The sequence below is a fragment of the Fringilla coelebs genome, assembly GCF_963513975.1.
Source record: "Fringilla coelebs genome assembly, chromosome: 8".
NCBI lineage: Eukaryota > Metazoa > Chordata > Aves > Passeriformes > Fringillidae > Fringilla > Fringilla coelebs.
In genome coordinates, this window is record NC_140066.1 from 36,045,895 (window position 1) to 36,115,515 (window position 69,621).

General features: G+C 51.0%; 2 protein-coding genes across 4 annotated transcripts; one reads left to right on the top strand and one right to left on the bottom strand.

Annotated features, from left to right (window-relative positions):
• Positions 1-7,847: 7,847 nt before the first annotated feature.
• LOC311156346 (uncharacterized protein C10orf143) lies at positions 7,848-13,902 on the bottom strand. 3 transcript variants are annotated; one of them, XR_014616336.1, is made up of 5 exons: positions 13,795-13,902; positions 12,817-12,957; positions 12,302-12,367; positions 11,277-11,605; positions 7,848-10,777 (listed from the first exon to the last, which is right to left on the bottom strand). XR_014616336.1 is itself a non-coding variant. In XM_084210200.1 (4 exons), exons 1-4 carry the CDS (start codon positions 13,861-13,863, stop codon positions 11,576-11,578), a joined length of 306 nt encoding a protein of 101 aa, XP_084066326.1. In that variant the 5' UTR covers positions 13,864-13,902; the 3' UTR covers positions 7,848-11,575. The 3 variants fall into 3 exon arrangements, 1 of the variants encoding a protein (XP_084066326.1); XR_014616337.1 differs by having other exon boundaries at positions 7,848-10,849; positions 11,149-11,605; XM_084210200.1 differs by having other exon boundaries at positions 7,848-11,605.
• Positions 13,903-17,494: 3,592 nt separating this feature from the next.
• Positions 17,495-33,676, top strand: GLRX3 (glutaredoxin 3). Its single transcript, XM_084210546.1, has 11 exons — positions 17,495-17,630; positions 21,381-21,489; positions 23,760-23,834; positions 25,612-25,819; positions 26,703-26,875; positions 26,973-27,034; positions 28,310-28,367; positions 29,009-29,061; positions 29,814-29,853; positions 31,676-31,768; positions 33,432-33,676. Exons 1-11 carry the CDS (start codon positions 17,563-17,565, stop codon positions 33,480-33,482), a joined length of 990 nt encoding a protein of 329 aa, XP_084066672.1. The 5' UTR covers positions 17,495-17,562; the 3' UTR covers positions 33,483-33,676.
• Positions 33,677-69,621: the final 35,945 nt, after the last annotated feature.

Here is a 69,621-nt window from a genome sequence, read left to right on the forward strand (position 1 = left end):
TGGTGGCAGCGATGAGTTACTGCCTGTGGAGCAGCGGCTGGGAACCAGCCTGGAACCAGCCAGGAACCAGCCTGGGAAACAGCCTGGAACCAGCCCAGGAATCATCCTTGGAACCAGCCAGGAATCAGCCTGGGAACCAGCCAGGAACCAGCCTGGAATCAGCCCAGAACCAGCCCAGGAACTGGCCTGGGAACCAGCCTGGAACCAGCCCAGGAACCAGCCCAGGAACCAGCCAGGAACCAGCCCAGCAACCAGCCTGGGACCAGCCTGGGACCAGCCTGGAACCAGCCCGGGAACCAGCCCACAAATCATCCAGGAACCAGCTCAGGAACCAGCCCAGGAACCAGCCCAGGAATCATCCAGGAACCAGCCCAGAACCAGCCCGGAACCAGCCTGGGAGCGCAGCCCATCCCCAGATCCCTCCAGCCCTGCGGTCCCGGGGGGCTCAGGGCAGAGTGACCCTCTGGACGCTGCTCCAGGACATTGCAGGTGTCCCCTCACCCAGCTGGGTGGTCACTCAGCCGCGTTCCTTAAACAATGCCATTTCCTTACTGGGGTCACCCCCCTGCCCAGCTGGAGTGGGGATCTGGGGGCAGCTCTGCCCAGCCCCAGGCACGGCCCTGGGTGCTGCCTGCAGACCTTCAAAAGAGCAGAATCTGGCCCTCAAGGCTCTTTTGATGAGTTTTTTGTATGCAAATGGGGTTTAATTTGCGAACTTTGAGCAGTTTGCAGATGAGTTTATCAGTGTTGTGTTACTGAGTTCGTACTCCCGGGGTCAGCCCCGGGCATTGGGAAAGCACAGGGAACATTATTTATATTGTTAAACAAAGTCGAGGAATTCAGGCTTCTGCTATTGGCCAGAAAAACAGACAATCAAAACAAAGGCACATTTGTAATCATACTCAGCAGTCTTTTTAGGAGAAGTAATTAGTGAAATAATCGACAGGCATGGATGGGATTATTGATGGCAGCAATAGCCTGGAATATCCATCCTCCCTTGACAGAGCAGCTGGGGTGGGATGAGCAGCTCTGGGGCTGTGGAATGCCGAGCTCACACCTGGATTTTGTGTCTCTGCAGGGAGCAGTACCAGCCCTGCTGCTGCCTGGGCCAGGTGGGGATTCTGAACCCAGCCCTCTCCTACCCCGTGCACTGATTTTGCTCTGGCTGCTCTGTAGAAACGAAATGTAAGTTATTAATGAATTCCTTTTAATATGAGCATTTATATGTGTGGAGCTGGGTGGAGCTCAAACTGGGGTGGAAAACATGCAGGCTGCATTACCCCAGGGATGGGACACTGAGGGGGCACGAGTGGGGGGTGCACAGGCTTCCCTGGGCCCAGGCTGGCACCCGGGACAGGGCTGGGACAGCCTGGGACAGTGGGGTGTCCCTGCCATGGCAGGGGTGGCACTGGCTCTGAGGTCCCTTTCCAGTCAAACCGCTCCGGGGCTCTGCCACATCCGTGGCGATGCTCAGCTGCTCCGCAGAGCTCAGCCAGCCCCAGGTGCCAACACGACGAGGTGCAAAGCTGCTCTAGAGAGAAAGCAGAGCTGCAGAGGCACCGGGTCCAGCTGCAGCTCCCCGAGCCCCGCTGGGTCCTCGCTCAGGGCCAGGCTCTGCGCTGGGAGCCGAGGGAGGGAGCAGGACTGGGGGAGGTGGGAGCAAACCCCTTCCACGCTTCTGGAACAGGAGCAGCGGGAATAAAATGCCACTTTCCTGGCACTAATGAACGGGTGGCAGCGCAGGAATAGCTCTGTGCCCATAGGAAGTCTGGGTTTTCAGCTACTGTTGAAGTTCCTTTTCTTCCAAAAGGGCTGGTGAGGCTCAGTCCTGTCATCCACTTCCTCTTACAACCGCTACCGACTTCAAAGGAAATCCTGCTGGCAAAATAGCTACAGAATCGTGTCAGGAGTTTATTTGCTCCCAAGATTAGATAATTAATGAACATAGAATATTAAAATTACATTTACATAAAGCTAAGGGTAATCTTAAAGCGTTCTATTATTTTGTAAATGACCCGAAGTTTGTAACGCATTTATAATGATGAATCGGGGGATGAGGCCTTTCAAATGAGGAAGTACAATTTATAATCTCACTTTCCTTCATTATTTATTCATCCTGCTGTTGAATCATCTGCTCTTCAGAACCTGAAAAGCCACGGAGCTCCCTTTACCTGCCACTGTTACTGCAGAAGGAAACCAAGTTTTGTGTTTGAGTCAGTCCCAAGCACAGGGTGAGGGCAGCTCCACACAGATCCTTTCTTGGGCCCAGTGAGTCTGAAATTCCTACAATTCCAGCCTGGTTTGGGCTGGAAGGGACCTCAAGGCTCATCTTTTTCCACCCTGCCATGGCAGGGACACCTTCCCCTGCCCCAGCTGCTCCAGCCCCAGTGTCCAGCCTGGCCTTGGGCACTGCCAGGGATCCAGGGGCAGCCCCAGCTGCTCTGCCCCAGCTGCCCACCCTGCCAGGGAACAATTCCTGCCCAAAATCCAACCAACCCTGCCCTCCTTCAGCTGAAGGCCACAAATTCCACAGAACTTCTGCTGTCTGGCTTTCCCTTCAGGTTCAGACTTTGCTACACCTGAATTACTGAGGATGTAGTGATGGTAAAACCAGACATTTTGTATTTTCAGCACAAACCCATGGGAACAGTGATTCCTTTGCACTCTGGTACTGTGTTTGTGGCAGGGCCCTGTGTGAGCTCACAGCTCTGCTCCTTTCAGAGCAGCCTCTCACCCAGCAGAGCCTCATCTCACCCCACTGCCCATTCCTGGGGGCAGCAATTTCCCAGTGCTGAACGTTCAGCACAAAACTGGGCTGCCCCTGGACCCCTGGCAGGATCCAGGCTGGACACTGGGGCTGGAGCACCTGGGACAGGGGAAGGTGTCCCTGCCATGGCAGGGTGGCACTGGGTGGGATTTGGGGTCCTTTCTCACCCAAACCATTCCAGGATTTTATCCCAAGTGTGATGTGCTCTCAGTGGGCACCAAGGGCTCAGGGGGATCCCCCCAAGGAAATCAGGGCCTGAACCCAAAGGCTGCTCCAGGAGCATTCCCTCGTCCCAAGCAGAGCAATAAGAGCCCAAATTCCTGCTGTGGGAGCTGGCACTGAGCCCACCCCACTGCTCTCAGCACAGAGAGCAGCACTGGGCTCAAGAAATGACAGAAAATCTTCCCTCCCCTTCCCTACAGGAGCTGTCCCAGTCTGGGGCAGGGATTTGCTGCACACAGGGACTGAGAAAGCCGAGTCTGGACAGGGCAGGGTTTTGTGACTCAGCTTTTATCAGAACTGGAGCGACTTCAACGGGATGCTCAGCACAAGTGATGGAGCCCTGGCCACAAACCAGGCAGAAACCCCAGAATGTCATTTGCTGGGTCCCCTAACCCACCCAGTCCCCAGTGACACAGCCTTCCTTCACCAAATAACTCCCACCAGCTCTCTCCCTTTCCTTACCAACTCTGTTAAAAACCACTCAGAATTCCTCCCCTTCTCAGCCTTGCCCAGAAATGCACATTTTAAACCTTGCCAGGCTCTTTCCTTGCTGAGCTACTGAGCCTGAAGCATCTGGCACTGGCTGGGAGGGGATGATTCAGAGAACTTAACTTTTATTTAAAGGTTTTTATGTTCAGGACTCCAACACAGCAGCGCCCTGCTGGTGCAGGGAGTGCTGAGGGACTGGAGGTGGATTCCTGCCCCTCTCCTGGTGCCTGTGAGGATGAGGGGGGTGAGGATGAAGGCTGGTGCTCAGGAAGGTGCTCATGAGGGAGGGAGGGGTTGGGAGGCTCGGGGAGGGTTTTAGCTGTGTGATTCCAGCTGTGCTCTGCCTGCTGGGATATCCACATTCCACTGGACTCTTGTTATTCCCCGGGCATGGACAAGCCTGGCTTAGGGCACCACTGACTAAGGGAGAGGGGTGTTGACACTTCTTTATTAATTAAGGCCTGATTAATAAATTAGGATTCAAGTTATGGCTGCTCCTGGATCCCTGGGAGTGTCCAAGGCCAGGCTGGAGCACCTGGCACAGGGGAAGGTGTCCCTTGTCCCTGCCATGGCAGGGGTGGCACTGGGGGGGCTCTGGGGCCCCTGCAACCCAAACCAGTTTGGGGTTCCACGTAATTAAGAGGTAAATATTAATGGTGTGAGGGGAAGGGCTGCCCAAGGAGCTGGATGGAGCTGGGGCAAGGCTGGGCTTGGAGCAAGAGCAAAGGGGAAGAGCTGGGGGTGAAGCTGGCAGAATTTCCAGAGCCATCAGTGGCCAGCACGAGGGGACAGCACAGAGGTGCCAGGTGGGCTCTGCACCTGGGGACACCTCGGGCTGATGCCACAGGCCTGGAATCCTCCACAGATGAGGGAAACCCTGGTGCTGCTGTAGGTCTGTGCTCCGTCCGAGCCTTCCAGAAACTTCACAGGCCTCTCACTGTGCAATTACAGGAGGATTTTAGTCAGATTATTCATTAAAAACTCCTCTCTCCAAAGAAACTCGAAGATCAGAGACATTTCCTTTCAAGTATTACATTGGAATTTGAACGCTCCTGCTGCTTATTACAAAATGTTTCTGCGAGGCACCGTGGAACTCTTCCACTCGGTACTTTTATTGTCAGAACCGTTTTGTTTTCTCTGTAAATCCCAGCATCTCGCTCCCATACCCTTCTTCTTTACAGAAATGTTGTTAGGGAAGTTTTAGTCACAGCTGGAGCAGGATGCACAGTCACAAGCCACTGCTGTGGGTACATGAGCAGGACCGTGAGAATCACAACCAAACACAAAATAAATGACATGTTTGTCCTTCAGCTGGGTGAAAATGGGAATGCAAAGTCTAGAGTCTTATTTTTCCTGATCCCCACGATTCTCTAATCTTATCAAATATACATTCCCATATTCCAAGGCAGCCTGATAAAGCAGCTTGCTAGAAATAAGTTGCATTAGATTGTGTAGAGCACATTTTCCTGGGAAATCCAATTTCACAATCATGTTCTGGTGGCATTTAGCCATTGCTTAGTACAGCAAGGGTTCCTTGGGTATTTGAAACGCTGAGTCCTGTGGCAGCAGGACCAGGGCAGGGACTGTCCCCCTGTGCCACCACAGGGACCTCGAGGGCTCAGCCCAGGTCTGTCCTCATGGCAGGAGAGCCCTGGAGGGTGACCAGGGCAGGGAATGGGGCTGGGAAAGGGCTGGAGAATCCCTGAGGAGCTGGGCAGGGGCTGGAGAATCCCTGAGGAGCTGGGAAGGGGCTGGAGAATCCCTGAGGAGCTGGGCAGGGGCTGGAGAATCCCTGAGGAGCTGGGCAGGGGCTGCAGAATCCCTGAGGAGCTGGGCAGGGGCTGGAGAATCCCTGAGGAGCTGGGCAGGGGCTGGAGAATCCCTGAGGAGCTGGGCAGGGGCTGGAGAATCCCTGAGGAGCTGGGCAGGGGCTCAGCCTGGAGCAGAGGAGGCTCAGGGGCCCTTGTGGCTCTGCACAGCTCCTGGCAGGAGGGGACAGCCGGGGGGTCGGGCTGTGCTCCAGGGAACAGGGACAGGAGCAGAGGGAACGGCCCCAGGCTGGGCCAGGGCAGCTCAGGGTGGGCACAGCAGGAATTTCCCCATGGAAAGGGGGCTCAGGCCCTGGCACTGCCCAGGGAGGGCTGCAGTGCCCATCCCTGCAGGTGTCCCCTGGAGGTGCCACTCAGGGCTGGGGACAGGGTGGGGATGGGCACAGGGCAGACTTGGGGTCTGGGAGCTCCTGTCCCACCTCAGGGATGCTGCCCACTCCTTTCCCAGCCCCTGCCCTTCCCTGGCTTTGCTCCCCCTGTGCAGGCAGGGAGGATCAGTGCCCCTGGAGCCCAGGTTCCAGCAGATCCCAGGTTCCAGGGCTGCAGAGGGAGCGGGGCTGTCCCTGTTTGTCTGGGAGTGGAGGTGCCTCCAGGTTCATAAATCTGTATGCAGTACTAGGGGTTCTCTACCAGCAATTCATTTTAATTATGTGAGACATAAAAAGACCACCTACAGATGAGACAATACAGCTGTAAGATTCTCAAGGTTACTGTGGGGAATACTTCATAACTGAAGTATGTTTTCCCCGAGGAATTTGACTACCATTTGATTTAATTTTTAATTTTTACATTTTAATCAAAAATAGATCAAATGGTGGTGTTCTCCCCTGGGAACCATACTTCAGATATGAAGCAGTCCATGTTCCTTTTAAATATGTAAAGCTGCCATTTATGTATAACTCATGAATGACACCCTGTGTTGCAAGCAAATATCACGCGGTGATTTCGGGATCGTGGCAGTAACAACTCCATAATCACACCAAAACATCCAAACATCCCCAGCACCGGGCCAGCAGCACCCAGGGAGGCCCTGGCAGCTCATCCTGCCCGTCCTCAGGGGAGGGGAGAGCCCCAGGGACGGAGGGGCAGGGGAGGAGCAGAGTTTGGGACATCGGAGCAGGCACGGCTGCTCCAGGCTGGGGACAGGGATGGAGGGACAGGGAATGGCTCCCAGTGCCAGAGGGCAGGGATGGATGGGATATTGGGAATTGGGAATTGTTCCCTGGCAGGGTGGGCAGCCCTGGCACAGGGTGCCCAGAGCAGCTGGGGCTGCCCCTGGATCCCTGGCAGTGCCCAAGGCCAGGCTGGACACTGGGGCTGGAGCAGCTGGGACAGGGGAAGGTGTCCCTGCCATGGCAGGGGGGCACTGGGACAGGGGAAGGTGTCCCTGCCATGGCAGGGGGGCACTGGGACAGGGGAAGGTGTCCCTGCCATGGCAGGGTGGCACTGGGACAGGGGAAGGTGTCCCTGCCATGGCAGGGGTGGCACTGGTGGGGTTTGGGGTCCCTCCAGCCCAAGCCCATCTGGGATTCTGTGATAAGAAACAGCCCCAAGCTGCGCCAGGGGAGGTTCAGGACGGATCTTGGGAAAATTCCTTCCTGGCAGGGCTGGAGTGCCCATCCCTGGAGGGTTTGACAGCCCTGTGGAGGTGGCACTTGGGGACATGGGCAGTGCTGGGAAGGGTTGGACTCCGCGGTCTGAGAGCCTTTTCCAGCCTGAACAGTCCTGTGACTCTGCTGCATCTTCCTGGGATGTTTTACCTGTCTGTGTATTTAACCAGTGTGGCCACTTTGCTTCCCTGAGCAGCGCTGGGAAGGCTCAGGAGGGAGAGCAGCGGCTGAGCCCGGCTGGCCCCAGGCTGGGGCAGCTGCTGGAGCCCTGGCCAGGGCACCTGGCACCCCTGGGAAAGGAGGTGACAACTCCTGGCCGTGCAGGAACTCCCAGGAATTCCCTTTCCAGAGTGCCAGCCCTGCCCAGAGCACCAGGCCCAGGATGGACACGCTGGGGAGGGAGGATGTGAAGGTGTGAGTGTTAATTGAGAATTGTCTGCAGCCACCAAGGCAAAGGCAGAGGCATTTCTGTGAGACTGAACTTGCCCACACAGGGCACCACACCCTGCTCCCAGCTGAGGGCTGAGGTTTTAAACAACTAATTTAGACATAAACACCACGGATTTGAAATCTGGTCAATTATAATACCTAAAATAAACAAAAATAAATTTAAATATATTAACTGTATTCATTTCAACACAGAAGTCTTGGCTTGTCAGATCCAGGTTGCCTTTAAACCCCACTTATCCCAATATTTTGATTTTCCATCTTTTGGCAGTCAAGATGCCAAGTGGACCTGTAATTACCATCAAACCAATAAAGTCAGCACCTAAACCTACTACAAAGATTTTACATTACATAAACAATATATTTATTCTCCTAATTCTTATTATTCTCATAACAATATATTTCTTGTCCTCATCTGAGGTTTTATTTACTTTTATTCCTCAGAAATCACTCATGGAGTAACACAACCAGACAATTCCAAGCTGCAGCCAAAGTGGTGTTTAATGCTTCTGCTTTTGTAAGGAACAATTTACAAAAGACAAAGTTAAAAATAAGAATTAGATCCTTTAAACCCGAATTAAAACCAGGCCAGGGGCCTTTCTCTCTCTATATACAGGTAAATAAAGCATCACTGGTTATTCTGTGTACAAACCACAGCAGTAGGAAATAGAAAGTTTATATTTTTTTTTCATCAAGAAAACAAAACTTCAGAGTTCTACAAGGCATACAAAAATAACTCTGTGGTTCCACTGCAGATTTGACACAAACCTGCTTTAGAGGAATATTCACTGCCCCAGCCTGTGCCAGCTTTATGATCCTGGAAAATCCCAAAATAAATTACAAACACATCTATTTAAAAAAATATCACTATTAAAAGCCTTCAGTGGAGCAGACAATTAAAACTCCAATTTCCTCCCAGCCTGACTGATTTAAAAAAGCACTGCTGGAAAACCGGAGCAAGGAATCACATCCAAGAGGAAAAGTTCACTTTGGAATGGATCCAGCAGCTTCTGCTTTCCAATCTGGGAAAAAATCTCAGGGATTATGGGGGGTCTGAGGGGAGTTAAAGGTGGTTCTGTTCAGAGAAGGGCTCAGGAGTCAGGGCAGCCGCTGCCCTGCCCTGGGCACAGCTGGGTGTGAGCTGCAGAGAGCAGCCCCAGGTGGGGATGTTCCCCAAAAAAGGAGGTGAAATGTTCATTTCTGCAGCCCAGGGTGGGCACAGAGCAGCGGGCAGTGCCAGGCTGGGAGCCCCTGGGGCAGGGGAGCAGCCCCAGGTGGGGATGTTCCCCAAAAAAAGGAGCTGCAATGTTCATTTCTGCAGCCCAGGGTGGGCACAGAGGGCACAGAGCAGCGGGGCAGTGCCAGGCTGGGAGCCCCTGGGGCAGGGGGGTGTCTCAGGTGGGGATGTTCCCCAAAAAGGAGCTGCAATGTTCATTTCTGCAGCCCAGGGTGGGCACAGAGGGCACAGAGCAGCGGGGCAGTGCCAGGCTGGGAGCCCCTGGGGCAGGGGAGCAGCCCCAGGTGAGGATGTTCCCCAAAAAGGAGGTGAAATGTTCATTTCTGCAGCCCAGGGTGGGCACAGAGCAGTGGGCAGTGCCAGGCTGGGAGCCCCTGGGGCAGGGCAGGTGTCCCAGGTGGAGCTGGGTGGGCTCTGAGGTCCTGTCCAGCCCAGAGCAGGCTGGAATCCTGCAGGGGATGGGACTGGCACAGCTGAAATGAGGGCAGACTCCTTCCCCTGCCTGAGCCCTTTGTGGGGCTCAGCCCAGCACAGATGGCAGCAGAGGGGAATATATTCTATTTACTGATGGAAACATCAGACCTGACTGCTCTGCTCTGCCCTCTGTGCTCCTGCAGAGAGCCCAGCACTGAGAGCCCTCAGGGAAACACCTGGAAGTGCCCTGGCCCTGCCAGCCCAGCCTGCTGGGGCACTGGGACAGGCAAGGACATCCCTGCTGAGCCAAAAGCATCATCAGGGGTGCTGCTTGAGGAACACCCTGAAGGAACTGCAGAGGAGCCCCTGCTCCTGCCCAGGGACATGGGAAACCCTCCCTGCATCAGGGGGCAGCACCCCAACACCTCAGCAACACACCAGGAAATAAATCTAAAACCAGACCTGCACCCAACTGGCATTCAGGTTTTGGTTAAAAAATAAAAGTTCCCAAAAATCCCATTAAAATTCTGCAGCAGCCAGAACCGGGACCAGCCCTGGGATTCACCAAAACATTTCAACAAGTGCTGGAAAAGCAGGAGAATTTAAAAGGATGTGCCACAAACCCCACCAGGAGCAGAAGGGAAACCAGCTGGCTCTTGGTTTTACCCCAGGTCCAACTCAAAGCAAACAGAGGAAATGCTGGCACAGGTACCTGAGAGCTCTTGCACACGATAAAATGGGAGTTATTTAAGGAAAAAGCCCTTTTTGCTTTGATAACCTGTGTTTCCCTGTGGTTTCAACCTGACCCCATACTGATGTATTCAGGCAGGAAACTCTTCCATCACACACTCTGAGGCCAGTTTTGGTATTCCCCTCTTGGCACACCCAACATTTTGACTTCATTTGACCAATATTTGACCAGCCCTAATCATTACTTGTCACAGCTGAGGTTTTGAGTGGTTCTGCAGGCACTGAACCCTGTCAGCCCTTTACACTCAATCAGATATTTCTCAGCACAGACACTGCTGGCTGTCCACCCTGTTTTTAAATACTGCTTTGATTACCAGCATTATGAAAAGACAGGGGATGGGGATGTAAAAATGAATCCCCCACTAATTCTGACCCCCAGATCTTGGTATCAAGTATGGAAATACTAACTTGAAAGTACTGACTCTTAATTTAACTAAAGTTTTTATTGGCTTGGGGGAAACTTAACTTTTTTTAACCAAAATCTGAACACCAGTTAAGTGCAGGTCTGCTTTTAGACTTATTTCCCCATGTATTACTTAATTAAACTCAGTATTTATGTGATCCTCGTTTATTTAATGAGAATATCTCAACTCAGTGCTGACTCCAACTCCACACACAACATGGGAAGGACTCAAGGACTGCAAAAAACCTTTGCCTGAGGATCTGGCAGCCTGATAACCCCCAAAATTAACCTTTCAGAGGTTAATTAACCTGTCCTTAGATTTGTGCCAATAAAATCCTGCAGGGTGACCAGGTCAAGCCTTTTAAAACAGATTTTCTTGGGATTTAAAGGTAAGCTTCAATGGGATTTTTCCTGGACTTCACAGCTGCAAAGCCACTTAAAAATGAGAATTTGTGTCCTCCCATTGCTGCCTGGGAGGATTTCCCAAAGCAGCATTTCCAAGGGGGTCAGGGCTGCTGGGAAAACCTTTGGAATCAACACAGGTGAGGCCTGGGCCCAAAGCCAGCCCAACTTAACCAGTCTAGAACATGAACTCTGCCTTTCCCTGTCCTTTTTAGACAAATTCTGAGCTACCCAAACATGAAATCTGCCTTTCCCTGTCCTTTTTAGACAAATTCTGAGCTACCCAAACATGAAACCAGCCCTTCCTCTATGAACAAATTCTGAGATAAATATGAAATTTGCCTTTTTTTTGTCCTTTTAAAATGAATTCTGAGGTACCTAAGCATAAAATCTGCCTTTTCTAGTCCTTTTTGGACAAATTCTGAGCTAAACATGAAATCTGCCTTTTCTTGTCCTTTATGAACAAATTCTGAGCTAAATATGAAATTTGCCTTTCCTTATCATTTTTAGACAAATTCTGAAGTACCCAAACATGAAATCTGCCTTTCTTTTTCCTTTATGAACAAATTCTGAGCTACCAAAACATGAAATCTGCCTTTCCTTGTCCTTTTCAGACAAATTCTGAGCTAAACATGAAATCTGCCTTTTTTTGTCCTTTTAAAATGAATTCTGAGGTACCTAAACATAAAATCTGCCTTTTCTTGACCTTTATGGACAAATTCTGAGCTAAATATGAAATCTGCCTTTCCTTTTCCTTTTTAGACAAACTCTGAGCTACCTAAACATGAAATCAGCTTTTCCTTTTAAAGCAAATTCTGAGCTAAACATGAAACCAGCCTTTCTTTTTCCTCTATGGACAAAGTGTGAGCTCCCTGAGGAGCAGAAGCATTTGGGGCAGGTGTGAAGTTGCAGGGGACGGTGCCCAGGGTGGGGATGCTGAGGCAGGGCAGGGCCAGCTGCACCCTGGGGATCCCAGCAGGAAATCAGAGCTGCTCCTCTCCTTTTCTAGGAGCTCAGGATGTGACTGAAGTGGCCCTGGAATGAGAAAAGCTCAGGTCACTACAAAGGGGCTTGGCAAAAAGGCTTTCCCTCACTCTTCATTCTCAAATTTCATTTGAAATCGCTGAGTACCACACAAATATTCCCTTTTTAAAATTTTTTTTCCCTCCAGGGATGAGTGGAAATAAATTAAGACAATCAATGTCTGCTCAGTCACAGCTCCTGATGGAAACGTTGATGGAAAGTTTGCCTTTAATTCCAAAAATCAGAGATTTTGCTATCAACATCCAGCATTTCCTCACACCTCTCCTCATTTTGGCTCTGGAAGGAGCAATATTTTCAATATTTTATCTATTCCTCAGAAAGGAAATCTCCAATTACAAAAAAAATAAAGGAGATGGAATGAGATTCCTGAATATTTTATTACAATCCAGCAAATCAAGGACAAGTAAAACTGGGCAGAGGAAGTGTTATGTCATTGTTTCTTTCAGTTATTTCCCAAATTCTGCTTTTTAGAGAGAATTTGAAAAATGTGCTGAGAATCTCCAGATTTTCCAACTGCTGCTGGAAATATTCATTTGTGCTCTGCTGAAATACCAAACCCATCTCCTTTATTTTTAATTTCCACACTTTATTCCTGAGCAATGCAACTGTGGAGGTTATTAACTTCATGTTTGAATGGGGAACAGGCCCCAGTCCTTTTTGTCCCAGAAAGCAGATTCCCACACTCACAGATTCTCCAGCAACACATCTTGGGCAGGGCTGGGAAATGCCTTTGCTCCCATGATTCTCCAAAACCTGAGGAACAAAACCAGACACAAGTTCATCAAAAAAAAAAAAAAAAGAAGGAAAGAGAAAGGAAAAGAGAAGGAAAGAGAAAGGAAAGGGGAGGAAAGGGGAGGAAAGGGGAGGAAAGGGGAGGAAAGGGGAGGAAAGGGGAGGAAAGGGGAGGAAAGGGGAGGAAAGGGGAGGAAAGGGGAGGAAAGGGGAGGAAAGGGGAGGAAAGGGGAGGAAAGGAAAGGAAAGGAAAGGAAAGGAAAGGAAAGGAAAGGAAAGGAAAGGAAAGGAAAGGAAAGGAAAGGAAAGGAAAGGAAAGGAAAGGAAAGGAAAGGAAAGGAAAGGAAAGGAAAGGAAAGGAAAGGAAAGGAAAGGAAAGGAATAAAAAAAGAGGGCAATTATTTGCAGCTTTGTGACAAAATGTATTTAGAAGTGATTTTGCAGCAAGCCCACGGACAGTGGGCACTTACCCCGGAATTCTGCTTGGTCTGTGCGGCCCAGGGAGCAGAGTCAGGGAGGAGTTTCTGCCTGGAATGCAGGTCCATGGCACAGTCCATGAGCTGGGCACCAGCCTGCCCTGGAAGGGCGTCCAGCAGCCTGCAGAGCCGCTTCTGCAACAGCCAGAGGCACAGTGACACCTGGGAGCCAGCACGGGGCAGCCCCGGGGATGCTCCTGCCTGGGGATCCCACTCCCAGCGGGAAGGGCACCAGGGGAGCCACGGGCACCAGGGCAGGAGCCCACTGCTTTCACTGATGGGATGCAGAGCTCAGACATGAACCCAAACTGCTGCCAAAGCCAGCTCCACTGGACAGCCAGCCTGAAGGAGGTGTAGGAAAAGTTCTGCTCGGTTGTTGGGGTATTTTTGGTACAATTTTAAAGATTTCCTCCAAGTTTAATATGTTCTTGTAGTGCAATTTCTGCTTTTAGAGCCCGTTTTTAAAGGCAGGCTGTCTCCTGTTTGGGTTCCACCCAGCCTGTCCCACAGAGCCCAGCTCCCCCTGGATCAGCCCCACTGGATCCCTGAGGAATGAAAAAGGAGGAGGAGGAAAAAGAAAAAGAAAAAAGGAAAAAGAAGAATAGGGAAAGAGTAATTAAAAAGGAATAAAGGAAAAGGAAGAAATGGAAAAACGAGGAATTCAAAGGAAAAAAGGAAAAGAAAAAAGGAAAAAAGACATTAAAAAAAAGAAAAAAGAAAAAAGAGGGAAATAAAACGAGAAAGAGAAAACGATGGAAAAACAGGGGGAAAAAAGCAAAACCCCGAATCCTGCTGATCTCGATCCCCGGTCCGGCCCTGCCCGCTCCCGAGCCGGCACCACCCGCGACAGTCGCGACACGGCCCGGGCGGCGACGGGACCGGGCCCGGGCCCTGCCCGAGCCTCTGCCCCATTCCCGGTCCCGGTCCCGGTCCCGTCCCCATTCCCGATTCCCGTCCCCATTCCCGACTCACGCATTCCGGTTCCCCGGCTGCCCCCGGCCCGAGAGCACCGCGCCGGCCCCGCAGCGGCACCGCGGCCATGGCGGCACCGGCACCGCCCCGGGATCCGCCCCCGGCACCGCCCCGGGATCCACCCCCGGATCCGCCCCCGGCACCGCCCCGGGATCCACCCCCGGGATCCACCCCCCGGCACCGGCACCGCCCCGGGATCCACCCCCGGGATCCACCCCTGGGACGGCCCCGGGATCCACCCCCGGAACCGCCCCGGCACCGGCCCCCGGCACGGGCACCGCCCCGGGATCCACCCCCGGGATCCACCCCCGAGTCCTGTCCTCCATCCTCAGCTCCTTCAGGCACTGGAAGGTCACACTTGGCTCACCCTGGATCCCTCTCCGGCTGAACGATCCCGGCTGTCCCGCCCCTCTCACAGGGAGAAGCTCCCTCCATCCCTCTCTAATAAAACGCTGCTGGCGTTCCAGCTGCACCCAGCAGCTCTGCAGGAGAGAACACAGACGGGTCCCTGGCATCCATTCCTTCTGGAGCTCACTCTTCACTCGGGATCCAGCTGTACTTCCAGGAGATGCTCTGGTACATTCCCTGGGCCCGAGGGTGTCTCACAAAAAATAATCCACACATTCTTCTGGTTTTCCTTTTTTCATTTAGCTGTTCCTTCTTCTTCACCTCCTTCTTCACCTTCTTCTCCATGGGTTTGGGTGGTTTTGGGTGGTTTTGTGTAATTGGATGAAAAAATCCACATTGCAGGTCACAGGTAGTTGGTTATTAAGTTAAAAGTAAAAATAATTTAATGTAATTTCATAATTGGACAGTTGATCCTTAAGAGGCCTTGTAGAGAGAGACACACGTCTCCATTTTCAGTTTGTGAAGTGCTGCAGAGCTCAGGGTTTGTGAAACTGTGACAAGGATAAGAACTAATAAACACCTGAGTCCCAACAAGAAATACCCCCTCACAATTTAATCTTGACCTTGGCAGAAAAGAAACAAGGAATCTGCTAGAAAGGCAGCACAGGATTCTTTGGGAACCCTGCTGGAAACTGCAGCGGGATTTGGGAGCAGCTGGGCGCACCCACCCAGCCTCTTCCCTCGGGGTTTTTCACCCCAATTTGGGCTCCACACCCATCTCCTCGGGGCTGCAGGTGAGCAGGGCAGCGCCTGGCACTGCCAGGTTAATTTGGTTAATTTGGTTAATTTGTCGCCCTGCCTGCTCCAGCCCGAGTCCTTGAGGCTTCCCTGGGACGCTCCTGCCATGCTCCATATGGGATCCCAGAAATACAGCCGGGCGGGAGGCAGATTTAGCTCTCCCCTGTCTCCATCTGGAGCAGCAGCCCTCGCCTCTCCCTTCGCTGGGAGCCTGGAAAAGGTCTCGGGAAGCTCTCTCAAGGCTCAGGGTTTGATTTACGGGGCAGAGCTGGAGCTGACGTGGGCCACAGAGGGAAGAGATTTATTTTATTTCCAGGGGTTCCATCTGTCCTGCTCAGAGCAGAACCGAGGCACGGAGCTCCAGCCCATAATGCCTGCACCCAGACCCTGGGGATTCCCTCTGCTGAATTCCTCCACAGCCCAAACCCACCTCTGCTTGTGGGCAACTCCCCAGGAGCGGGACTGGAACCGGGAAAAAGAGCCCCAAAGCCAGAGCGAATGCGGCAGCAGGAACTCCCTGGAATTTCCCATGGAAGCCTGCCTGTGACACAGAGGGAATATCCACAGCAAAACTCTGCCCTGGGTGGGGCAAAAGGGTTTCCTGCTGGAAAACGGGTTTGTTTGTGGAATTCCCTGGTTTGGCACAGTGTGGTGCCCGCTCCTCCCAGCCAAGGGATTTCCCTCCTGTTCCGCCTGGGATTTTATTTGATATCAGCTGGAATCTAAAATAAAATTGGGCAATCCTGTTGATAGTACAAGAATTCAGGATTTGAACAAAATTATTTTCTTCAAAACAAATATTTTATCGGGGGAAAACCCCCACAATTTCTCCTTGTTTTGTGAGAGAGGAACAATAATTTTTAGAAGCTACAAAAATGAGCAAAACGGGATAAAATCCCAAATATGCTTTTCCTAAAGGCTGAAATTTCTGAGTATTGCACTGGGGTTCTGTCATGTTAAAATGTCAGAGAAAATAACAAAATTAGACTTTCTTTTCTCCACTCCCAATTGATATCAACTAGGATGTATTTATGGAAAATGTGTAGTTTTATATCTTTTTCTTTGTTTTCTTCAAAAGCATTTTAGTCTATAGAAAAAGACAATAAATGGAGATATTAATAGTTTATTTTGCATTAATTTGCTTTTTGAGAATTCAGATAAAATATTGTTGATTTATGTGTCAAAACTGTACACAAAATTTATCCGGTGAAATTTCAGGCTGTTTCGTGCCCATCTTTTTAACAGCACAGAGATCAGAGTGCTTTGGATTAATTTTTGTCTCTTTCTGCATCAGGAGGATTACTGGACAGACCAAAACAAACATTCACTGTTATTACCCACACTGCACTTCCCATCACTGGGGTAATCCTGGTTCCATGGGCAGCAGCTCCGGGGCTGAGAGCCTCATTTCACCTTGGCAACCCCCCAGGTTCTTTTCCACGGAATATCCTGGCAAAGCCCCAGGAAAATGGGAATTTGTCACCCTGAGCAGCAGCCTGGTACTGCAGAGGGTCGGCTCTGGGTGCTGATGGACAGCAGGGACCAGGGGGTCCCCTGGGCCTGTACAGGCACCACTGACGGTGGGGACACACCAGGGCTGGCACCTGGGCAGGTGACACCAGGCTGAGGGTGCAGTGACACCCCTGAAGGACGGGATGGCATCCAGGGGGACCTGGACATGCTCCAGAAGTGCCCTGGAGCCAGGCTGGGACACCTGGGGGGCTCACCTGGGCAGGAGCAGCTCCAGGGAGAGCTCAGAGCCCTGCCAGGGCCTGGAGGGGCTCCAGGAGAGCTGGAGAGGGACTGGGGACAAGGATGGAGGGACAGCACACAGGGAATGGCTCCCAGTGCCAGAGGGCAGGGCTGGATGGGATGTTGGGAATTGTTCCCTGGCAGGGTGGGGATGAGCTGGGTAGGAATTCCCAGAGCAGCTGGGGCTACAGCCCTTCAGAACCCTTCACAATTACCCATGTCCCACAGCCCTTCTGAACCCTTCAGAATTCCCGACTGTCCCACAGCCCTTCTGAACCCTTCACAATTCCCAACTGCCCCACAACCCTCACGAACCCCTCACAATTCCCGACTGCCCCACAGCCCTTCCCAACCCCTCACAATTCCCGACCGTCCCACAGCCCTTCCCAACCCCTCACAATTCCCGACTGTCCCACAGCCCTTCCCAACCCCTCACAATTCCCGACTGTCCCACAGCCATTCCCAACCCTTCACAATTCCCGACTGTCCCACAGCCCTTCCGAACCCCTCACAATTACCGACTGTCCCACAGCCCTCACGAACCCCTCACAATTCCCGACTGTCCCACAGCCCTCACGAACCCCTCACAATTCCCGACTGTCCCACAGCCCTCACGAACCCCTCACAATTCCCGACTGTCCCACGGCCCATTGGAGCCCGGTTTTAACAACCGGGCCGGCACGGCCGGCACGGCGACACGTGACACGGCGACACGTGACACAGGGAGGACACGTGACGCAGGCGGGACACGTGACGCGGGCGGACGCACGTGAGGCAGGAGGAAGCGCGTGAGCAGGGCGGACGCACGTGACCGCCGGGTGGCTCCACGTGACCGCCGGCCGCACCACGTGTCCGTGCCTGGGCCCGGCCATGGCGGGCGCGGTGGCGGCCGCGGGCTCCGTGGAGCAGTTCCAGAAGCTGCTGCAGCGCCCGGATCGGTGAGGGGCCGCCGGGGGAGGGAGGGGCCGGTCCCGTCCCGGTGTCCCTTACCGGGGCCCCCGTCCCGCCGTGCCGTCCCTCAGTCTCCTCCATGGGGGCCATCTCCGCCTCTCGTCCCTCGGTGCCATCCGTTGGGGCCATACCGGTGTCACCTCCGTGGGGGCCAGCCTGGGTTCCCCATCCCGGTGTTCCCTCTCTGGGTCCTGTCCCTCGGTGCCGTCCCGGTATCCCCTCTTTGGGTCCCATCCCGCTGTCCCGTCCCTCGGTGCCATCCCGGTGTCCCCTCCCGGGTCCCCGCAGGGCACAGCTCGGGAGGGGCCGGTGCTGCCGCAGCGCTCCGTGAATCCTACGAGGGGAAGATCAGAACCCCAAAATGGAGCCAATCCGAGCCCCAAACTGCACAAAGGCTGGGCTCTGGCTCGGGCTCAGGCCGGGCTTAGGCTCGGCTTTGCTGGGCCTCTGGCAGCCCCGCGTTCCCCTGGCTCAGCTGCCGGAGCTGCCACCCTACAGCAGCTCCTGCCGCAGGGAATTTGGGGCTAAATTGGGCGAATCGGCTGGAAAACCCCATAAACTAGAGCTGCCCTGGGAACTGGGATTGTCCTGCAGCTGTGGGAGTGTCCCCAAAACCACCGGGACACTGCAGTAGGAGCAGTAGTGGGAGCAGATGTGACATTGCGGTGGGAGCAGCAGTGGGAGCAGCAGTGGAAGCAGATGTGACATTGCAGTGGCATTGTAGTGGGAGCAGCAGTGACACTGCAGTGGGAGCAGCAGTGAGAACAGCAGTGGCACTGCAGTGGGAACAACAGTGACACTGCAGTGACATTGCAGTGGGACCAGCAGTGGCACAGCAGTGGGACCAGCAGTGGCACAGCAGTGGGACCAGCAGTGGCACTGCAGTGGGACCAGCAGTGGCACTGCAGTGGGACCAGCAGTGGCACTGCAGTGGGACCAGCAGTGACACTACAGTGGGACCAGCAGTGGGAGCAGCAGTTGCACAGCAGTGGGAGCAGCAATGAGAGCAGCAGTGACATTGCAGTGGGAGCAGCAGTGGCCCTGCAGTGGGAGCAGCAGGGGCACAGCAGTGACATTGCAGTGGGAGCAGCAGTGGGAGCAGCAGTGACACTGCAGTGGCACAGCAGTGGGAGCAGCAATGAGAGCAGCAGTGACACTGCAGTGGCACAGCAGTGGCACAGCAGTGGGAGCAGCGCTGATACACCAATGGGAACAACATTTGTGTGTTCACTGATGCAGAAGTGGCTCTGAATTCTTCATCTCCCACCCAGGTCTCATTAATCTGCTTTTGTGCTCTGTGATTAGTGACAGGGCTCTGCTGTTCCTACAGCCCCAGCCTGGTCTGGGACCTGCAAGCCCATGCAGGGACACCTTGTTGTGTCCCAGGGTGCTCCCAGCCCTGTCCTGAGCAGTCCCAGGGGTTTAATTCCAGTGTGCCATGCACGTGTTTAACTGTGGGAGGGAAGAGCTGCAGTAAGCACCTCTGTAATTACAGATTTACAGGGATTAAAGGTGTGGGGGAATAGCAGCATCAGTTCTGAGGGACAGCCAAAGGAAATGCTGTTAAATGGTGGTTCTGGGAAAAAGGAACAGAATTTCTTCCAGACTTGCTGCAGGACTTCCACTTTCCCTCCTGGAATTGTCCTTCACCTGGAGTGTTTTGTGGGGACATTGCAGAAGAAACTCATGTGCCCAAAGGAAAATGGCTTCAGGAATAAACACCATATTTTAAGGTTATTTAAAAAAACTCACCACTAATTTTCTCATTGCCTTTGTCACAGAAGATTGTTCACTTTTCTCTCTAAAGGAATTCATTATTTTATCCATGTTCTTGGACCCGAGATGAGCTGATAACTCTGATAACTCTTCCTCTGCTTCCTTTGAAAACAGCAATTATAATTACATGTTAATTTCAGAGGATTTCTTGTTTCAGAAAATTAACATTTCTTGCATCAAGTTATCAGAAAGTTTGTGTTGTAGAATGAGTGTAAATCTTGATGTTTGAGGAGAAAATTGGGGATTTGTCATAACCTTTTTGTCCCTGCCCTGTTTAATAATGGAGGGTTTTTTTTGCCTTGACTGAACACAAGGAACACTTTGTTTAGAGTTATTTAAGTGCTTCATTTTGCTAAGTCTTTATTTTTTCTTAATGTTTTCAAGTACTCCGTTTTTTTTAAGGTGAAATTGAAGTGTCGGAGAGCAGTCCAGTTGCAAAATCTGAATTGTTCTGTGAATGAGTTTTAAAAAAATCAAAAAACCAAAACAAAACCCACAGTGCAAATGAATTTAAAAGATGTTATTCCTGAAGATAAAAATGAATATATTGCAGCTGGATGTTGATAAGGAGGGAGCAGGCTCTGGTGGGATGAGGATGAAATAATCCTGTGGTGATTTGTCCTGAGGTCCATCCCTGTGGCCAGGCGTGTCCTACTGTGGGCACAGACTTAAACTGAGGACTTGGAGGGAAAAGCAAAGTTGTTCTGTTGTTTTTCTCTCAGAATTTTCTAGAGTTTCACTGGAAAATCAAGTTTGTGGAAGCATCCAGGGTGTGTGATCAGGTCACAGGAACTGCTCCACCAGGGACCTTGTGCTGCCCATGCAGCTGCTACAAGTTACAGTGAATTTCCATTATTTAGGGATAAAAGACATGAAGTGGCTGCTGTGGATGGGTGTCTTGATTTCTCTATTTTTCTAAGTAAATTAATCCTAGTACATTGTATCTTTAATTCCTTATTCCCTGTCTCTGCTGGGTTTGACCTCTGCAAAGATGGAGAACAGAACTGAGAATTCCAAATTCTTGTCACTGCTGTTGTCCTGGGTGTTTGAGCCCATGGGAGCTGGTACCCAGTGGGATGGGATTTCTGCTCACACCTTTAAATGCTGCGTAGAACCAATCCCAAACACCCCAGCAAACCTGCAATGAGAAGCTGGAGCTAAGGAAAGCAGAAAAATAACATTGCAGTGTGACAGGTTTTGTACTGCTTGGCCTCAGCGCTGCTGCCTGGGCTCGGAGGGTTCCCTGGGAAAGGAAAACTCCTGGGTGGGCTTTGAAGGGTTTTTTAATCTCAGGTGGTGCCTCAGGTTTGGCTTTTCTGTGTTTCACATCCTGGGCTGCTTTAGTGTGTGGGGCTGGGCTCACATCAGGGATGCTGAGCTCTCTGCACAGAGCAGGGAGACAAAACAATTCCTGCTCCAGCTGGGCACCAAGGACAAATGAGCCAAATCTCAGGCCAGGAGCACAAACCCCGTGGGCTGCAGAGGGAAAAATAAGCAGGGTGGGACTGCAGGGGCTGAAGCTGGGATGGGACAATGAACTGCAAGGTGCAAATGGAGCAGAGCTGATCCCAGGGAGAGACCCCGTGCCCGGCCAGGCATTTTGGGGCCATTTTGGGTCATCTTGGGTGCAGCCCTGGCTGGGCTCTGGTGCTGCCCCAGGTGGGTGCATGGAGGAGATCCTTTGGATAAATCCCTGCTTTATTCTGGGACTCTGCCCAGCCCCTGCTCTGGCTCAGCTCTCTCAAGGCATCACAGGCAGGTGGTGGTGGGGATTTACGGGTTTTTATGGAGTCCTTGTCCCTCGAGTGTCCAAGGAATTCCTGGAGGTGGCACTCTGGGCTCTGGGGACAAGGTGGGTGTCAGGCCCATGGATGGTGATGCTGGAGGCCTCTCCCAGGCTCAGGGGTTCCATGATCCAGATGTTTTTGGCAGCTGTCTCCAGGAATGCTGTTTCTCCCCAGGTCCCTGGTGGTGGTGCACTTCTGGGCGCCATGGGCTCCGCAGTGCGCGCAGATGAACGAGGTGATGGCAGCGCTGGCACGGGAGCACAGCCAGGTCACCTTCGTGCAGGTGAGGCCAGGGCAGCCCTGGGGGAGGGACATGTGCCAAAACAGGGGCAGGTTCCTCTTGGATGCTGTCAGGGATGGCTTAGACAGGGAATCCTGGAATGCCGTGGGTGGGAAGGGACCTCAAAGCCATCCAGTGTTATCCCAGAGGTGCTGCTGCCGTCAGGGATGGCTCAGACTGAGAATCCTGGAATGATTTGGGTGGGGAGGGACCTCAAAGCCATCCAGTGTTAGCCCAGAGGTGCTGCTGCCATCAGAGATGGCTCAAACAGGGAATCTTGGAATGATTTGGGTGGGAAGGGACCTCAAAGCCATCCAGTGTTATCCCAGAGGTGCTGCTGCCATCAGGGATGGCTCAAACAGGGAATCCTGGAATGATTTAGGTGGGAAGGGACATCAAAGCCATCCAGTGCCACCTCTGCCATGGACAGGGACATCTTCCACTGTCCCAGAGTGTTCAGCCCTGGGGATGTTCCTGGTCAAGGGATCTCAGGATTCCCAGAGGGTTCCTGTGGCACTAAAATGACCCTTCAGGAAGGTGAGTTCAGCCCCTGCAAGGTTGTCACTCTGCTTTGTGACACCCTCTGCACATCCCACTGGGATCCAGGGGAAGGAGAAGGAATTCCCTTCATCCACGTGCTGTTGTTTTTAAACCAAATTTCTCTGGTTAATGAGACACTTGTGGCATGATGAGGGCAGGGAGCAGTGGAGCAGCCAGCTGTGTGTGAGGATTTTAATGTGATTTTTACAGCCTTTAGGATGTGTGTATGGGTTTTTTTAATGATTCCTCTCAGCTGGTATTTGTAAAACAGGTCAGAATTATTTTAGTGGTATTTTATGACTTAGAGCTTCAAAAGACTGATTTTCAACATAATGCAAATTAAAGATGCTTACATTTATCTAGAGTTTAGTAGCTTTTACTCAGCCCAGAAAAGTCTGAAATCTCTCAGTTGCCTTTTTATTATTCCTGTATTATTTATTTATGACCTTTATTATTCAGCTCTAATTTATATTTTGATAACGAGGTTCCAAAGTCATCCAGGGCTGTGAAACCATGATAGTGGCACAACCTTTCCCCAAGGTCCCTCCTCCCAGCAATTTTAATATTACTGGTGTTCTTGCTTAGAGAAAATAAGCTGATGAAAATTCTTGGGTGAATTTTACTGGTACATTTTGGAGGGAGGAGCTCCTCCAGAGGAATATATTCGATTTTGGCAGTTCTTGGTGGGATTTTTGTGTTCCAGGATATCCAGCCTGCCTTTGAACTGGCAAGCACCTGTTACCTCCTTGGATGTTTGGTTGAAATGAGTGTGTTCATTTCCCAAAGCACTCACAAACAACATTTTTTCTCATGTGCCAATGAGATCAAGTTCCTGAAATATGAAATGAAATCTGTTCTGTGTTATGTGGAACATAAATATCCAAGCAGGAAATTTTGCTGGGAAAGAAAATGAGTATTGGTGGTGGAAGTCATCATATGCCCCTGGAAAAAGAATCAATAATTGGAATTACCTATTCTCTTTCAATTATGTATAAGCTTTCAGTTTAATTTCAGTGGGATGTAAGCTTTCATTTTCTGACTGTAGTTTCCCAGTTGATTCTGTTGGAGTGGTGATTTGCAGGAGGAGGCTGGAGCTCACTTCTGGATGTTCCTGCTTTGCCTCTCTAATTAGTGGGTTCATTAAGAGCCTGTGTAGCTGGAGCTGCTCAAAATCTGAGGCAGTGAAGATAAATTCTCATAGTAAATCCCTCTGTGAGGGAAGTGGGAGCAGTAATCCCAGGCTGGGCACTCAGCAGCCTTGCAGGAGTTAAAAACAAAATCACCATCAGCTGAAGGAGCAGCTCCTGTTCCCTCCTAATTTGCAGGGGGCTGCAGATGTCAGGGGTGATGCAGAGCCCCCGAGGGGCACAAGGGCACCTCTGTGATGGTGACATCACTGGGGACAGTGATTTATGGCTTCCAATATAGCAGGAGCTGCACAGCACTCAGAATTTACTAGGTCAGGAGTGCACCAGAAATTTTATTCGCAGCCTCCGGGCGTCTTTTGAAATGTGCAACAAAATAAAAACCTCTGAACCTGTTTTGACACTGTGTAGGTTCAGCGGTGCCGTGCAGCCCAGAGAGCCTCATTTAAATGCAAATGTCTCCCAGACTTCAGCAGCAGATCCTGCTTAAATGTATAAAATGCCAGGGAGAACATTCCAGGATTGACACTTGCAGTGAAACTTTAAAGAAGATTATGAAAATAATCTTTTTTTTTTTTTGGTTTTTAGCTGGAAGCTGAGGCTGTGCCTGAAGTGTCTGAAAAATATGGAATTAGTTCTGTTCCAACGTTCTTGTTCTTTAAGGTAAGAGGAAATGGATTTAAGAGGAAATGAATTTAAGAAAAGTGGATTTAAGAGCAAATAGAATCCATGTGGACTCTTAATACTTATACTTTTGTAATACTCCACCAGAACCTTAGGAGCTTTCTCAGTGAGGAAACACCTCTGTAACTGATTGAAGTCTATCCAGTGGAACCTAAAAATGGAAATAGACATGGTTTTTGCACTTTATATGGAATAGTTCAGGGCTTCCTTAAGTGCTTTGGGATTCATACATAGTTTTTATTTCACTTGTTGTACTTGGGTCAAGAAATGTACAGCAATATTTCTTTGTGTTGTAGCTGGGGAAAAGACCCAAGTAAGTATGGTAATAACAGAAATAACAAATCTGTTTGGGTGCTATTTGCCTGTGATGATAAAATGGATAATATTTTCTTAAATAAGTATTTCTAGAGGCAGACTTGGTGCTATTACTGATGCCTTGCAGTGGCTGCCCAGAACAGAGGCTAGACAAGGTTGAGAGGATAAAGTGGGTGTTTATTAAAGGTTTCAGTAGGTGCACCTTGGGCACACAGAGGCTGCACCAGGATGGACCATGGCCACGGGTTTTCAGGCAGATATGAGTTTGGTATATTTACATATCAGGGTTAATCCTCCAGTTCAGCTCCAGGTGATGAAGTTATTTATTATTTACCCCCAGTTTGCTCCTTCCCAGTTTGCTTTTGTTTGTACTTTTCAGGGCTTGAGGCTGTAAGGTGTCCTTGAGTTTCAGGCCTGGAGGAATTGTTTAGTTTGACCAAAATGTGAGGACTGTAGCTAACACTGTGTATGGAGTTCAGAGTTAGGCACTCATGCAGCACAGGATCTGAAAAACAGAAAGGCTGAAATCCCTCAGGCATCATTACTGCCAGAAAGGCACAAGCCTGGCAGTGCAGCCCCTCTCTGGCAAGCCAGGCTTGGCTGGCTGTGTGTGCTGTGCTTCAGCCCAGCCTGGACTGAAGGCTGTGGTTTAACCCACCCACCTGCTCTGAAGGCCGTGTGTGCTGTGTTTAACCTCCCTGCTCTGAAGGCTGTGTGTGCTGTGTTTAACCTCCCTGCTCTGAAGGCTGTGTGTGCTGTGTTTATGCCTGTTCTGAAGGCTGTGTGTGCTGTGTTTATGCCTGTTCTGAAGGCTGTGTGTGCTGTGTTTAACCTCCCTGCTCTGAAGGCTGTGTGTGCTGTGTTTATGCCACCCTGCCCTGTATGCTGTGTTTATGCCCCTTGTTTTGAAGGCTATGTGTTCTGTGTTTCTCCCCCTGCCCTGTGTGTTCTGTTTCCCCCTGCCCTGAGTGCTGTGTGTTCTGTTTCCCCCCTGCCCTGGGTGCTGTATTTACCCCCTGCCCCATGTTCTGTTTCTCCCCTGCCATGGGTGCTCTGTGTGCTGTATTTACCCCCTGCCCCATGTTCCATTCCCCCTGCCCGGGTGCCCTGGGTGCTGTATTTACCCCCCTGCTCCGTGTGCTGTATTTACCCCCCTGCTCTGTGTGCTGTATTTACCCCCCTGCTCTGTGTGCTGTATTTACCCCCCTGTTCCGTTCCCCCCTGCCTGGGTGCTGTGTGTACTGTATTTACCCCCTGCCCATGTTCCGTTCCCCCTGCCCTGTGTGCCATATTTACCCCCTGCCCGTGTTCCATTCCCCCTGCCCTGTGTGCCATATTTACCCCCTGCCCACGTTCCATTCCCCCTGCCCCCCTGCCCTGTGTGCTGCATTTACCCCCTGCCCATGTTCCATCCCCCCTGTCCCTGTCCCTGTCCCCGCAGAACTCGCAGAAGGTGGACCGGCTGGACGGCGCGCACGCCCCGGAGCTGACGCAGAAGGTGCAGCGGCACGCGGCGGGCACGGCGGGCACGGCCGGCCCCGGGGGCGCTGCCCCGGCGCAGGAGCAGCTGCACGCCCGCCTCAGGGGGCTCATCAACGCCGCCCCCTGCATGCTCTTCATGAAGGGCTCTCCCAAGGAGCCCCGCTGCGGTGAGTCGCAGGCTGGCCGCCCTCCCTGGCACCGCAGGGCCGCTGTGCCAGGCTGGGCTCAGCACGGCTGGGGGACGGGGTGGGCACGGCTGGGAGCCTGGGGCTGAGCCAGGATGGGCACGGCTGGGAGCCAGGGTCAGAGCCAGGGTGGGCACAGCTGTGGGCCAGGGTCAGAGCCAGGGCGGGCACAGGTGGGAGCCAGGGTCAGAGCCAGGATGGGCACAGATGGGAGCCAGGGTGGGCACGGCTGGGAGCCCAGGTCAGAGCCAGGGTGGGCACAGATGGGAGCCCAGGTCAGAGCCAGGGTCAGAGCCAGGGTGGGCACGGCTGGGAGCCAGGGTCAGAGCCAGGGTGGGCACGGCTGGGAGCCCAGGTCAGAGCCAGGGTCAGAGCCAGGGCGGGCACAGCTGCGAGCCCAGGTCAGAGCCAGGGTGGGCACAGGTAGGAGCCAGGGTCAGAGCCAGGGTGGGCACAGATGGGAGCCAGGGGCAGAGCCAGGGTGGGCACGGCTGGGAGCCAGGGTCAGAGCCAGGGCGGGCACAGCTGCGAGCCCAGGTCAGAGCCAGGGTGGGCACAGGTAGGAGCCAGGGTCAGAGCCAGGGTGGGCACGGCTGGGAGCCAGGGTCAGAGCCAGGGTGGGCACGGCTGGGAGCCGGGGTCAGAGCCAGGGTGGGCACGGCTGGGAGCCAGGGTCAGAGCCCGAGTCAGAGCCAGGGTGGGCACAGGTGGGAGCCCGGGTCAGAGCTGAGGTGGGCACAGCTGTGAGCCAGGGTCAGAGCCCAGGTCAGAGCCAGGGCGGGCACAGCTGTGAGCCAGGGTCAGAGCCAGGGTCAGAGCCAGGGTGGGCACAGCTGTGCTGAGGTCCCCGGGCATTCCACGGCAGGCTTCAGCAGGCAGATGGTGGAGATCCTGCAGAAGCACGGCGTGGCCTTCAGCAGCTTTGACATCTTCTCTGACGAGGAGGTGCGCCAGGGGCTGAAATCCTTCTCCAACTGGCCAACCTACCCCCAGCTCTACGTCAACGGGGAGCTCATCGGGGGCCTGGACATCGTCAAGGTGACGCAGCTCAGCCTCTCTCCTCTTTGGCTGGCCAGAAGTGTCTTTGTCTTGCTTTTTCCACCTCATTTTTTGCAATTTCTCCCAATTTCCTCAGGAGCTCGAAGCATCAGGAGAGCTGGACACGATCTGCCCGAAGGGCCAGAAGCTGGAGGACAGGTGGGGGAATGATAACAAATTTGGAGGGTATTTTCTGTGCTCACACAGGGGAAACCCTCTGTGAATTTCTGATTTATCAGAAGTGCCTCGAGAATTTATTTACTTGCAGAATTCTTGCAGTTTTTCAACGTCTTTTGGGGTTTGTTCATTTAAGTCCAAGAATCTTTACTTACATTTGTGGTTTAATTTCTGCTTGTTGCAAGAACATATCTGTTTATATATTTAAATATCTATTTCTATATCTATGCATGTATATATCTGTATATATCTATTTCTATATCTATATGTATCGATATATTTATAAACACATATCTCTATATTTCTATATCTATGTATATATTTATATCTGTATTTCTAGATTTCTGTATTTCTATAGATACCTAATTATATATTTATATATATATATCTACTTATGTATTTATATATCTGTATCTGTAGGTGGATATATAGATAGAGATTCCTTGTCTCTCTTTAACAATTTATTCTTTAAAAACAACTGGGAAAATCATCTTTTTAAGCTTTTTCCAGCTTTATTTGCCACAGATTTCCCAACTCTGGTGTCACTGGAGGGCATGCCTGCCTGGTTCTTCTCCCTGCTCAGTGCAGGGCAGAAATAATTTAATAAATCCCATGTAAAAGTGGTGATAAATAATAATCCCCCCATTGTAAATTCCGGGCATTTATTCATTCCTTCCAAATTTGTCTCAAGCCTTGGGTTACTTTACTTTGAAATTGTTTCACTGAGGCCACAAACCCCAGTGAATGCTTTTAGCAGAGATTAAATTTGAGATAAAGATGAGATGCACTTATCTTTAAAACCTCTTTTTGGTGGCCTTTAAAATCTTATTTCTTAAGGCCTTTTAGCCCCTTCCTGTGCTTTTTAAGGAGTTTGTTAAGAAATTAAACATTTTTTGGCCAGTTGTCGATGGAAGTTTGCAAACTGCACGGGCAGTAACCTTGTTTACACAGAATTTTTTTGTTTGGCACAAACTTTGGAGGGAAGGAGGGGAATGGGAAACGTCCTCTGCTTCCCAGAGGGTTTCAGGGTTCCCTCAAGGTTTTTTCTGGGTTAAAGTTGTCCATGAGATGTGTTTGTGAGGAGCAGCAGCACCTCTGGGGGGTTTTAGTGCCATTTTTCACCAGCCTGTTCCATGGGAGGTGGGTTCACTCCCATCCCAGGCTGGAGTTCTTGGAGATTTGTCACTTTGAGTTTCCATTCCCACTCTGCATTTTCTTTGGGGTGCTGACCAAGGTATTTAATGTCTTTTTTTCTAGGCTTAAATCCTTGATAAACAAAGCTCCTGTGATGCTCTTCATGAAGGGAAACAAACAGGTAACATGGAAAACACTGAATTTCCACCTTGCTCTTCCTTAATTCAAGTCAGTGCTGCTGCAAAAGTTGTTTATCTTTTTATTTGGTGCTTCTGTAAACCATAGAACAGCCCTGGTGTTTATTATTGCTGAATATTATCTAGCTGTTAGATATTTATGTTAAAAAATGTTAATATAAATATTAATAGAAATATCTAATGCTTAGATATTATAATGGATATATCTGATATCTTATATGTCTTATATAATAGATATCTTTAATGCCTATTAATATATAAAAATTTCTGGCTGTTGTCTTCATGTGAAAAGTTTGCAGTGGATATGAATTACTAATTCATTATAATTCCTATTAGAATGAATTTAATTATAGTTAAATTAATTATAATTAAATTAATTCTAATGATAATAAATATAACAAGTTGCTGTTCTTGTTTATTATAGTTTATTATGGTGAATGCAGGGCAGTGATGCCTCAAAATGCAGGAGATTTATTCCATAAATCCATAAAAATCAGGAGATAAAGGATGGAAAAGGGATTAATGAGTGGCTCATCCAGCAAAAAATTGGGAATTGCTGCAGTGCAGCTGGGATTCCATGGGTTAAAAAAGCAGAAACATTTCATGTCTGTATTTTATATTTTAGATGGCAAAATGTGGCTTCAGCAAGCAAATCCTAGAAATCATGAATAACACTGGGTAGGTAACAGGGTTTGAGTTTCGGGGGCAGTTCTGGGGTAAAAACTGCATTTTATGGAAAAAATAGCAGGAAATAGGAGTGGAATTATTCCTCAAATCCAAGGTTTTATTTTTCAAGAGGATTTCAAGCAGTTGAAGGGTTTTCTGAAAATTTTAATGAGGCTTTTTTAAGATCATTGAGGAATTTTCTGAGAATTTTGAGTGTTTTTTGAAGATTTTGAGTATTTTTTCAAGATTTTGGGGTTTCTCTGTGAGAATTTTCAGGGGGTTTTTTTGGGAAGTTTGAGGAGGACTTGTGAGAATTTTGAGAGCTTTTGAAAAATTTTAGGGTTTTTAAAAAACCTTGAGGTTTTGAGAGTTTTGAGGGGTTTTTGAGACTTTTGAAAAAAATCTTGAGGTTTTAGAACTTTGAGGGGTTTTTGTAATGTTTTGAGGGGTTTTTGAGAACTGTGAGGGTTTTTTTTTAAGTTTTGAGGGGTTTTTGAGAACTTTGAGGGATTTTTGAGAACTTTGAGGGTTTTTTGAGAACTTTGGGGGGGTTTTCCCAGCATTATATGGATTTTAAAAAACCTTTTTTAGATTTTAGAAATTTGGGGGGGGGGATTTTTGCAGTTTTTATGAGAATTTTGAGCTGTTTCTTTACAAATGTTGTGGTGTTTTGTTGCTTTTTGAGCATTTCTTCCCAGCTGCAGTATGAATAACATGAATATCCCATTTTTTCTGTGAATAACCCATGTTTTCCCTCTCCCCAGTGTGGATTACGAGACCTTTGACATCCTGGAGGACGAGGAGGTAACAGAAGCTGCCCTGCCCTGGGGATCCATCCCCTGCTGCCTTTTCCAGGGCCAGCATTCCCCAATAATCCCTGTGTGATTCCCAGTAATTCCTGTTTGGTTCCCAGACTGGATTTGGCCAGCATTCCCAGTAATTCCTGTGTGATTCCCAATAATCCCTGTGTGATTCCCAGATTGATTTGGCCAGCATTCCCAGTAATTCTTGTGTGGTTCCCAGTAATTCCTGTTTGATTCCCAGGTTGCATTTGGCCAGGATTCCCAATAATTCCTGTTTGATTCCCAGATTTGGTTTGGCCAGCATTCCCAGTGACTCCTGTGTGATTCCCAGTGACTCCTGTGTGATTCCCAGTGACTCCTGTGTGATTCCCAGTGACTCCTGTGTGATTCCCAGTGACTCCTGTGTGATTCCCAGACTGATTTGGCCAGCATTCCCAGTGACTCCTGTGTGATTCCCAGACTGATTTGGCCAGCATTCCCAGTGACTCCTCTGTGATTCCCAGTGACTCCTCTGTGATTCCCAGTGACTCCTCTGTGATTCCCAGTAATCCCTGTGTGATTCCCAGTGACTCCTCTGTGATTCCCAGTAATCCCTGTGTGATTCCCAGTGACCCCTGTGTGATTCCCAGACTGGTTTGGCCAGCATTCCCAGTGACCCCTGTGTGATTCCCAGTGACCCCTGTGTGATTCCCAGTGACCCCTGTGTGAGTCCCAGTGACCCCTGTGTGATTCCCAGTGACCCCTGTGTGAGTCCCAGTGACCCCTGTGTGATTCCCAGTGACCCCTGTGTGATTCCCAGTGACCCCTGTGTGATTCCCAGTGACCCCTGTGTGATTCCCAGTGATCCCTGTGTGATTCCTAGATTGGATTTGGCCAGCATTCCCAGTGATCCCTGTGTGATTCCCAGATTTGGTTTGGCCAGCATTCCCAGTGATCCCTGTGTGATTCCCAGATTTGGTTTGGCCAGCATTCCCAGTGATCCCTGTGTGATTCCCAGATTTGGTTTGGCCAGCATTCCCAGTGACTCCTGTGTGATTCCCAGTGACTCCTGTGTGATTCCCAGTGACTCCTGTGTGATTCCCAGACTGATTTGGCCAGCATTCCCAGTGACTCCTCTGTGATTCCCAGTGACTCCTCTGTGATTCCCAGTGACTCCTCTGTGATTCCCAGTGACCCCTGTGTGATTCCCAGTGACCCCTGTGTGATTCCCAGTGATCCCTGTGTGATTCCTAGATTGGATTTGGCCAGCATTCCCAGTAATCCCTGTGTGATTCCCAGATTTGGTTTGGCCAGCATTCCCAGTGATCCCTGTGTGATTCCTAGACTGGGTTTGGCCAGCATTCCCAGTGACCCCTGTGTGATTCCTAGATTGGGTTTGGCCAGCATTCCCAGTGATCCCTGTGTGATTCCTAGATTGGGTTTGGCCAGCATTCCCAGTGACCCCTGTGTGATTCCTAGACTGATTTGGCCAGTATTCCCAGTGACCCCTGTGTGATTCCTAGACTGATTTGGCCAGCATTCCCCGTGATCCCTGTGTGATTCCTAGACTGATTTGGCCAGTATTCCCAGTGTTCCCTGTGTGATTCCCAGTGTTCCCTGTGTGATTCCCAGTGTTCCCTGTGTGATTCCCAGCGATCCCCGTGTGATTCCCGGCGGCGATCCCTGTGTGACTCCCAGTGTTCCCTGTGTGACTCCCAGTGTTCCCTGTGTGATTCCCAGTGACCCCTGTGTCATTCCCAGTGTTCCCTGTGTGATTCCCAGTGACCCCTGTGTCATTCCCAGTGTTCCCTGTGTGATTCCCAGCGTTCCCTGTGTGATTCCAGGTGCGCCAGGGGCTGAAGTCCTTCTCCAACTGGCCCACGTACCCCCAGCTCTACGTCAAGGGGGAGCTGGTGGGGGGGCTGGACATCGTCAAGGTAGGAGCTGGTTTATTTCCAATAAAAGCTCCATTTGTTGCATTTTAAAATTCCAATTTTCCTGCCTGTCCCCCACAGAATCCCTGCAGCCACCCCAGGATGCTTTTCCAGGGACAGGAGCTTTAAATCTCCAATGATGACTGGAAAAAGTCCATTTTTACCCTTTTTTTTTTCCATTTTTTTCATCCTTAATTTTGCTCCTGATGTTGGTTTTTTCCCAGACAACATTCCTGGGAAAAAGGCAATTTTCTTGGAGTTGTTGGAGCAGCCCCAGAGTTCCCAAATCCTCCTGAGCCCATTCCTGGATGGTTCAGAGCCAATTCCTCACTGTGGGACTCCTGGGGATGCTCAATCAATAAATCCCATTTCATTCTAAAAATCCTGGCACTACTGAAATTATAGAGATTTGTTTGATTTATTTAAGAAGTGTGAGGGATTGCCTCAATTACATAGATTAATTTTATTTACAAAGATTAATTTTACTTCAATTACATAGATTAATTTTATTTATATAGATTAATGTTACTTAAAGCATATGGATTAATTTTATTTACAAAGATTAATTTTACTTCAATTGTATAGCTTTATTTTATTTATATAAATTAACTTCAATCATATAGATTAATTTTACTTAAAGTATATAAATTTTTATTTATTTAACAATTGTAGGGATTGCTTCAATTATTATATAAATTTATGATTGAAATTATTATATAAATAATAATTTTATTTATAGATACTATTTTTACCTAAATTCTGTAGATCAGTTTTATATATGTAGATTAATTTTACTTATATGAATTAATTCTATTTATATAGATTAATTTTACCTAAAGTATATCATTAATTCTGTTTATTTAACAAGTGTAGGGACTGTTTTGATTATACAGATTAATTTTGCTTATATTATATAGATTAACTTAATTTATAGATTAATTTTATTTGTTTATTTAGCAAATGTGAGGATTAAATCAATAAAATTCATCTAGATAATTCAAGAAGTGTGGGGCTTTTTCAGTGCTCAGGAAGAGAAGTCTTGGGCATTGTGAGATGCTGTAAAATCCTTTTTTTGGGTGTTTCTATGTAATTTCTCTCTCTGCACCCTTTGGCTGTTTGAATTCGTGCCTTGTATGGTGGGTGGCTGCTGTCAGTGGTTTGTATTTCATTTTTTAATGCAGCATAGTATGGAAAATTAAATAGAGGTGTTGATTGCAAGGTGTGGGGGAGAAGAACATGGCAGGTTGTTTCCTGGGGGGGCTCCTGAGGCAGCCCTGCAAGGGGAATTTCAGGGTGAGCAGGGCAGGCACCTCCTGCTCACAGTCTGAGGAGTTTTGTGTCCTTGTTGGGTTCATGGGTGGGAATACAAACCCCTCCATGGTGGGGAATCCCTCCTTTGGGCTGATGGAGCTCTGTGCCTGCAGAGCCTGGGATTCCAGCTGGGAGGGGAGCAGGGCACCAGGCAGAGCTCTCAGCGTGGGATTGGCCACTTGAGTGTTTTGTCTTTTTTGCTGAATACACCAAACCAGAGTTGAAATCCTTGCTCAGGCTGAGCGTGCTGCCCAGGGGATCTCTGAGGCAGTCCCTGCTGCCAGGCAGTGATTCCTGCTGGAATCCCCTCGGAGCATCCCTGCACATCCAGCCCTGCTGCCTTCGTGTCTTTCAGGAGCTGAAGGAGACTGGGGAGCTGCTGCCGGTGCTGAAGGGGGAGAATTGATGGGGAGGAAGGACATCAGTGGGAAGAGGAATCCCTGGAACAGCCTGGAACACTTGGAGATTCTCCTGGAGAAACAGACAACTGCAGCCCTGAGGAGCATCAGGAGGGGAAGCAGACAGGAAATAAATAGAAATATTCTCTCTGTGAAAAGGAGTTTCACTGGGGACACAAAAAGGTCAAATAAAATTCAGTGCTCCAGGATTTGTGGTGTTGGGGTTTCATTATTTGCACCCCTGTCCATCCCAGAATTATTTCAAGTGAAATTGGAACTTGCTTTTTTTTGGGCTCAGCTCTCATTAGGGGAATGTTAATGGAGCACCATCTTTTCCTGCCCCCATTAATTGTTTCCGTGTCTAATGAACAAGAAAAACACTTTGGGAGCCTTGAGCCAGCACAGCTTTAGGGAGTTATTAATGAGCTGCTGCTCTGTCCTCTGCAAACTCGTTAAGTGGCATGCTAATTGCTAGTTTGGGGTTCTCAGTCACTAACTGGGGTTTTGGGGAGGTTTCAGTGGTTTTGGAACTGCTGGTGAATCCTCAGGTCTCGGCTCTCTGTGGCTGAGATGACCACAGGTATCAGAAAGTCTCTTTTTTCCCAGCCCCACGACTGAAGAAGTCGGGGTTCCTCAGCTCTGGTTCTCAAGGCTGTTTCTTTTCAAGGCTGTTTCTTTTCAAGGCTGTTTCTTTTCTCTCACCCATCCCATTCCTCCTCTGCCCTGCTGAGCTCTGTCCAGCAGGTCGGGCTGTGGCACAGCCCCTGCCCTCGAGGTGCTGTTGCCTTTTTATCCCAAGAACTACCTGTGCTCTATTTACAATAATTTCCAATACCCCTCACGTGTGTCAGACAGTCTGTCTGCTCCAAACCAGCCCAGCAGTGCCACCATCACCCAGGGGATGGGGGACAAGGAGAAGGAGAAGGACAGGGCACACCCAGATCCCTCCATCTTGCCTCCTGAACCCCCATTCTAAACCCCCAAAATTCTGCATTTTCACCTGTGACAAACTCACTGTCCCTCTGCTCAAACCCTTGTGGCTGTAACTCCTCACCCCAAGCTGGGAATTGTTTCCAGGGGCTCAAATCAAAGGCTCAGGTGTTTGTGACTCCGTGCCAGGGGCTCTGAGCCCTGCCAGGGTCTGGAGTCACCCAGGGCAGCCAGAGGGATGTGCTGGTCCTGACACCCAGGGATCCTCCCGGGCTGCTCCAGGGCTCCTGCCCTGCTGCATCCAGGGGATTTCCTCTGGGCTCAGCCCTTGTCTCAGCACCTGAGCCTGGCTGAATTCCAGGTGCCCAAATCCTGGCAGAGGTCTCCCTGTTGGGAGGGCCAGGACTGGCTTTCCCAGGTGTGCCTGGAGAAGCTCCAGGTGAGGGGCAGCCTTCCCGCAGCAGGGGAAGGCTTGGGGAGCAACTCTGGGGCCTTTTCCCTAAATCCTAAATAGGATCCAAGTCTCAGACCCTAAACCTAATCTGGTGTTAAGCTTATCCCAACCTGGAGCAGGTTGGCTGCAGGGAAGCAGGTCCTTCCTTCCCTGTGTTGGAGGATTCCTAGGGATGGATATTTAATTTTCTAGGATTAGTTTTAGTAATTGCTATCAAATATGTGTTATAACTTTAAACCCGATTTTAATTGCTTTAAAAAAATCCTTGCCATGAAAACAAGCCTTAATTAATCCTCTTAAGTGAATTGCAAATGCATTCAGGTAGTTGTCAGTAGGAAGAAAATAATTTATTACAGGAAAACGTAGCACCCCTGTGGTGAAATAAGGAGTTAGGAGCTTTAATTAAATACTAAATACCAAATGCTATTTCGTTTTCCTTCAGAATTCAGTGTAGTGGAATTTATTTGGGGTTTATGGAGTCCTGCTAATGGATTTATAGACGTGCAACAGAGCAGCAGGGAATAGCAGTTGATTCCTGACAATTTCTATTTTTATTTATTCCAGTATGGGATATTGGGAAGGAATTGTTCCCTGGCACAGGGTGCCCAGAGCAGCTGTGGGTGCCCTGTTTGTATTTCCCTCCTTATTTTGCAATATTTCCCTTGTTTGTCCCAACATTTCAGCTGGATTATTTCCCCCCTGCAATTTAATGTTGGGATATTAGGAAAAAAACCCCAAATATTCCTAAAGAAGATGAAGAGAGGAATAGCCAGTGAATAAACCCTCTGTGCTACTAAATATATTAAATAACTTCACCTGGCAGATAATTGTCACCTCTGTCATCTCCTCGGTGCTGGGATAAGAAATTCCTTCCAACCTGCATGAAATATTCCAGGTTTGAAAGGGAAATACCAATACCTGGGATTTAAATTAAAAATTCACCTGGCTGCATGTGAACATTGATGGAGGGCTTCTGCCAGGCCAAAGAGAAATTGGGGTAGGTGATGATTTTAATTAGGGGGGTATTTTATGGGGAAATTTGGGTTAGTTCATTGAGATGTGTTTTATGGGGAAATTTGGGTTAGTTAATGATTTTAATTAGGGGGGCATTTCTTGGGGAGTAATCAGGATTTCATTTCATGGGGCTGAGACCACAGGGGAGCAAACAGGGACTTGTTTTTCCTTCAAGGTTTAGTTCCAGGGATCAGGTTCAGGGCAGATTTGGGGGATTTGAAGGACAGACAGGGGACATGGGGTGAAAGGAGCAGGTTAGGGTTAAAGGGGCTGGTTTGGGTTAGAGCTGGTTTGGGTTAGGGCTGGTTTGTGTTAAAGGAGCTGGTTTGGGTTAGAGCAGGTTTGGGTTAAAAGAGCAGGTTTGGGTTAGAGCTGGTTTGGCTTAGAGCTGGTTTGGATTAAAGGAGCAGGTTTGGATTAAAGGAGCTGGTTTGGGTTAGAGCTGGTCTGGGTTAGAGCTGGTTTGGATTAAAGGAGCAGGTTTGGATTAAAGGAGCAGGTTTGGATTAAAGGAGCTGGTTTGGGTTAGAGCTGGTTTGGGTTAGAGCTGGTTTGGATTAGAGCAGGTTTGGGTTAGAGCTGGTTTGGATTAGAGCTGGTTTGGGTTAGAGCTGGTCTGGGTTAGAGCTGGTCTGGGTTAGAGCTGGTCTGGGTTAGAGCAGGTTTGGATTAAAGGAGTTGGTTTGGGTTAGAGCTGGTTTGGATTAGAGCAGGTTTGGGTTAGAGTTGGTTTGGGTTAGAGCAGGTTTGGGTTAGAGCTGGTTTGGGTTAGAGCAGGTTTGGGTTAGAGCTGGTTTTCTCATGCAGTGGCTGCCCTCACCCCAGCCATGTGCCAGGTGCTGGTGTCACTGGGGCAGGTCCCTGTCCCCTTCCCTCCTGTCTGGATGACCCCCGGGGCCAGGGGAGCAGAATCCCTCCCGAGTGGGGAAACTCCTGCAAGTGAGCTAAAAAATTCAAGAGCAGGGAGAGCGAGGTGTCAGCACAGCCCTGACCTCCTTTGTGGGAAACCTTCACCCCACTGTGGGTCCGGGGTCCCCAAATCCTTCTGCCATCCCGGGCTGGGGGTGAGGGGCTCCTCCCGTGCCCCAAACTGACCCCAAAACACCAAACCCAAACCCCAAACTGACCCCAAAACACCAGACCTAAACCCCAAACTGACCCCAAAACACCAAACCCAAACCCCAATCTGACCCCAAAACACCAAACCCAAACCCCAAACTGACCCCAAAACACCAGACCCAAACCCCAAACTGACCCCAAAACACCAGACCCAAACCCCAAACTGACCCCAAAACACCAGACCCAAACCCCAAACTGACCCCAAAACACCAGACCCAAACCCCAAACTGACCCCAGACCCCAGGCAGGACCCTCCGGGGAACCCTCCGGGCACAGGGACCGGGCTGGGCTCGGGCATCCCCCGGGGCTCCCGGGAACCCTCCGGGCACAGGGACGGGACGGGGCAGGAGAGTCCGGGACAGGGGAAAACCAATCCCGGGGATTTTCCTGGCGGCGGCAGCACCGGGCATGGCCACGGGGCGGTGCTGGGCACCGCGGAGCGGGAGAGCGGGATAGAGGGATACCGGGATAGAGGGATACCGGGATAGAGGGATAACGGGATAGAGGGATACCGGGATAGAGGGATAACGGGATAGAGGGATAACGGGATAGAGGGATAACGGGATAGAGGGATAACGGGATAGAGGGATACCGGGATAGAGGGATAACGGGATGGAGGGATACCGGGATAGAGGGATAACGGGATAGAGGGATACCGGGATAGAGGGATACCGGGATAGAGGGATAACGGGATAGAGGGATACCGGGATAGAGGGATAACGGGATAGAGGGATAACGGGATAGAGGGATAACGGGATAGAGGGATAACGGGATAGAGGGATACCGGGATAGAGGGATAACGGGATGGAGGGATACCGGGATAGAGGGATAACGGGATAGAGGGATAACGGGATAGAGGGATACCGGGATAGAGGGATACCGGGATAGAGGGATACCGGGATAGAGGGATACCGGGATAGAGGGATACCAGGATAGAGGGATAACGGGATAACGGGATAGAGGGATACCGGGATAGAGGGATACCGGGATAGAGGGAGAGCGGGATAGAGGGATAACGGGATAGAGGGATACCGGGATAGAGGGATACCGGGATAGAGGGATAACGGGATAGAGGGATAACGGGATAGAGGGATACCGGGGCAGAGGGATATCGGGATAGAGGGATATCGGGATAGAGGGATACCGGGATAGAGGGATAATGGGATAGAGGGATAACGGGACAGAGGGATAATGGGATAGAGGGATAATGGGATAGAGGGATACCGGGATAGAGGGATACCAGGATAGAGGGATAATGGGATAGAGGGATAACGGGACAGAGGGATAACGGGATAGAGGGATAATGGGATAGAGGGATACCGGGATAGAGGGATAATGGGATAGAGGGATAACGGGATAACAGGAGAGTGGGAGAGCGGGATAATGGGGCAGGGGATGCTGTGGGGTGGGATAACGGGGCAGGGAATGTTGTGGGGTGGGTGGGAAACGGGGACAAGAGGAGAGGCCACAGGGCTGGGGGCTCCTTAGCCCGGCCCCCCCCCGGTCTCACGGGGAGCTGTCCAACGTGGCTTTGTTAATCCATTTTAAACTTTCAATTTAAATTCATGGGTTGCTGTTCCCATGGCACACCTGGACTTTTCAGATCAAATGCTTGGGATTAATAATAATAACAATAATAACTATTATTATTATTATTATTATTATTATTATTATTATTATTATTATTATTATTAATAATAATAATAATAATAATAATAATAATAATAATAATGCCAATAGCAGCTGTGGCTGCTGTTCAGTCCGAGTGTCCCCAGGGAGCAGCTCTGAACCCCTGGGGGTGCCCCGGGTGCCTCAGCAGGAAGGGCAGGAGCTGAGGCTTTCCTGCCCCTGGGAAGGTTTGGGTTAAACTGGGATTGCTCCCCCTGGGCAGACTGGAGCTGTCAGGAGGATTCAGGCTCTCAGGGATTTCGGGCTCCTGGCAGAACCAGGCTGGCATTTCTGCCCTCAGTGTCTGGGCTGAGCCCTCACTGAGTGCCTGAGCCCGGCGCAGTCGGTGCCAGCTCTGCCCCGAGGGATGCTCTGACTCCTCTGGTTTGGCTCAGCGCTGCTCACAGGGCAGAACTTGAGGTAACTGAGGGATGGCAACAGAATTCATGGATCACCACATGTGTGCCATCGGAGAATCCCAGACTGGTTTGGGTGGGAGGGACCCCAAATCCCATCAGTGCCACCCCAGCCATGGCAGGGACCCCAAATCCCACCCAGTGCCACCCCAGCCATGGCAGGGACACCTTCCCCTGTCCCAGTGCCACCCCTGCCATGGCAGGGACACCTTCCCCTGTCCCAGCTGCTCCAGCCCCAGTGTCCAGCCTGGCCTTGGGCACTGCCAGGGATCCAGGGGCAGCCCCAGCTGCTCTGGGCACCCTGTGCCAGCCCTGCCCACCCTGCCAGGGAACAATTCCCAGTTCCCAACATCCCATCCAGCCCTGCCCCCTGGCACTGGGAGCCATTCCCTGGGTCCTGTCCCTCCCTTTTCCAAAGCCACCGTGGGAGATCTGGTACTCACCGTCTGTGGACAGCCAAACACGGTAGGAAAATACTTTTATTGCTGTTGTTGCCAGGACAGCTTAAACACCCACAGCAATTATCGCCAACTGCCTTTCCCCGTGCTTTCCTCGTTTTTCCCGGGAATGTGCCCGTGTGACACTAGATGGAGCCTCCTGTGCGCGGGAGGAGCCGGGAGCTGGGAGCAGTCCTCTGTAAATCTGTCAGTGCCATCGCCGCTGGAACCGGAGGGTGTTCGTGGGAAAACACCTGGGAAAGGATTTCCTGCACCTGCAGAGGGCAAAACTCACCTGGACTGAGCGACTCAAACTCCCTTCTGCATCTGAACCGAGGGCTAGGGCTGCACACAGAGTTTTAAAGCGGATTTTTAGGGCTCCCTGCCCGTGGCAGGGGTGGGATGGGGGGAGCTGGGAGGTCCCTTCCAACCCAAACCTGTCTGGCGTTCCGTGGCTTTGAAGGGCGTGCAGAGGAGGCAGAGTTGTGCTCGTGGCTTTGGCAGCACCCAGGGATGCACAGAACCTCCTGTCCTTCAGCCCTCCAATAACCACCACATAATCCTCCAAGTGGAGAATTATTTGGTGGTGTGGCTTTGGTGGCTTTGGTGGCTTTGGTAGAGAACCTCCTGTCCTTCAGCTCTCTGCCTGTTTGTGGCTGTTTTCCTTGGATAATCCTCCGAGTGGAAAATTATTTGGTGGCCGTGCTGCGGTGGGCAGCACTTCCCAGTGCTCTCCCTGCAGCAGCAGAGTGGTGCCACCAGAGTGGAGTCACATCTGTCACTCTGAGCACACCCCAAAAATGAGATTATGGGATGCCAGCGTGGGGGAGATGGAGCTGCAGCAGGGCTCCGGGGCGGGCTGTGCCCTCAGGATCCCCTGCAGTTTCACAGGGAGTGGCACCAGGGGGATGGGAGGGCAGTGAGAAATGCAATTACCAAACAAACCTGGGCAGAGCACCTCTGTGTCTCTGTTTTTACTGGGAATGGGAACGGAGAGGGGGCTGCTGGCAGAGCTCTGGCAGAGGGTGCAGGGCTCATGGAGGGGAGATCCTCTGCCCAAAGCTTCCAAACTGCACAGATGGATCTGCCCATCCCTGAGTGTCCCAGGCCAGGCTGGGGCCATGGAAACCGGGAGAGGGGTGGGTCTGATGGAACCACTTCACTCTGCTCTCTTCAGTGGGAGAACAGAAAGGGAATTCAGCCCTGGAGAGACCTCCAGGATCATCCAGCCCAGCCCCAACCCCTCAGCTGAGCCCTGGCCCCCAGTGCCACATCCAGGCTGTGTTAAACACACCCAGGGATGGGGACCCCACCACCTCCCCGGGCAGAACATTCCAGAACTTCATCACCCTTTGAGAGGATGTGCAGGCTGGCACAGGGAGGATCCCCAGGGCTGGCACAGGGAGGATCCCCAGGGCTGGCACAGGGAGGTTCCCCCAGGACTGTCAGGGATCCCCAGGGCTGGCACAGGGCTCCCCCAGGGCACAGGGAGGATCCCCAGGACACAGGGAGGATCCCCAGGGCTGGCAGGGATCCCCAGGGCTGGCACAGGGAAGATCCCCAGGGCTGTCAGGGATCCCCAGGACACAGGGATGATCCCCCAGGGCTGTCAGGGATCCCCAGGGCTGGCAGGGATCCCCAGGACACAGGGATGATCCCCCAGGGCTGGCAGGGATGATCCCCAGGGCTGTCAGGGATCCCCAGGACACAGGGATGATCCCCAGGGCTGTCAGGGATCCCCAGGACACAGGGATGATCCCCAGGGCTGTCAGGGATCCCCAGGACACAGGGATGATCCCCCAGTGCTGGCAGGGATCCCCTGTGCCCTGAACTGCCCCCGGTGCCGCCCCAGCCCAGCCCAGGGGTGGCAGGGCCAGCTCAGGAATTCACTTTATCCCTGTTCCAAAGGCTCTGTCCCTGTTCTGCTGGGGGTACCTGGTGTGTGCCCAGCCCTGGGGATCTTGTCTGTGCACAGGGGCAGGGAATGGGCTGGAGCTGGAGCTGGACCAGGGGCTGGACAGCCCCAGCCCCAGCAGGGAGGGAGCTCCTCCAGCCACCCCCTTTTGGCACTTTTGGGACCTTTTCCTGCTGCTCAGGCCGTGCTTGCAGCCCAGGGAGGGTTGCAGTGCCCATCCCTGGGCTGCCCAGGGAATTCCTGGAGGTGGCACTCGGGGCCCTGGGCTGGGACAAGGTGGGATCAGGCCCAGCTGGGACTGGAGTTGTTTTCCAGCCTGAATGATCCTGGGATTCGGGGCTCTGTGGCAGCTGGGTACCTGAGCAGACCTCATTAACTTCAGATCAAATGCAACACAAGTCCATGCCCTGAAATGGTAATTTTCAAAACATGTTTTGTGTTAAAAGGGGTCTTTTTTCTCCTCTGCTTCACTTTCATCCGGAATTCATTTCCAGTCTCTCTGCAACCAGCTCCTGTGTTTCAGGAAATGTTTCCGAATTCCTGAGCTAAAACACCATTTGAAAACCTCATTTGAATTTTTAAACAGCTTTGCCTGCCCCAAATGGTTTTTGCCAAATGAAAGAGCTGCACCTGAAAAGTTTTTCGCAGCTCCAGGGAAGAGCTGGGCGTGCATGTGGAAGCAGCTGGAACACTGGGGAGAGCAGGGGGAGAGGAGCAGCACCGAGGGAGGGAGGGAAGGACGTGGTTTCTATCAGTGAAACCTCCACCTTCCCTTATAAAACACAAATAAACCACACCAGGCCTTTGGGAACAGCACAGAGCGAGCAGGAGCACGAGGCTGCAGCACAGGACCCTGGGGTCCTCTGGCTGCTCAGCTCTGGGGTCAGTCAGGGTTTGTGCCAGAGCCCAGGGCCATGGTGGGACCTTGGCTACCTCCAGGGCTTTGAGGGAAAGGGGAAGGGAATTGAGCAGGGTTAGGTGGGATGTTGGGAATTGGGAATTGTTCCCTGGCAGGGTGGGCAGCCCTGGCACAGGGTGCCCAGAGCAGCTGGGGCTGCCCCTGGATCCCTGGCAGTGCCCAAGGCCAGGCTGGACACTGGGGCTGGAGCAGCTGGGACAGGGGAAGGTGTCCCTGCCATGGCTGGGTGGCACTGGGACAGGGGAAGGTGTCCCTGCCATGGCTGGGTGGGATGAGATGGGATTTGGGGTCCCTCCCACCCAAAGCAGGCTGGAGCTCTGAAAGCTGCTCTCTCTCTCAGGAGCTCGGGATCTCAGGGCAAAAGGAGTCAGGATCGTGGAATCTTTAAGGCTGGAAATAACAAATTCAAATGATCAAATCCCAAAGAATTCAAATCCCAAATCAAATTCAAATGATCAAACCCCACAGCAAGTGCTGCTCTGCATGGTTTGTTTGCCCCTCTGAGGAAGGGCAGCTGGAGCCCCCAGCCCAGCAGCAATCCTGGGGCTGAGCTGGGCTGGCACGGCCAGGGGAGCCCCCAGCTGGAGCAGAGGGTTTGTTTTGGGTTGTGGCTGATTTAAGGTGCAGAAGGAGCCTGGTGCATGGGCAGCAGAGCAGCTGCAGGGGGTTCCAGCTGGAGCTGCCCTGGTGCAGGACAGGGCTGAGCCTGCCGGGCTGGGGGGGTCAGGGCTCGGGCCAAGCACGGCAAAACGAGGCAGAAAATGACAAAGGTGCCCCATGGCCCGTGCTGGGGAGGCTGGGAAATGAGGGGCTGAAGGAAACCCAATTTCAGTCCTCAGAGCTGCTGCTGGCTCTGAGCTTTTCCTGTAAATGGGATTTTTCTGCTGGGGGCAGAGGAGGGCTGGGTTTGATGCTGAAAGCTCGTTAAGGTCTGATGTAAACAATTAATGCTCCAGGGACAAACTGGTTGGTGGAGCAGGCCTGGCTGTAGCAGAGGAAAATCCAATATCCTGGGAAATGACAGGGCTTGCAGCCAGCCTGGTGCCTGCAGGGCTCCGGGCTGGGGGTTCCAGGGATGCTGTCAGAGCTGCGGGATTTCCTCCTGGAAAGGCTTTCCCAGCTCTGCCCCAGCCCCCCAGGGCACTGCTGGGCTCCCCATCCCAGGGCATGGAGAAGCCTCGGCTGTGCCCTTGGCAGTGCCCTGGCATCCTTGGACTCGATGATTCTGGAGGGGTTTTCCCAACCTCAACAGTTCTGGGATTCTGGAATTCATGGAAACTCCTTTAATGCCTTGGAAATCCTCCCCTCCCTGGCTGTTTGCTGGATTTAGCTGCAAACATTACAAAGGAATTGCACCAGTGAATTTAAGGAAAATCCCAGTTTGGATTGAGCTCTTTTTTTCTCTGCTGCATCTTCATAATGGCAATAAAAATAATGCCAAAATTCCTTGGGGGATAGAGCCACTCCCAGGGCCTGAGTTTGGGCTCAGTACCCTCAGTTTGTGGGGGGGATATTTTTCATGCTGAAATCCCAGACTCACCTCGTGGCCCTGGCTCCTCCTGAGCTGCAGCCACTTCACAAAATTCCTGTGGAGCCTGGATTCCCCAGGGACCCCAAAACCCTGCCTGGATTCCCAGGGACCCCAAAACCCTGCCTGGATTCCCCAGGGACCCCAAAACCCTGCCTGGATTCCCCAGGGACCCAAAAACCCTGCCTGGATTCCCCAGGGACCCCAAAACCCTGCCTGGATTCCCCAGGGACCCAAAAACCCTGCCTGGATTCCCAGGGACCCCCAAACCCTGCCTGGATTCCCTCAGGGACCCCCAAACCCTGCCTGGATTCCCAGGGACCCCCAAACCCTGCCTGGATTCCCAGGGACCCCCAAACCCTGCCTGGATTCTTAGGGACCCCCAAACCCTGCCTGGATTCCCCAGGGACCCCCAAACCCTGCCTGGATTCCCAGGGACCCCAAAACCCTGCCTGGATTCTTAGGGACCCCAAAACCCTGCCTGGATTCCCCCAGGGACCCCCAAACCCCCTCCCCCCAAATATCCCACGCTGCCCCAGAGCAGAGCCCTTTTCCCTGTTCATTCCATCTCTCAGTTCAATCAGTGACCACTGATGTATTTTTTTCCCCCCTAAATTTTTAAGACCTACTTTTCTCTGACTTACATGAATCAAAATGAAAATTCTTTCCTCTGCTTTCCCTCCTCTCCCTTTCCCTTCCCCCCCTTTACCTCTCCTTTTCCCCTTTTCTCCCTCCTTTTTCACCCCCTCATTTTTTCCCCTCTTTCCCCCCTTTTTCTCCCGGTTCCCCCTGTTTCCCTGTTCAGATTTTCCCCTATTTCTCCCCAAACTCTTGTCTCCCAGCAGTGTCCCAGCAGTGTCCCCACGGGCAGCTGAGCCTGCCCCCCTCCTGTTCCCTTCACCCTCCCTCAGCAGCTGCTGCCAGATGTTCCCAGAGGGAAACGCAGCATCCTCCAGCCTTACCCACAAAAGCAGTGCAGAAATTTGCTTTTCCTCAGGCCCATTCCCTGCTCCAAAGCCAGCAGCTGTTTATGTCACCCAGCTTTTCCCTCCCTTGCTCCCCTCAGAAAGCCCAGCTGGCCCCAGGCTGTCTCAGCTGATTTCCCCCTTTATGGGCAGCGTTTGAAGTTGAGTTCCAGCATCCCCCAACCTGTTCCTTCCTGGGAGCTCTGCCAAACCCTGGTTTATCTCTGGAGTAAGATTCCCTGCTGGAATGGGCTCTGGGCTCTGGGCTGGCTGCTGGGAGGGAAATCTTCGTTTTCTGGGGGTTTCCCTGCTCTCCCAGCCGAGGACAGAGGGATGGATCCCCCGGGGGATGGGTTGGTGCTGGGCTGCACTGCCAGAGGGACTGGGGAGGAATTGTTCCCCAGGAGGCTGGCATGGGGTGCCTGTCACCCTGATTTTTTAAGGTTTTCTGAGCCTTCTGATGTTCACATTCCTGTAATGAAGTGTCTCCCACACTTTCTGTAAATCACTCATTGTTTTGCATTCCTTTGTGGAGGAGGGGAAATTTGATGGGCTGTTGGTGTGTGCAGTGTCACTGGAGAGGTGGCACTGTCACCCTGCAGCCCAGGGTCACTTTGGGAGCTCTGTAAATGCTGGAGTCAGGAGTTTAAAAGTCTCTCTTGGCCTGGAAGAAGCAGCGTGCCCACAGGTGTTATTTGGTGTCCCACAGTCACGGGTGCCCAGAGATGAAGAGGATTTTCCTCCCTCTCAGCTGGATTTCCTGGGCACCCCTCCCTCCCCTGGCAGCTCCCTGCCCCTCTCCAGGGTGCCCAGCCCAAATTCAGTTTGGGAATTTGTGCCTTTGTGTTCTGTGCCCAGCAGAGCCTGGCTCTGAGCCCTCACAGCCCTGGCACCTCCAGCTGCAGCCCAGGGATGCATTTCTGCATTTCTGAATTCCTGCATTTCTGCATGTCTGCATGCCTGCATGCCTGCATGTCTGCATGTCTCCATTTCTGCATTTCTGCATTTCTGCATTTCTGCATTTCTGGGTTCCATTCCTCACCCCACAGGCTGAAGGGGACATACACTGAAACTGTCATCCCAGCTTTTAATTCCCTTTTTTTTTTCCCCTCCTGTAGACATCCCACAAAGCTCATTTATGGGACCAGCCTGATTTGGGAGAGGCTGCTTTAAATATTTCAGTTTCCATTTTATCACCTGCAGCTCCAATCAGGCTCTGCACGGTGCTCAGTCTGATCACAAATAATTTTTTTTTGCTACCAGACATCTTTAGTCCTAAAAAAAATGACTTTGAGAAAGTGAGCAGTGATGCATTAAAATGCATTTTACAGAGAAATTATCTTTATATGCTTTGTCTTCTTTTTTTTTATTATTATTATTTTTGGTAAAAAATATATCTGCTGCAAAACCACAAAAATACAAATAAAAAAATCTGCTACACTTGGAAAAAGAACTTGCAAAATATCCCCATGAATGTCTTGGAATCATGAATGGATTTTAATAAGCACACATTGATGAGGGCAGGCTGCAGATCCTGATGAATTATTAACGTGTTTGCAAACAATGGGCTAATCACTGCAATTTGGTGTTCTCCAGTGGGCAGGGCCGGGCTCCCAGGCAATCCTGCAAAACTCCCTGGCCAAGGCTCTGCCTCCCAGGCTGCTGCTTGTTTTTGTGGGCCATTGATTTCCTGCCAGGACCGAGTGGATTTAACTCTAACTGATAGTCCAGGGCTCGGTTCTGGCTGTGAAGGACTGGAGAGGCTCCTGTCTGCAGCATTCCAGCGCCTGGGAAGGGAGGGATCCCCTGCAAACACCTGGGCAGGTGAGCAGGGAAAGGGAAACGCTTCCCCGTGGGATCCCTGCAGCCCTGCAGGGCACAGGAAACTCAGATGCTGGGTAAATATTGACACAAACCCTGCTGTGGATCAGGGAGGAGCAGAGAGCAGGACTGCTCCCCTTTCACACTCCTGGTTGGGGTCCTGCAGGTCACAGCCAGCACAGAGCCCCAGCTGGGTCTGGGGTGGGAGGAACCCCCCAGAGCATCTCATCCCACCCAGGGACACCCCGGCAGGGGCTGGGGGTCTGCCCCAGGGGGAACATTCCAGAGGATCGGGGCACACCCTGGGCACACCCGGGGCCAGCTGCACCCCCTGACCCAACCTGACCCAGCCTGGGAGCTGCTGGTCCTGTGCTGGCCATGGAGGGCTGGGGGAATGGGGATTTTCTGTCCTGGATGTTCAAAAGCTGGGGGAATGGGGATTTTCTGTCCTGGCCATGGAGGGCTGGGGGAATGGGGATTTTCTGTCCTGGCCATGGAGGGCTGGGGGAATGGGGATTTCCTGCCCTGGCCATGGAGGGCTGGGGGAATGGGGATTTTCTGTCCTGGATGTTCAAAAGCTGGGGGAATGGGGATTTTCTGTCCTGGCCATGGAATGCTGAGGGAATGGTGATTTTCTGTCCTGGCCATGGAGTGCTGAGGGAATGGTGATTTTCTGTCCTGGCCATGGAGTGCTGAGGGAATATGGTGATTTTCTGTCCTGGATGTTCAAGGGCTGGGGGAATGGTGATTTTCTCTCCTTTCTATGGAAGTGCTGAGGGAATGGTGATTTTCTGTCCTGACTATGGAAGTGGAAGTGCTGAGGGAATGGTGATTTTCTGTGCTGGATGTTCGAGGGCTGAGGGAATGGGGATTTCCTGTCCTGTCCTGGAAGTTCAAGGGCTGGGGGAATGGTGATTTCCTGTCCTGGCTATGGAAGTGGAAGTGCTGAGGGAATGGTGATTTTCTCTCCTGGGTTTGAAGCACTAAAGAAATGGTGATTTTCTGTCCTGGCCATGGAATGCTGAGGGAATAGTGATTTTTTTTGTCCTGGATGTTCAAAAGCTGGGGGAATGCTGATTTTCTGTCCTGGATGTTCGAGGGCTGAGGGAACGATGATTTTCTGTCCTGGCCATGGAATGCTGAGGGAATATGGTGATTTTCTGTCCTGGATGTTCAAATGCTGAGGGAACAGTGATTTTCTGTCCTCTGGGAATGTGCTGTATGAAGTTTGTTGGGATTTCTGGGAGGTGTTGAATCCCAGCAGCCTTCTCCATTAGACACCCAGTGCTGACCCCAACCCCCCTCCCCACCCCTGAAATTTGCAGAAATCCCACAAAGCTCGGATGGCGAGGCCCTGATCCTTTAATGACAGGATTATTGCCAGGGACACGGGCAGCACAAGGAGCTGTTGTTGTAATGCCTGATTAGAGGCTGGATTTGGGGCTGGAGCAGCATTAATGCACAGCTACAATGGAACTGGGTTAATAACAATCAACTGATTAATGTCCCACATCTCCAGCAGCCCGGGAGGGCAGGCTGGCTGATGAGCAGGGATGCAAATGAGCAGAGGCTGAGGCAGGGCTGCAGAGATCTGGGTGGTCAGAGAGCCAAAACAGGGGCAAGAGCGGGAATGAGAGATGTGGGACTCCAGGCAGCTCTTCAAAATGCATTTATTGTATACAAAATGTATTTATTGCACACAAAATGCATTTATTGTATACAAAATGCATTTATTGTATACAAAATACAGTTTATTGTATACAAAATGCAGTTTATTGTATACAAAATGCAGTTTATTGTATACAAAATGCATTTATTGCATACAAAATGCAGTTTATTGTATACAAAATGCACTTATTGCATACAAAATGTAGTTTATTGTATACAAAATGCAGTTTATTGTATACAAAATGTAGTTTATTGCATACAAAATGCAGTTTATTGTATACAGAATGCAGTTTATTGTATACAAAATGTAGTTTATTGTATGCAAAATGCATTTATTGCATACAAAATGCTATTTATTGTATACAAAATGCATTTATTGCATACAAAATCCATTTATTACATACAAAATGCAGTTTACTGTATACAGAATGCAGTTTATTGTACACAGAACGCAGTTTATTGTATACAAAATGCATTTATTGTATACAAAATGCAGTTTATTGTATACAGAATGCAGTTTATTGTATACAAAATGCATTTATTGCATACAAAATGCAGTTTATTGCATACAAAATGCACTTATTGCATACAAAATGCAGTTTATTGCATACAAAATGCATTTATTGCATACAAAGTGCATTTATTACATACAAAATGCAGTTTATTGTATACAAAATACATTTATTGTATACAAAATGTAGTTTATTGTATACAAAATGCATTTATTGCATACAAAATGCATTTATTGCATACAAAGTGCATTTATTACATACAAAATGTCATTTATTGTATACAAAATGCATTTATTACATACAAAATGCATTTCTTGTATACAAAATGCATTTATTGCATACAAAACTCAAATGGTGGGTAAATAGAGATACAAACCCTGCTGTAGATAAGGAAGGAGCACAGGAGAGCTGGACTGCTTACCTTTTAAACTCCTTTTTCTTTTTGGTCCTGCAGGCCACAGTCAGCACAGAGCCCCAGCAGGGTTTGGGATGGAAGGAACCTCCCAGAACATCTCATCCCCCACCCAGGAGGGGTGGAAAGGTCCCGCAGTGGGGCTGGCAAAGCCCTCCAGGATCACCCAGCGCCAGCTGTGCCCATCCCCACCCTGTCCCCAGCCCCGAGTGCCTCCTCCAGGGATCCCCTGGGCACCTCCACCACCTCCCTGGCAGCTCCTCCCAGTGTTTGAGGACCCTTCCCATGGAGAAATCCTTCCACCAGAGCAGGTTTGGGCTGGATTTTAGGGCAGGTTCCTTCATGGGAAGGGCTGGGTGTCCCTGTCCCTGTCCCAGGCCGTGTCAGTGTGGCACTGGGGACACAGGCTGGTGGTGGCCTTGGCAGGAATGCTTCTATCATATCCCATATTGAATAAACCCCTGAAATGCACTTTTCTAAGGCACGAGGGAAGAAAAGTTTCCAGCTACAATGGCACGCTCAAAACTTTATGAGATAGAGGAATAAAAGGTGGATGTGACAAGGCTGAACCTGCAGTAATAAATGAACAACAAAGCAGAGGGAATAAAAGCAAGGAGAGACTTAAAAGAAGAGCACGGGGTTTAAAACTCTAAACAGAGCAGCAGAAGTGAAATTGCCACAGCACACAGAGCTCCCAGTGCCCGTGGGGAGTGTGGAGAAAGAGCAATCCAGCTTGTGCCTGGACTGGGGATTGAGGAGGGAATAACCACTTTGTGGTTCAGGCCAAAGCTGGAGCTGTTCTATTTAGGCAGGAGTGAGCAGCTGAGGTGTGGCAGGAGAGATTGCTGTGCTGCAGATTTGTTTGGGGTGATCTCCGTGGTCCCCTCGACCTCCAGGCTGTGGTTTGAGCACAGCCAGGCTGATTTCTCATTTCTCCTGTCATTTCCTATCTTTGAAGGCATTACAGAAAAATTTGAGCAAGCTATTTTTAGTCAGGCTTGAAAGCACCTATTTTTTTTTTTTTCCCAGGCCTGATTCTTGAGGGGCAGCTTTGATTCTGCTTCCTTTTGTTTCTGCTCTCAGTTCTGGCTGCCTTGAAGTGCAGCTTTCCTTTGGCCACGAGGTTCCCCAGGGCAGGGCCCTGCTGCAGTTCCCAGTCCCGGGCACACCTGGCAGCCCAAGGTGAGATCCAAAGGGGTTTTTCACCTTGCAGGAGCAGCCAAAGGCAAGAATTCGGTTTCAGCTGCAGGGAAAATGCTGGAACAAAGGACAGGCCATGTCTGAAAAGGGCAATATCAGGAAATAATCCCCATCTCCCCAGTTCTGATCCCAGCAGGAATGCTGGAATTGTCACTGAACTGAGCAGTTTCACCTCTGGCTTTTGGGGGCCTGAGTTCATCTGCTCTGCTTGGATTCCCCTCTACATGAGGGGGTGAATGAACCTGGAGGGGTCAGTGCCAGCCCTGCCCTGCCCTGGCAGCCCTGGCTGGACGGGTGTGACAGTGATCAGGGGGTCCCAGGGGGAGGGAAGGGATGAGAAAACTGACTCCGTGTTCAGAAGGCTGATTTATTATTGTATGATATATACTACATTAAAAACTCTACTAAAAGAACAGAAGGAAGGATTTCATCAGGAGGCTGGCTGAGAATAGAAGAGGAATGAATAACAAAGGTTTGTCTCTGACTGAGACAGTCTGGACAGCTGGACTGGGATTGGCCATTAATGAGAAACAACCACATGGGACCAATCCCAGCTCCACCTGTTGCAATCATTGTTCACACTTTGCTCTTGAGGCCTCTCAGCTTCTCAGGAGGAAAAGTCTTAAGGAAAGGATTGTTCAGAAAATATCATGGCTACACCAATATCCACGCGGTGTGTGCTTGTGTTCTTTCGTGTCCTACAGCGACACCCTGGGACCCCTGAGACAGAAACCCTGGGATCCCTCAGACAGAAACCCTGGGACCCCTGAGACAGAAACCCTGGGATCCCTGAGACAGAAACCCTGGGATCCCTGAGACAGAAACCCTGGGACCCCTGAGACAGAAACCCTGGGACCCCTGAGACAGAAACCCTGGGACCCCTGAGACAGAAACCCTGGGACCCCTGAGAATTAAACCCTGGGATCCCTGAGACAGAAACCCTGGGATCCCTGAGACAGAAACCCTGGGACAGAAACCCTGGGATCCCTGAGACAGAAACCCTGGGATCCCTGAGACAGAAACCCTGGGATCCCTGAGACAGAAACCCTGGGACCCCTGAGAATTAAACCCTGGGATCCCTCAGACAGAAACCCTGGGATCCCTGAGACAGAAACCCTGGGATCCCTGAGACAAAAACCCTGGGATCCCTGAGACAAAAACCCTGGGACCCCTGAGAATTAAACCCTGGGATCCCTGAGAATTAAACCCTGGGACCCCTGAGAATTAAACCCTGGGATCCCTGAGACAGAAACCCTGGGATCCCTGAGAATTAAACCCTGGGACAAAAACCCTGGGACAAAACCCCTGGGACTCCTGGGGCTGGCAAAGCCCTCCAGGATCACCCAGTCCCAGCTGTGCCATCCCCACCCTGTGCCAGCCCTGAGTGCCACCTCCAGGGGACACCTGCAGGGACGGGCACTGCAGCCCTCCCTGGGCAGTGCCAATCCCTGAGCCCCCTTTCCATGGGGAAATTCCTGCTGTGCCCACCCTGGAGGCGCAGGGCAGGTCAGGGGGGAGGTGAGTGGCAGCAGTGGGTGAAGGTCCTGTGGGGATGAGCTCAGAGCCTTCTGGTGTCCAAGCCCTGCTCCTCTCTCTCTGCCCTGGGGTCTCCCTGCTGAAGTTCTCCAGGGCCTTTCAGATTTAGGCACCAATTCTGGCTTGCAGGCTTGGTGATGGAATAGAAAATTCCGGAAGTTCCTTTGCCACCAGGAGGAAATTTGGATTTTTCCTGTGCCTAACTCCTGCTGCTCTGAGCCTGGAAAAGCAGCAGAGGTGGGAAGAGGTGGGATGGTACCAAACTCTTGGATGGAACCAAAATGAACAATAATTGGATATTCTTTCATCTTAAAGTGGATAAAAGCTGCAGGGAGAACTTGGAGGACATTTCTGAGCGCAACCAACTGCTCAGGACTCTGAGATATTCCAAATTTTCCTTTTAGAGGGAGCTGAGACCTTTCCTCCCCCCTTCAGCTTGGGTGCTGGGAAGGAGGGAGGGATAAGGGCTGAACTTGCTGTCAACCCTCTTAAAAGCTTTTTATTGCAGCTGGAAAGTGTGATAATGGCCCCCAGAACCATCATTACGGTTAATTAAAGGTCTGTTTCTTTTTTCTGATGTGAGGGGTTTATTTTCTGCAGTTGATAACACAGCAATAAAACCTTGCTTTAGGCAAAATCTTGGTAGGCAAGGTCACAATTTAGGAGTAATTTGGAAATTGAAAGGAAAACCAGAAAGCAGCATCTGGTTCCTGTTATTTCTGAGTTGTGGAAGTCCAGAGGGAATGATTTAGAGTTAAAAGGAGAGGAAAAGAGGAACATCAGAGTCTGTGCACTGAGGGGATGGTCATGGGGAAGAGGTGAAAGGAGGACAGGGAATTTGGGTAAACATTTACTTAAACATGAAAATTTGTCAGGTCCTGGTTTAATTTGGGTTGGGAAGGCAGAGCCCGCTTCCAGGGACAGGAAAAAGCCAGGATGGAGGCACAGAAATGTCAGGATTTCATCACTTTTGTGTATTTGATGCAAATTGGAGATTTGCACCTGCTGGGAGTGGAGCTGGTGTGGGGCTGGGATGCTGTGGGGAGCTGCCACGTGCCAGAATTTGCTGTTGAGGGTGAACCCATGCAGTGCCTGGAACACCTGGGATTCCTTTGGGGATCTTTGGCTCAGAAATCCAGGGATGGATGTGGAGAACGTGGGGGTCCCAGCCTTGGGGGTGCTCCAGCCCCCCGGAACACCCTGAGCTGGGGGACCTGGGGAACTCAGCCTCTCCCTGAATGTTCAACCCAGATTGTGGCTCTTCACCTGATGCTTCAAACAACAGTTCTGCACTTCCATTCCGGGGCCAGCTGAGAGGCAGCAGGAGCTCAACTGGTCAAAAAAGTCATTTCCTGAGATAAGAAATGTAAACGAAGTGCCAGTGGTGGGGATTTAATTGCTGCAAATCTGTTGAGTGGGAGCTGAGCTCTCTGTTCTCCAAAATAATCACGTCCAGCTCGCAGCCAGCACAGCTGTGCCTGAGCTGCCTGCAAGTCTGCAGTGAATTCGTTGTGGAAACGTTAATTAAAAGGTTAATCATGGTGGAGATGTTGTGGCACTCAGGTTGGCTGCTGCTGGTGAGAGGTGTGAATGCTCCTCACCCCAAAGCCAGAGGAAAATGGGCAGCCCTGGCAGATTGTCCAGGGAAGCTGGGGCTGCCCCTGGATCCCTGGCAGTGCCCAGGGCCAGGCTGGACACTGGGAGCAGCTGGGACAGGGGAAGGTGTCCCTGCCATGGCAGGGGGGCACTGGTGGGATTTGGGGTCCAGGAAATCCCTCTGGCTGCCCAGGGGGCTCAGAGACCTTGGCACAGAGCCCCAGACCCCTGGGCCTTTGATTGAGCCCTTGGAAAAAACAATTACCAACCTTGTATGAAGAATCACAAGCCACAAAAGTTTAAGTGGAATGACAGTGAATTTATCATGGGGGAAAAAAAAAAATTGGGGTTTTTAGAATGGGGATTCAGGGGGCAAGATGGAGGATCTGGGCATGTCCTGCCTTTCTCCTTCTCCTTCCTGGCCTCCACCTTCTGCTGTGATGGTGGCACTTCTGGATTGGTTTGGAGTAGAAGCTCAGTGTCTGACACAGGTGATGGGCATTGGGAAGTTATGGTAAATATTGTACACAGAGTTTTTAGTATAAAGAGATAACACTGCCCCAGGGCAGGCAGAGTGTGTCTGTCTGTCCTGCTGAACGGACTCAGCTGGACAGGAGAAAGAATTTTATAGATAAGGAACAATAAACACCCTTGAGAGCGAGAGCTGAAGAGCCCTGACTCCTTCTTGGAGCACCAGGCTGGGAAAAGAGACTCTGTGAAATATCCAGGGTGGCTGTGAGCAGCAGAGCCCCAGACAAAGCAGTTTGGGGATCTGTGCTTGGGGCTGAACAAGGAGGAGCTGCAGAGGGTTTGCTCTGGGTGTGGTGCCAGGGACACCCCTGGTGCTCCCAAAATGTGTGATGTGACCCTGCAAACTCCATGAGAAACCAATCCTGGAAACACACGAGGAAGAAAAAAATGTAGAAAAGGAGGAGAAGGTGTCATCTGGTGATAAGGAATTTCCCAGCTGGTGGCAGAAAAGCTTCAGTGGTGATTAACAGTGAACCGTGTTGAGATTTCAAACAACTTCTGGAATTGATAAAGCCAGAGTAAACAAAACAGAGTCCAATCCCCAGAATTTAATCCTCAGAACTGCAGCTCTGCATCTCTGAGGTGCTGCCAGCGAGCTTGGACCCTGGGAAGGATTGGAAAATAAATTCCCCAGCCTCCTTCAGCAGCAGCAGGTGCTGGAAAAGCCTCCTTGGTGCCACTAATGAATCTCTGGGGACCCTGCTGCAGCTTGGAGTGAAAAGCAAGATTAAGCTCTGGAGCTCTTTGAAGAAAAGCAGAGTCTATAAACAAGATGCACTTCTGGGATCCTGGTTGATAAAAGTGGATGAAAATCTGGGTTCCTGCAGAATCCGAGGAGTTCTGAGTGGTAACTTCACTGCAGGCTGAGGTTTAATGGGGAGGAATTCTTTCTAGGGCCCCAGAGGTGCCACATGGCCCCAAATCCCCTGAAATCTGCACCATGAACAACCATCCCATCCTCCTTCCAGCAGGGAGCAGAGCAGGAGCCGGATCCAGGGGGCATGGGGAGGCTGCAGGGCCTGGGCTGCTGCTCCTTCCCAATTCCAGAGGAACCCCCAGGAGAAGGGGGGGAGAGCCACGGGTCCCTGCCCTGCCCGGGGTTAGGGACAGTCCTGACACTTTAGTGCCATTGAAAAAGGGATGAAAGGGCTCTGTGCTGTCTACAGTGTGTGGATAATGAATGATGGCAGGATAATTCCATGGAGATATTTTCAGGAGTGCAGGCTGTGATGGTTTGGAGTTTATCCACTGAAAGCTTCAGGGCATTGGATCAGTGACCCCTAAAAGAGCCCTGCCCCACCCCAGGCACCCCCTCTGGGGGTCTGTCACCCTGAGGGGAGCTGGGTGACCTGGCTGGGCAGGGCTGCAGTGGCACTGTGCGAGCTGTCCCGTGCTGGGAAGGATGGGAGTTTGACAAGGAAGTCTCACAGGTGTGTGTGCTTGGCAGAAAGATTTTTAAATGTGGAGTCTGATGAAGGAATAGAGTTGGAAGCAAGTTTTGATAGAGAAGAAAAGAATTGCTGAGCCAGTCTCACTGGATAACCAAGGAGGCAAAGGATGTGTTAGTTAGGAGGGGTTTTATGACAGAGCAAAGGATAAACCCACCCCAAACAAGAAGATGTTTTTACCAAGCAGAAAGAGAGCACAGGCAAACAAGGCAGCAAATGTGGCAAGGAGAAAAAAGGTCTCAGAATTTTCCACTGCAAGAAAACTGAATAACAACTTCTGGCTGAAACTGCAATGTACTGACTGTGAGTGACTGGAGAACAGTAACATGAATATGGTAACTAAAGTAGTTATGATGGGCTATAGACAATAGTCAAGGCATGGATTGGTTCTACTGTATTGACAGGCTCAGCAAAGAAAAGTCTAGAATGCAATGGAACCAAACCAAAGGGTCTGCAGGCCTGCCTGCAGCTGGAGCTGACAGCTGTGGGCACAGCTCTGTCACCCACCACCCTGGGCTGCTGTAACACCTTGGATGGAATAAACTGCATTTTGTATGCAATTAACTGCATTTTGGATGCAATAAACTGCATTTTGGATAAACTGCATTTTGTATGCAATAAACTGCATTTTGTATGCAATAAACTGCATTTTGGATGCAATTAACTGCATTTTGGAGAGCCCCTGGAGTCCCACATCCCTCATTTGGGCTCCTACAATCCCACCCAGCAGGGTGGCACTGCCTGGGCTTTAGGGTCCCTTCCCATCCCAAGCAGTCTGGGATTCTGTGATTTTGGGATGAACATGAAACTACAGCAGGATTCACACGAACAGATCCAATGTTCCCTTTCTGCAGCAAACCCCACCCCATCCCTCAGAATTTGCCTTTTCTGCCAGGATTTGGAGCCTGTCTTGAAGCCACAACAAGCCTGACTAGAAAGATTCTGTTTGAGGCAGAGCTTCAGAAGAGAGCAGAAGTTGCAGAGAGAACTGTGTAAGTCCTGGCCTCCAGGGTGCTTTTAAAATGCAGCAGTTCTGGGATGTAGGGCTGCTTTAATGGGATATTTATCTCCCTTGGAGAAGTTCCTGCTGCAAACCTTGAAGTTGTAACAGGCTGCAGTAATAAGACTTCTCTATTCATTAAGAGATAACTTCTATTTTTCATTCTTTTTTTTTATCAGAGATTTCTTTCCTAGGGCAGAGTCTTTTTTTTTCCCCTTAATTTCCTAAATTTTCTAATTTCAGGAAAACTCAGGGAAATAAATTTCCGAGAGCTGCAACTGAAGCCCCTTGGGTTGTTGAACCCAGGGTGGTGTCCCCCTGTACCCCCATCCCTGGATGAGCTGTGTGCTCAGGGTGTCAGGGAGATCCCCACACCTGAGGCAGGTGTGTCCCTGGGAGCTCCAGGAGAGCTGGAGGTGCCCAGAGCTGGAATTCCCTTCTCAAGGAGCCTTGTCCATCCTTGGATGTGCACTTTGAGCTCTGTGAGTGCTCCAGTACCATCAAAACCAGAGAACTGCTTGGTTTGATTTTATTTTTGATTTTTTATTATATTTTATTGATTTTATTTTTGATATTTTTAAATTATATTTTATTTTTATAAGCCCTCTCCTGTGGCTGTTGGTTCATTTTTAGCCCAGCTTTCATGTGAGCTCTGGTTTTATTCCCCTGTTTCCCCACCCGTGGCCGTTCCTGCTGGGCAGGCAGCCCCAGGACGCTCCTGGGTTCTGGAGCTGCTTTACCCAGCCAGGACCTGTGGCACAATGCCCCTGTTGGTGAGCAGCCTCCAGAGCACATTCCAAGCAATCAGATAATTGCTGTTTACATTTCTTTGCTGAGGCCTCTCAGCTCCTCGGGAGAAAAATCCTGGCAAAGAGGATTGTTCAGAAAATGTCCTGGTGACAATGCTGGGGCTCCAGAGGGTAAGGACAGCCCCCAGAGGAGCTCATTCCTCATTCATTCACTAATCCAGGAAGGATTTCTTCCTGCAAAGAAGGCAGGGGCTGCCCAGGGAGGGTTGGAGTGCCCAGGGAGCTCCTGGAGGTGGCACTGAGGACAGGGTGGGGATCCGAGGCTGGACCCTGCTCCTGGAGGGCTTTCCCAGCCCCACTAATTTTTGTGTGATTCTCAAGGAGAAGCTCCTTTGCAGCAGGCAGCACTGATCCCTCAGGCACGTGCAGCCACCTGGAATGCAGTGTGAAGGAGGAACACCCCATAAATATGAGCCTGTGTGGGTGCCACTGGAGGTGACATCCCCCACCCACTGCAATCACTTGCAAATCACTGAGCTCTCGCTGCAGCCACAACTCCATAATAACAGAATGATTAGAAAGCCATAAAAAACAAAGTTGTTTTGTCAGGATCATTTCCTCCCTGATCACAGGGCTGCTGGAAAGTGGCTCTGGGCTTAAGTGATAGATGGGAGCCATTAATGGAGCCAGAGACCTTCCCAGGCTGCTTGCAGCCAAAATGAAAAGGGAACTTTAACAGTCCTGGCTGCTTTGGAAGCCTGGAGAGGGGTTGGGTGTTGTGGTGGGCTCGCTATAAAATTCAGCCTCTCACAGCCATAAATCACGGGGTTATTCATGAATAATTCCAGAGATGGATTATTTAATGGTGTAAGGTTAGAAAATCCCCCTCGCTCCTCTGGTCTGTGGCTCCCTGAGACCCTCCTGCCATGAAATTATGGGATCAGAGCGGTTGGGGTTGGAAGGGACCTTAAAGTTTGGTTTGAAATGCTTTTTTGTGGCTCACAGATGCAGTTTGACTTCTCTCCCTCTGTATTAATCACTCCAACATGAAAACAAATGACACAAAATGAACAACAGGCACAAGCTGAGGTGTCCAAGGTAAAAAAGAGCTCCCATATTTATAGAATTCCAATATTTACAGACTTTCAAAAGCGACCATGGATTGGAGGATGAAATTGCCACCTCTCCAGCCACACTGGTCAAACCAAGAGTCCATCAATCCAGAAAGGGGGGCAAAACAATCATTATTTACATGAAACCTGGGTGAGAAACTCCACCACAGAAACGTGAACATCCGAAGGCTCAGAAGAACTTCAGGAGAACAGGGTGACAAACAAACACCTCCAATTTTGGGGTGACACAGGCAATGTTTGGGGCTGGCACTGAGCCCACCAGCGTGTCTCTGCAGGCAAAGTGAAAATGCAGAATCCTTCTGTGCATCCTCAGAGGAGGCACTGCAGGACCCTGGGCTCTGTCAGTCCCTGCTGGGGTGGGAGCAGAGCCCCGGCAGCCCTGCCCTCCCAGGGCCAAAATCCACGGTTTTGGCATGGAAACGCGGGCCCAGGCACTCCCAGGGGATGGGAGGGATGGGATCTGCTGTGGTTGGGGCAGTTTGATCCCAGGGAGGGACGGGAGGGATGGGATCTGCTGTGGTTGGGGCAGTTTGCTCCCAGGGAGGGATGGGATCTGCTGTGGTTGGGGCAGTTTGCTCCCAGGGAGGGATGGGATGGGATCTGCTGTGGTTGGGGCAGTTTGCTCCCAGGGAGGGATGGGATGGGATCTGCTGTGGTTGGGGCAGTTTGCTCCCAGGGAGGGATGGGATGGGATCTGCTGTGGTTGGGGCAGTTTGCTCCAGGAGGGAGGGATGGGATCTGCTGTGGTTGGGGCAGTTTGTTCTGGCAGGGATGGGATCTGCTGTGGTTGGGGCAGTTTGCTCTGGGAGGGATGGGATGGGATCTGCTGTGGTTGGGGCAGTTTGCTCTGGCAGGGATGGGATGGGATCTGCTGTGGTTGGGGCAGTTTGCTCCCAGGGAGGGAGGGATGGGATGGGATCTGCTGTGCTCGGGCCTTTGCTCCATTTGCCTTTGACAGCTTCGGGATGTGCTGTCCAGGCTGAGGGATATTGACTGCAACATGTGAAGGGAAGTGGCAAAGGGGAGAAACTGGGAAATGCAGGGAGCTGCTTCTGCCAGGCACCAGGGGAGGGCTGCAGCTTCCTGATCTCACTGCCACGGCATGAAAACCTCATTGTTATGGGCTGGGTTCAGCAGGAAAGGGGAACTCTGTGCCCAGGTGAGCCCCACCTGCAGAGCCCAGCCCAGCAGGGACCTGGAGCTGCTGCAGCCGGGCCAGAGGAGGCACCAAACGCTCAGGGGATGGAGCAGCTCTGCTGGGACACCTGGGGGGCTCACCTGCCCAGGAGAAGGTTGGGGTGACCTCAGAGTGGCCTCACAGCACCTGAAGGGGCTCCAGGAGAGCTGGGGAGGGACACTTTGAGTGGAACAGGGCAGGGAACGGAGCTGGGAAGGGAATGGAGAATCCCTGAGGAGCTGGGAAGGGGCTGGAGAATCCCTGAGGAGCTGGGCAGGGGCTGGAGAATCCCTGAGGAGCTGGGCAGGGGCTGGAGAATCCCTGAGGAGCTGGGCAGGGGCTCAGCCTGGAGCAGAGGAGGCTCAGGGGGCCCTTGTGGCTCTGCACAGCCCCTGCCAGGAGGGGACAGCCGGGGGGTCGGGCTGTGCTCCAGGGAACAGGGACAGGAGCAGAGGGAACGGCCCCAGGCTGGGCCAGGGCAGCTCAGGGTGGAAATTAGGGAAAATTCCTCCTGGAAAGGACTGCCCAGCCCTGGCACAGCTGCCCAGGGCAGGGGTGGGATCCCCATCCCTGGAGGGATTTCAGACCTCTGTGGATGTGGCACCTGGCTTGAAGTGCTCCAGTTGCTGGTGGAGTTCTGTCAGATCCATTCCCAATAATTTCTGGAGATTTCAGTTTGTCACACCCATGTAACACCCAGAGGTCTTTTCCTTTCTGCCCTGAGCTCTCTGTGGTGTCTGACTGCTGCTGGATTTCCCCCAGCTCTGGGGGAGGCTCAGATCCCCCTGTGCCTGTTTCCCTCCCAATCCCCCCCAAAAGCCCAGAGTGATTTTCACTCCACGTTCCTGTGGTTTCCTGAACGTTCCTGAGGTGCTTCCCCAACTCCTCATTCCCCCTTCCCTCCCATTCCCCTGCAGATGCCTGGGGATGTAATGATGGCTCAGGCTCCAATTTCCCTGATTCATCATGCGAAATCCACTGACAAAATCTCCTGCTCTCAAATCCTATAATACTGTGGAGAAAATTTGTTTTCTAGCCAGGATGCATTACGGCTTTTAGGACTTGGAAACTGCATCTTCAACAGCATTACATTTCTTTTTTTTTTTGTTATTCTTTTCTGTAGGAACAAAAGTCCAAGCATTTTAAAAAATTTTATTTATTTCCTTTCTCCCCCCTCCCCTTTTATTTCCCAGGATTGAGATCTTTCAGTCTCAAAGTCTTTATTTCAGTGAGCAGCATTCCTACCCCCTCTGAATCTCCATGTTTTCCCCCATGGGCTTCAGCATCAATCAAATCCCTTTAAATGTCAGTTGTGTTTCTTCCTGGGCTTTCATTGTTATTTTTCCCATTTCAGAAGATACAAACTGACCTTGCATTGTTGAGAACAGTGCAAAACTGGATCACTACACCCTTGCTTGGCTGATTTTTTCCATGGAACAGGCTAGGAATGTTTGGGGGGGGGGGGGGGGTTGATGGGGTCGGGGCAGAATTTTGGGGCTGTTCCAGTGTGGCCTTTCTGCTTAGGCTTGGAATTACCAGCCAGACCTGGGCCAGGTTTGCTGCCTGCAGTCACAGCTAAGTGCTGCTTGTGGGGCTCAGGAAAGGCTATAAAAATGAAAAAGTTGGTAAAAAATGGAGAAATTCTTCTCTCAGCGGTCCAGAGGGGGAAGGCCTGTGTTCATGCTGAGGCAGAGGAAGTTCCTGGGTGGGTTCCAGGAGGAATTTGGCTCTTCCAGGAGGAAATTGGCTGTGGGTGAAGAGGAGCCCTGTGCTGGCCAGCCCTGCCCAGCACAGCCTCACCTTGCCCTCCAAACTCTGATTTTGTGGTGCTTTCCCCAGGGTTTGACCTGGATTGTCTAATTCCCAGGGCAAATCTCCCCCTCCAGACCCTGCGTGTTCTCACTGTCCAAATCAAGGTTTCAGGATTCTCCCTAAAGGAAGAATCTGTTAAGCTCTAATTCCTGAAGTGGCATTAAACATTTGTTTGTGATTATTCCAAGAAAGGGCCACGCTGACTGTGAACCTTCTGCTTAACTCCTGGGTCAGGGGGCAAACTGAACCCCTTGCTCACTCCCTTTTACAGCTCTCACCCAGGATTACTTAAAGGGCAAAGGGGACAGAGTTATTTAGGACAATTAAAGAGCCAATTCTTATCCCCGTGCTGCCAAAATCAGGATGCTGAGGCACTCCCTGGGAGTCCCTGTGCTAATTCCCCATTCTCCCTTCCCCAGTGTCCAGGGGGCTGTGGGATTAACCTGCCCTTGGGTTTGGTGTTGCTGTTCCACGAGGAGATCCTGGCCCTGCTGGTGCTCTGGGGATTCTCTGGCTTACCCAGGGAAAGAAATTCCAACAAATCTTTGCTGCTTTGCTCCCCCTCAAAGGGTGTGAGCAGGGTTGGAGCATCCTTTATTTCCTGATATTTCCATTGCTAAGGACATGATCTACAGCTCCTCGGGCTCTTCTCTCTCCAGGAAGCTTTCAATAAAGGATGGGGCTTTCAGGATCTTTTATAAACAGCGTGTCAGGTGTGCAGCTAATAGAGTTCAGCTCTTTCTGCTTCACAGGTAGCTCCAAAAACCCAGGAATGTGACTTCCAAGGCAAAGGAGTGCTGCAGCAGCTGGGTGCCAGCCAGGCTGCCCTCCAGCAGCCCCGGGATCATCTGCCAGCATTGCCCTGCTCCCTCTGTCATTAACGGCCCTGCAATTAGCAGTTTAATTGGTGGGGGGGGCAGCCTGGCAGCAGGAAACACCAGCGTGCCAGTGGTGCCAGCAGGGCTGAGCTGGCCCTGGCCACCCCCTCTGCTCCCAGAGGGCTCCCCCAGAGCCCAGGGGACAATCTGACCCGGGGACCTGCAGGAGAACCAGGGACAGGGACAGGACAGGGACGGTACAGGGACAGGAGAGGGACAGGGACGGTACAGGGACAGGAGAGGGACAGGGACGGGACAGGGACAGGGAAAGGACAGGGAAAGGACAGGGACAGGGACAGGACAGGGACAGGGAAAGGACAGGGACAGGGACAGGGACAGGGACGGGGACAGGACAGGGACGGGACAGGGACGGGACGGGGACAGGGACAGGGACGGGACGGGGACAGGACAGGGACGGGACGGGGACAGGACAGGGACGGGACAGGGACGGGGACAGGGACGGGGACAGGGACAGGGACAGGACGGGGACAGGGACGGGACAGGACAGGGACAGGGACAGGACAGGGACGGGGACAGGGACAGGACAGGGACAGGACAGGGACAGGGACGGGACAGGGACAGGGATGGGACAGGGACAGGGAAAGGACAGGGAAAGGACAGGGACAGGGACAGGACAGGGACAGGGACAGGGACAGGGACAGGGAAAGGACAGGGACAGGGACAGGGACAGGGACAGGGACAGGGACGGTACAGGGACAGGGACAGGGACAGGACAGGGACAGGACACTCTGGCACCCAGGGCCCCCTGCCCTGCTGAGCTCCCCCCCCTGGGCTCTCCTGTCCCTCCCCAGCCCCTGCTGGCCTCAGCGCTGGGACAGTGGGAGGAGGATGCTGGAGGAGAGGGGCAGTGCAGCCCTGCCTGCCCTGCTGCAATCCTGTAAAAAATGAACGTTTCTACTCCTCCCTGGATGTGCTCATTGCCAGGGGGCCCTGCTGCCCTCCTGGGAGGGGCTGAATCCCTTGTGGGTGTCAGGAAAATGGACCCACAAACACCAGAGGTTTGTGGCCAAAAAAGGGACACAGGAGTCCCTGTCTGGCTTTACTCCAATCAAGGGAGAGGCCATGGGGCATCCCCTGGGGTCTCTCACATTTTTGGAGGTCTCAGCCTCCTTTTTATCCCAATTTCCAGCCACATTTCCCTTCTCTCTTTCCCCATTCCTGAGGTACTTGAGAGGTTCAGACTCCCCAGGACACCTGATCCCAGAGATTCCCCACTAATGTACAACCCTCCCTTTTCATTTTTAATCCTTATGGAATTTAGGGGGTTTTTCTTCCCCATTGTTTCTTTCATCTCTCAATGTCCAATTTCATTTCTCAGCAAACCTAAAGTTCATTAGTACAAGCAAATCTCTGTTTCCATTCATCAATCAGTGGAATCCTCCCCATTGTTCTCTCCTCTCCCAGAGCTGGTTCTGTCTCCCAGCAGACCCACAGCTGCTTTGGAAAGACAAATCCTCATTCCTCTCCTGGAGGGTCAGAGCAGGGGTCTGACACTAAATGGGCATCTGGAGCTGCCTCAGCAGCTGCCCCAAGACCAGGGGATGGTTCAGAGCTGCTCTCAGTGCTGGGCACCACTCCAGGGCTCTGCTCTGTGCTCTGCAGGCCTTGAGGATGCCAAATTCAAGGTACAAGCCAAAATATTTATATATATATATACTTTTATATTTTTGTAGCTGTAAGAGTCACAAGCCCCCCATGATTCTCTGATTTGATGAACTCCTGTGGTCGTTTTGTCCCTGCCTGGGGAGATGTGGTGTATGGAACCCCTCTTTAGGAAAAGCTGCTTTGGAATTTCAATCAATTCCACATCCCAGCATTTGCTCCTCCCAGACAACAATTTTCTCATGGCTGCTGTGACTTTTCTGGTGCCTAATGCCAAAATTTTGCTGGTGTTCTCCTTGCTGGTTTTGCCTTCTCCCATCAATAACAGCTCTTGGCAGAGCTTTAGAAACCTGACAAATCGTTGGCTATAAAACAGATTTGCCCACGGATGAAATATCTTTGTGGCCAAACCCTCCCTCCTATAAATCAGGAGCACCAGTGCTTGTTTAAGTGACAAATTTTAGAACTCAGCGGGGGAAAATGAAGTCACTGAGTGATGGCAAAGCACTCCTTCCTCTGCTTTTCACCCCAGGAGCTCCGGGTGGGTCCTGAGCACCCCAAACAGCCCGGCAAGCCCTGAGGAAGGGCTGGAGAGGGAGGGAAAAGGCTCAGAATAATTTGCTGTTGTTTGTGAGGAGCCCGGAGGTGACAGCAGTGATTACCTTAATGAGCCAATTAAGGGCCAGGCAATCTGGGTGGGCTGGGGCTGCCAGGTGTGCAGCTCCCACTGGGAAAGGGGCTCCAGACCAGTAAGAAAAGGGCTCCCAGACCAGTGAGAGCCTGGCTGGGCCGCTGGGGCAGCAGAGAAGCTCTGGGAGCTGGAACAAGAGATAATTCACCAACCTGAGCATCCTGACCGTGGTAATTTCCTTTGTTACTTTGGTTAATTACCTTTGTTAATTAAGCTGGAGCAGCTCTGGTCCCCGACCCTCTGGGAAGAGCAGAGGTGGAGTTGGAGGAGTGGGAATTAACCCAAAAAAAAAAAAAAAAAAAAAAAAAAAAAAAAAAAAAGAAAAAGAGAATACGGCTCCTGTGGCAGCAGCAATGAGGGTCCCTGGCTGTTTGCACCATCAGCCACAACATTTTAAAATGGAAATATAAAATACACTCCACCTGGGAGGTTTCTTTGTGTTTTCCAATAGTACTGAAAACAAATGAGTAGGAATTTGGGTTTTGTTTGGAGTTGAGGCCCGTCCCAGTCAGGATCTGATCAGTGCCCAGCACTGGGATTTCCCTGAGCTGATTCCAGCTCTGGCTGAACTGGAACATTTCCTGTAAAAAAACCACTCAGCCTTGTGTTAAAGACCTCTGGCAGTGGAGCAGCCCCGAGAAGCTTTGGTAATTTCCTTCAGCCATTAATTATTCACAGCTTTGCTTCAAGAGCTGCTTTTCCCTCTGTGGTTCTGGCACTTTTCCCCTCGTAACCCCTGGAAATTGATGTGTGTTCCTGGCTGGATGAAGTGCTTGCTGGGGCAGGTTCTGTTATCCTTTTTGGCTCCTTAAAGTGTGATCAAAGTGCCCCTGCCACCCTCTTTGATAAACCAAGTGCTCTGACCCTGCAGCTCTTGCTCTCTGCTGCTGCTTTCTCATCCCTCAGCCTGGTTCTGCAGCTTTCCCCAACACTGCAGTCAGGGAGAGCTGCCCAGGGAAATCCTTTACAGGTTTAAGGGCTGAGAGCTGTCCAGACCCTCCACCTGTGGGAGGGGAAGAATTGGCCATTCTGGGCCTGGCACTCATTTGCTGCAGGACTTTTCCCCAAAATTGGAATCCCTTCCATCCTTTCACTGAGGACAGCAATTTCCCGTAGCTCTGGCCCGTGTCAGGGCTAATTTCACTTTGGGTACCCAAGAGTGTTGGCACAAACACTTTTGATGTTGAGAAGAAATATTTTTGTCTTTGTCTCGGCTGAAATCACTCACACATTTTGAATTTGTGGGTGATTTACATGTGGGATGGACACATTTCTGGGAAGACTCATCCCAGTCTGAGGTGAGCGAGCCCAAAGGGTGGGGAGGGACCCCAAACCCCCCCAGTGCCCCCCCTGCCGTGGGCCTTTCCTGTCACAATCCAGGTGTTCCTGTGAGGACTTTTCCATCTTACCCAGCTCTGAAGGTCTCCCAGGTACAGCAGGGTTTTTATTCACTTGGGAAATGGAGGAAGATCCCATAAGGAAGAGGAATTCCCTCTGTGCCTTGGCTCTGCACTTTTCCCTCTTTCCTGCTGCCTGTGGGACCCTTTTCCAGCTCTTCCCCCCCAGTGTCTTGGATCAGGTGCCCAGTCCCTCCTGTTCTTGTTTTTCTTGTTTTTCCCCAAGGCCAGGGGATGGTTCAGAGCTGCTCAGTGCTGGGGCACCACTCCAGGGCTCTGCTCTGTGCTCTGCAGGCCTTGAGGATGCCAAATTCAAGGTACAAGCCAAAATATTTATATATATTTCTTTATATATCTATATCTTTATATATATATACATACACACACATATACATAAATATGTATTTATATATATATATATATATACACACTTTTATATTTTTGTAGCTGTAAGAGTCACAACCCCCCCCCATGATTCTCTGATTTGATGAACTTCTGGGGTCATTTTGTACCTGCCTGGGGAGATGTGGTGTATGAAACCCCTCTTTAGGAAAAGCTGCTTTGGAATTTTGATCAATTCCACATCCAAGCATTTGCTCCTCCCAGACAACAATTTTCTCATGGCTGCTGTGACTTTTCTGGTGCCTAATGCCAAAATTTTGCTGGTGTTCTCCTTGCTGGTTTTGCCTTCTCCCAGGGAGGAAATCCTGAAGTGCTGCAATTGGAGCCTTGTTCCAGACAAGTTCTTTGGTCTGCTGTGCAAAAATCGAGCATGTTGTGTAAAACTTCACTTGGGAGCCTCGACAGACTGCACAGGAGATGAAGAGCTGCAGGAGGGATGGGCTGCCAGCTGAGGATGAGCCATGTGCAGAGGCAGAACCTGCCTGGGTGATGCTGGCTCTGCCAGGAACACAGCAGCTCTGCTGGGCATGAAATGGGGGAACTGACCAGGCTGGACAAACAGACAGGATTCTTCCCAGGCACTTCCTCCTGAAATCATGGAATTGTGTCCACTGCACAGGGCAGGGCTGCAGATGGGCTCAGAGCGAGTGAGAAGCATCCCAATGCAACGATAAGGAGGCAAAATAATCTTGGTTGTGTTTCCTGCTCTTGCAGCTGTGGAGAATCAGCTAAAGGCCACTGGATACAATCCTGAGAAACTCCAGATCTATCAAAAGCTGTTTCCAGACAGCTTTGCCATTACATCAAGCCTCTCTTTACCTCTGTGATTTGTTTGGCCTCAATCACTGAAGGTGTCAATTGTCTGAAGGAGCGTGGACTCAGGGAGTTAATTTTGTGTTTAAGAGGAGAATTTCTGCCAGAACATGAATATTTAAGATTTATTTGTCATAAGAAGCACAAATTCTGTGTTTTCGGTGGCTGCAGGAGGATTGATGAAGATCATTCCCGCTTTGATGCAGAAATTGTGTTTTTGTCATGTTTGAATGAGACTTGCTGCAGTGGCACTGGGATTTCTGGGAGCTGTGGGGACAGATATGAGAGCAATACACCATTTTTTGCTTGTTTTTCATTAAATGACTACTAGGAGGCACAGAAGGAGATTTACAGTAGTCAAATGAGATGTGCTGTAATGTAGCCTTGAATTAATTTTGCTGTAATGATGCTTTGCTGTGCCATTTACTCTGTGACATTCCCACAAAGCTGCTGCTCTTAACAAGAAACCCGAGTGCCCTTCAGCTAATTCCTGCAAATCCTCTCATTTCCTCATTAAGGCTTTTTTTTAAATTTTGCCTTCAACATGACAAGCTGATCCGAGGGCTGGAGCACCTCTGTTTTGAGGAAAGGTGGGAGAGCTGGCATGGTGCAGCTGCAGAGGAGAAGCTCTGGGCTAGCTGGGGCCTTTCAGCACCTGAAGGAGCCAACAAGAAATGTGGGGAGGGATTTGGGACAGGGGACAGAGGGACAGGACACGGAGAATGGCTTCCCCCTGGGAAAGGGGAGATGTCAGTGGGGTATTGGGCAGGCTGGGGTGGCATTCCCAGAGCAGCTGGGGCTGCCCCTGGGCCAGGCTGGGGCTGGGAGCAGCCTTGGAGGTCAGGGCTGGAGCAAGGTGGGTTTTGGGTCCCTCTGCACCCAAGGCAGGCTGTGTTCCAGGCTGAGGCAGCTGGAGGGTCCTGCCTGCTGCTCCATCCCCGTTTCTCTCCCGGGATGCAGAGGCAGGAGCTGGAGCTCTGGGCAGCATTTCCCACCTTAATTTCTGCAGCCAATTATCCCCAGCACTCATCACTCAGTGCCAGGGCCCCTCAGGGACACCAGACTCTTCCTTTTCCTCACGTGTGTGTCTTCCCAACTCGGCTTTTTCCTCGTGGAGGAGGAGGATCTTCAAATTAGAGGAGATGAATTACACACACACACAAAGAGATTTGTTTGTCTCTGCTTGGAATAGGATCATTTACACCTGGAGTAGAGTGGGAGGTTTTACTCTGCTCACGCAGAGAGGGTTGGGAAGGTGCCAGGCACGGAAGCATCAAGGTTGGAAAAGACCTCCAAGAACACCAAGGCACATCCAGGTCCCCTTCCCAGCCCCCATTTCCTTAAAAACCCGCTGGAATTTCAGCGTGGGTGCTTCAGGATCAAACCTGGAGGAGCTTTTGGATCCTCAGGGGGAGGAGGCTGTCCCCTGGTGAGCTGGGGGTGCCCAGGACAGGGCAGGGAGGAGCACACACGGGTTTGGGCTGGGAAAAGCCCCCAGCAGAACAAAATCTGCTTCCTGCTGCTCCATGTTTTCAGTGCTGGAAGGAAAGGTGGTCTGGCAGAGCGGTGGAGAAAGCCCAGGGGTAGAGCCTCACCCCCTATTTAGAGAAGCAATTAGGCACCTGTCAGAGCAATTAGTGGGTAATGTGATTTCTGGATAATTGCAGAATAATTGCCCGTGTGCCAACGGTGGGTTGGGTTTCTTGTTGTTAAAGCTGTTGTAAGTTAATGTGCCACTGATGTTTGGGCTGTAGCCACAAAACACACTTTAATATCCAATTAAAATGGATAAACAGGCTTTCATCCCAGGGAAGGTGCTCGTGGCAGCTGATGGAGGGTGAGCCCAAAATCCAACATTTGTTTTGGAGCCGAGTCTGTGGCCAGGCACGTTCTGGGGAGGGGAGCAGGCTGCTGAGGTGCCTGCTGCACCCCCCCTCTCTGGGAACTCAGGGGGAGTTAATTTGACTCTTCTAAACTCATATTTCAGAGCTTAAAATTACTGGAAGTGTCCAAGGCCAGGCTGGAGCAGCCTGGCGCAGAGGAAGGTGTCCCTGCCATGGCAGGAGGGGAATGGGAGGAATTTTCAGGTCCCTTCCCACCCAAACCATTTTGCCATCTATCCAAACCATTTTGTCATCTATCCTAATATGAGGAGATGATGGGAGTTCTGGGGATGGGAATCTGCCTCCCTAATTGCTGGGATTCTGTGCTGACTCCTCGGGGAGGCTGGACCAAACCCCTTGTACCCTTGTACTCCATCCTCTTTTGGCAAGTGCCTTTGGCAATCTGGATAAATCACATCTCAGATTTCCCTCTGCATTTTGTCCTGTCAGGTTTTTGCAGGGTTTGCTGTTAGGGGAAGTGTTTGATTTGATTTAAGCAC

What these genes read in the sequence shown, in the direction of transcription:
- GLRX3 (XM_084210546.1), top strand. Translation starts at nt 17,563, where the DNA reads ATGGCGGGCGCGGTGGCGGCCGCGGGCTCCGTGGAGCAGTTCCAGAAG. An exon ending in GCCAGGTCACCTTCGTGCAG is followed by an intron (nt 21,490 to 23,759) that starts GTGAGGCCAGGG and finishes TTTGGTTTTTAG; the next exon opens with CTGGAAGCTGAGGCTGTGCC. An exon ending in ACATCCTGGAGGACGAGGAG is followed by an intron (nt 29,854 to 31,675) that starts GTAACAGAAGCT and finishes GTGTGATTCCAG; the next exon opens with GTGCGCCAGGGGCTGAAGTC.
- LOC311156346 (XM_084210200.1), bottom strand. Translation starts at nt 13,863, where the DNA reads ATGGCCGCGGTGCCGCTGCGGGGCCGGCGCGGTGCTCTCGGGCCGGGG. An exon ending in CAGCCGGGGAACCGGAATGC is followed by an intron (nt 12,958 to 13,794) that starts GTGAGTCGGGAA and finishes TGGCTGTTGCAG; the next exon opens with AAGCGGCTCTGCAGGCTGCT. An exon ending in AGACCAAGCAGAATTCCGGG is followed by an intron (nt 12,368 to 12,816) that starts GTAAGTGCCCAC and finishes TTTGTTCCTCAG; the next exon opens with GTTTTGGAGAATCATGGGAG.